General features: G+C 41.4%; 1 protein-coding gene and 1 long non-coding RNA gene across 3 annotated transcripts; one reads left to right on the top strand and one right to left on the bottom strand.

Moving 5' to 3' along the window:
• Nucleotides 1-21,302: 21,302 nt before the first annotated feature.
• Nucleotides 21,303-55,902, top strand: CLDN18 (claudin 18). Of its 2 annotated transcripts, none has more exons than XM_004037716.5 (5): nt 21,303-21,575; nt 45,878-46,042; nt 46,826-46,943; nt 52,034-52,144; nt 53,209-55,902. In XM_004037716.5, the coding sequence occupies exons 1-5, from the start codon at nt 21,356-21,358 to the stop codon at nt 53,378-53,380; spliced, it is 786 nt and encodes a 261-aa protein (XP_004037764.2). In that variant the 5' UTR covers nt 21,303-21,355; the 3' UTR covers nt 53,381-55,902. The 2 variants fall into 2 exon arrangements, with proteins under 2 accessions (XP_004037764.2, XP_004037765.2); XM_004037717.5 differs by lacking the exon at nt 21,303-21,575 and adding an exon at nt 32,448-32,960.
• On the bottom strand, nt 39,982-45,898 carry LOC129532352 (uncharacterized). The gene is made up of 2 exons (XR_010132936.1): nt 42,791-45,898; nt 39,982-40,803 (listed from the first exon to the last, which is right to left on the bottom strand). It is a non-coding gene; the product is annotated as an uncharacterized lncRNA (long non-coding RNA).
• Nucleotides 55,903-60,948: the final 5,046 nt, after the last annotated feature.

Below are 60,948 nucleotides of genomic sequence, written 5' to 3' on the forward strand. Positions count from 1 at the left end.
TTTAAGTCCTTAATCCATTTTTATTTGATTTTTGTATATGGCAGGAGTCTAGTTCCCTTCTTCTGGATGTGGATATCCAATTTTCCCAGCACCATTTATTGAAAAGACTGTCTTTTCCCAAGTGAATGTTCTTGGCACCTTTGTTGAAAATGAGTTCACTGTAGGTGTGTGGATTTGTTTCTGGGTTCTTTATTCTGTTCCACTGGCCTATGTGTCTGTTTTTTTGCCGGTACTATGCTGTTTGGTTACTATAGCTCTGTAGTATAATTTGAAGTAAGATAATGTGATTCCACTGGTTTTGTTCTTTTTGTTTAGGATCATTTTTGCTATTCTGAGTCTTTTGTGATTCCAAATAAATTTTAGGATTTTTTTCTATTTCTGTGAAAAATGTCGTTGGTTAGTTGTTTGTTTGTTTGTTTTTTGAAATGGAGTCTCACTCTGTTGCCCTGGCTGGAGTGCAGTGGCATGTTCTTGCCTCACTGCAACCTCCACCTCCCGGGTTCAAGCAATTCTTCTGCCTCAGCCTCCCAAGTAGCTGGGATTACAGGTGCAAGCCACCACGCCTGGCTAATTTTTATATTTTTAGTAGAGATAGGGTTTCACTCTCTTGGCCAGGCTGGTCTCAAACTCCTAACCTCAAGTGATCCACCTGTCTAAGCCTCCCAAAGTGCTGAGATTACAAGCATAAGCCACTGTGCCTGGCCTGTCATTGATATTTTGATCAGGGTTGCATTGAATCTGTAGATTGCTTTGCATAGTATAAACATTTTAACAATATTGATTCTTCCAATCCATGAACATGGAATATCTTTTTATTTTTTGGCATCTTCAATTTCTTTCATCAGTGTTTTATAGTTTTTATTATAGAGATCTTTCACTTCTTTGATTAAGTTAATTCCTAGGTATGTAATTTTATTTGTGGCTATTGTAAATTGGATTTTTTTAAATTTCTTTTTCTGTGGCCACCACCACTAGGACTTTACTGGGTCAGACATGAAGACAGCACATCACTGGGTCTCACCCAAGGCCTGCTGTAACCACTCCCTGCCTATGACCTATGTTGACTCAAGACCCTGGGGCTCTACAATCAGCAGGTGGCAAAGCCAGCCAGACTTGTATCCTTCCCTTCAGGGTGATGAGTTCCTCCAGGCCCCAGGCATGTCCAGATGTGCTGTCTGGGAGCCAGTGACTAGAGTCAAAAACCTTAGAAGTCTACCCGATGTTCTATTATACTGCAGCTGAGCTGGCACTCAGACCACAAGATGCAGTCCTTCACATTCTCCCCTTCCCTTTCCAAAGGCAGAGGAACCTCACCCCATGGCCACTGCCACCACAGGCCCACAGGGAGTACTGCCAGACTACCATCAATGTTCTCTTAAGGTCCAAGGACTCTTCAGTCAGTTTGTGATGAATGCTTCCTGGCCTGGGACTCGCCCTTCAGGGTAGTGGGCTCCCCTCTGGCCCAGGACAGGTCCGGAAATGTCATCTAAGAACCAAGTCCTGGAATCAGGGCCCCCAAGAGCCTGCTTTGTGCTCTACCCACCTGTGGCCAAGCTGGCACTTAAGGTGCAAGACAAGATCCCCTTGCATTTCCCTCCACTTTTCTCAAGTGGAAGGAGTCTCACCCCATAGTCACCACATCTGGGAATTGTGCTGAGCCTCACCTGAAATCAGCAAGTCTCATGAGATTCAACCAAGATCCTCAAGGTAGTACCTGGGCATTGCTGCTAGTTATACAGTGCCCAAAGGCTCTTCAGTTAGCAGGTGATGAATCCTGCCAGGACTGGGTCCTTCCCTTTAAGAGAGCAGGTTTCTTTCTTGTCCAACTTGGGTCCAGAAATGTCTGAGGACTAAGGCCTGAAAAGGGGGTCTCACAACTCTGTCCAGTGCCCTAAACTGCTGTGGCTGAGCTGGTATCCAAGCTGCAAGACAGTCCTCCCCAAGCTTCCCTTTTCTCTCCTCAAGCAGAGGGGAAAAGTCTCTTTTGAAGCTGTGAGCTGCTCAGCCTGGATTAGGGGAAAAATGATGCCAGCATTCCCTTAGCTGCCCCAGCTGGTGTCTCAGGACGTCACACCCCTGCAACCCCAGTCCACTGGCTCTGGGTGCAGTTCAGCACTCAGACTCACCCAGGAGTTCCAGTCTGTGGGGCCTAGACTGCCTTTCAAGTTTATTCAGAGACCTGGAGTACTTTAGCCCATGGAGGTGAGGCTTGGAGGAACTCAAGTTTGGACTACAGGGGTCAACAATTGTCCTCTGGCAAGGACTGGTTTAAATGCTCCCTCCATGGGTGGGTGTCAGCTGAGTTTGGTCCAGTTTTGTTTTCTGTTATCAAAGGGCAGCACTGAGTTCAATGCCTCACAAATACTGTAGTCTCACTTCCCTGGAGCCCAGAGACACTCTTCACACCACACTGCCACTGCTGGGGGATAGAGGAGGGGTGGCACTGGCGATTCAAGACTGTTTTTCCGGGGATGGTTCCAAGATGGCCGAATAGGAACAGCTCCAGTCTACAGCTCCCAGCATGAGTGATGCAGAAGGCCAGTGATTTCCGCATTTCCAACTGAGGTACTTGGTTCATCTCACTGCGGCTTGTCAGACAGTGGGTGCAGTGCACCGAGTGTGAGCTGAAGCAGGGTGAGGCATCGCCTCACCCGGGAAGCACAAGGGGCCAGGGAATTCCCTTTCATAGCCAAGCAAATCTGTGACAGATGGCACCTGGAAAATCGGGTCACTCCCACCCTAATACTGCACTTTTCCAATGGTCTTAGCAAATGGCACACCAGATTATATCCCGCACCTGGCTTGGAAGGTCCCACACCCATGGAGCCTCGCTCATTGCTAGCACAGCAGTCTGAGATCGAACTGCAAGGTGGCAGTGAGGCTGGGGGAACGGTGCCCGCCATTGCTGAGGCTTGAGTAGGTAAACAAAGTGGCCAGGAGCTCTAACTGGGTGGAGCCCACTGCAGCTCAAGGAGGCCTACCTGCCTCTGTAGACTCCACCTCTGGGGGCAGGGCATAGCCAAACAAAAGGCAGCAGAAACCTCTGCAGACTTAAATGTCCCTGTCTGACAGCTTTGAAGAGAGTAGTGGTTCTCCCAGCACAGAGTTTGAGATCTGAGAACAGACAGACTGCCTCCTCAAGTGGGTCCCTGTCCCCTGAGTAGCCAATGTGGGAGGCACCCCCCAGTACGGGCAAACTGACACCTCACACAGCCAGGTAACCCTCTGAGACGAAACCTCCAGAGGAACGATCAGACAGCAACATTTGCTGTTCAGCAATACTTGCTGTTCTGCAGCCTCCACTGCTGATACCCAGGCAAACAGGGTCTGGAGTGGACCTCCAGCAAACTCCAACAGACCTGCAGCTGAGGGTCCTGACTGTTAAAAGGACAACTAACAAACAGAAAGGACACCCACACCAAAACCCCATCTGTACGTCACCATCATCAAAGACCAAAGGTAGATAAAACCACAAAGCTGGGGAAAAAACTGAGCAGAGAAACTGAAAATTCTAAAATTCAGAGTGCCTCTCTTTCTCCAAAGGAACACAGCTCCTCACCAGCAATGGAACAAAGCTGGATGGAGAATGACTTTGATGAGCTGAGAGAAGAAGGCTTCAGATGATCAAACTCCTCTGAGCTAAAGGAGAAAGTTCAAACCTATCGCAAAGAAGTTAAAAACCTTGAAAAAAGATTAGACGAATGGCTAACTAGAATAACCAATGCAGAGAAGTCCTTAAAGGGCCTGATGGAGCTGAAAAGCATGGCATGAGAACTACGTGACAAATGCACAAGCTTCAGTAGCTGATTCGATCAACTGGAAGAAAGGGTATCAGTGACTGAAGATCAAATGAATGAAATGAAGTGAGAAGAGAAGTTTAGAGAAAAAAGAATAAAAAGAAACGAACAAAGCCTCCAAGGAATGTGGGACTATGTGAAAAGACCAAATCTACATCTGCTTGGTGTACCTGAAAGTGACAGGGAGAATGGAACCAAGTTGGAAAACACTCTGCAGGATATTATCCAGGAGAACTTCCCCAATCTAGCAAGGCAGGCCAACATTCAAATTCAGGAAATACAGAGAACGCCACAAAGATACTCCTCGAGAAAAGCAACTCCAAGACACATAATTGTCAGATTCACCAAAGTTGAAATGAAGAAAAAAGTGTTAAGGGCAGCCAGAGAGAAAGGTCGGGTTACCACAAAGGGAAGCCCATCAGACTGACAGCTGATCTCTCAGCAGAAACTCTACAAGCCAGAAGAGAGTGGGGGCCAATATTCAACATTCTTAAAGAAAAGAATTTTCAACCCAGAATTTCATATCCAGCCAAACTAAGCTTCATAAGTGAAGGAGAAATAAAATCCTTTAAAAACAAGCAAATGCTGAGAGATTTTGTCACCACCAGGCCTGCCCTACAAGAGCTCCTGAAGGAAGCACTAAACATGGAAAGGAACAACCAGTACCAGCCACTGCAAAAACATGCCAAATTGTAAAGACCATCAAGGCTAGGAAGAAACTGCATCAACTAACGAACAAAATAACCAGCTAACATCATAATGACAGATCAAATTCACACATAACAATATTAACCTTAAATGTAAATGGGCTAAATGCTCCAATTAAAAGACACAGACTGGTAAATTGGATAAACAGTCAAGACCCATCAGTATGCTGTGTTCAGGAAACCCAACTCACATGCAGAGGCACACATAGACTCAAAATAAAGGGATGGAAGAAGATCTACCAAGCAAATGGAAAACAAAAAAAGGCAGGGGTTGCAATCCTAGTCTCCAGTAAAACAGACTTTAAACCAACAAAGATCAAAAGAGACAAAGAAGGCCATGACATAATGATAAAGGGATCAATTCAACAAGAAGAGCTAACTATCCTAAATATATATACACCCAATACAGGAGCACCCAGATTCATAAAGCAAGTCCTTAGTGACCTACAAAGAGACTTAGACTCCCACACAATAATAATGGAGATGTTAACACACCACTGTCAACATTAGACAGATCAATGAGACAGAAAGTTAACAAGGATATTCAGGAATTGAACTCAGCTCTGCACCAAGTGGACCTAACAGACATCTACAGAACTCTCCACCCCAAATCAACAGAATATGCATTCTTCTCAGCACCACACCGCACCTATTCCAAAATTGACCATGTAGTTAGAAGTAAAGCACTCCTCAGCAAATGTAAAAGAACAGAAATTATAACAAACTGTCTCTCAGACCACAGTGCAATCAAACTAGATCTCAGGATTAAGAAACGCACTCAAAACCGCTCAACTACGTGGAAACTGAACAACCTGCTCCTGAATGACTACTGGGTACATAACGAAATGAAAGCACAGATAAAGATGTTCTTTGAAACCAACGAGAACAAAGACTCAACATACCAGAATCTCTGGGACACATTTAAAGCAGTGGGTAGAGGGAAATTTATGGCACTAAATGCCCACAAGAGAAAGCAGGAAAGATCTAAAATTGACACCCTAACATCACAATTAAGAGAACTAGAAAAGCAAGAGCAAATATATTCAAAAGCTAGCAGAAGGCAAGAAATAACTAAGATCAGAGCAGAACTGAAGGAGATAGAGACACAAAAAAACCTTCAAAAAATCAATGAATCCAGGAACTGGTTTTTTGAAAAGATCAACAAAATTGATAGACCACTAGCAAGACTAATAAAGAAGAAAAGAGAGAAGAATCAAATAGATGCAATAAAAAATGATAAAGGGGATATCACCACTGATCCCACAGAAATACAAACTACCATGAGAGAATACTATAAACACCTCTATGCAAATAAACTAGAAAATCTAGAAGAAATGGATACATTCCTCGACACATACACCCTCCCAAGACTAAACCAGGAAGAAGTTGAATCTCTTAATAGACCAACAACAGGCTCTGAAATTGAGACAATAATTAATAGCTTACCAACCAAAAAGAGTCCAGGACCAGAAGGATTCACAGCCGAATTCTACCAGAGGTACAAGGAGGAGCTGGTACCATTCCTTCTGAAACTATTCCAGTCAATAGAAAAAGAGGGAATCCTCCCTAACTCATTTTATGAGGGCAGCATCATCCTGATACCAAAGCCTGGCAGAGACACAACAAAAAAGGAGAATTTTAGACCAATATCCCTGATGAACATCAATGCAAAAATCCTCAATAAAATACTGTCAAACCCAATCCAGCAGCACATCAAAAAGCCTATCCACCATGATCAAGTGGGCTTCATCCCTGGGATGCAAGGCTGGTTCAACATACACAAATCAATAAACGCAATCCAGCATATAAACAGAACCAAAGACAAAAACCACATGATAATCTCAATAGATGCAGAAAAGGCCTTCGACAAAATTCAACAGCTTCATGCTAAAAACTCTCAATAAATTAGGTATTGGTGGGACATATCTCAAAATAATAAGAGCTATTTATGACAAACCCACAGCCAATATCATACTGAATGGGCAAAACTGGAAGTATTCCCTTTGAAAACTGGCACAAGACAGGGATGCCCTCTCTCACCACTCCTATTCAACATGGTGGTGGAAGTTCTGGCCAGGGCAATCAGGCAGGAGAAAGAAATAAAGGGTATTCAATTAGGAAAAAAGGAAGTCAAATTGTCCCTGTTTGCAGATGACATGATTGTATATCCAGAAAACACCATCGTCTCAGCCCAAAATCTCCTTAAGCTGATAAGCAACTTCAGCAAAGTCTCAGGATACAAAATCAATGTGCAAAAATCACAAGCATTCTTATACACCAATAACAGACAAACAGACAGCCAAATCATAAGTGAACTCCCATTCACAATTGCTTCAAAGAGAATAAAATACCTAGGAATCCAACTTACAAGGGATGTGAAGGACCTCTTCAAGGGGAACTACAAACCACTGCTCAACGAAATAAAAGAGAACACAAACAAATGGAAGAACATTCCATGTTCATGGATAGGAAGAATCAATATTGTGAAAATGGCCATACTGCCCAAGGTAATTTATAGATCCAATGCCTTCCCCATCAAGCTACCAATGACTTTCTTCATAGAATTGGAAAAAACTACTTTAAAGTTCATATGGAACCAAGTCAGTCCTAAGCCAAAAGAACAAAGCTGGAGACATCACGCTACCTGACTTCAAACTATACTACAAGGCTACAGTAACCAAAACAGCATGGTACTGGTACCAAAACAGAGATATAGACCAATGGAACAGAACAGAGCCCTCAGAAATAATACCACACATCTACAACTATCTGAGCTTTGACAAACCTGACAAAAACAAGAAATGGGGAAAGGATTCCCTATTTAACAAATGGTGCTGGGAAAACTGGCTAGCCATATGTAGAAAGCTGAAACTAGATCCCTTCCTTACACCTTATACAAAAATTAATTCAAGATGGATTAAAGACTTAAATGTTAGACCTAAAACCACAAAAACCCTAAAAGAAAACCTAGGCAATACCATTCAGGATATAGGCATGGGCAAGGACTTCATGTCTAAAACACCAAAAGCAATGGCAACAAAAGCCAAAATTGACAAATGGGATCTAATTAAACTAAAGAGCTTCTGCACAGCAAAAGAAACTACCATCAGAGTGAACAGGCAACCTACAGAATGAGAGAAAATTTTTGTAATCTAATCATCTGACAAAGGGCTGATATCCAGAATCTACAAAGAACTCAGACAAATTTACAAGAAAAAAACAAACAACCCCATCAAAAAGTGGGCGAAGGATATGAACAGACACTTCTCAAAAGAAGACATTTATCCAGCCAAAAGACACATGAAAAAATGCTCATCATCACTGGCCATCAGAGAAATGCAAATCAAAACCACAATGAGATATCATCTCACACCAGTTAGAATGGCAATCATTAAAAAGTCAGGAAACAACAGGTGCTGGAGAGGATGTGGAGAAATAGGAACACTTTTACACTGTTGGTGGGACTTTAAACTCGTTCAACCATTGTGGAAGACAGTGTGGCAATTCCTCAGGGCTCTAGAACTAGAAATACCATTTGACCCAGCCATCCCATTACTGGGTATATACCCAAACGAACATAAATCATGCTGCTATAAAGACACATGCACACGTATGTTTATTGCGGCACTACTCACAATAGCAAAGACTTGGAACCAACCCAAATGCCCAACAATGATAGACTGGATTAAGAAAATATGGCACATATACACCGTGGAATACTATGCAGCCATAAAAAATGATGAGTTCATGTCCTTTGTAGGGACATGGATGAATCTGGAAACCATCATTCTCAGCAAACTATCGCAAGGACAAAAAAACCAAACACCACATGTTCTCACTCATAGGTGGGAATTGAACAATGAGAACACTTGGACACAGGAAGGGGAACATCACACACCGGGGCCTGTTGTGGGGTGGGGGGAGTGGGGAGGGATAGCATTAGGAGATATACCTAATGTAAATGATGAGTTAATGGGTGCAGCACACCAGTATGGCACATGTATACATATGTAACAAACCTGCATGTTGTGCACATGTACCCTAGAACTTAAAGTATAATTATATATATATATATAGACTGTTTTTCCTACCTCTTCAATGCCTCTTTCAGTGATATACAGTTAAAACCAGGTACTGGGGTGTTTGCCTTCCTTTTGGTTCTTATGAAGGTCATTTTTTTGTGTAGATAGTTGTTAAACTGGTGTCCTTGTGGGGTGGGGAGACGATCGGTGGAGACTTCTATTCCACCATATTGCTCTGCTCCCTCTAATAATTTAATTGTCTGTTTCCTGCCTCTCAACTGTGGGCTTCCTGAGAGCCAATACCATGTCTGTATTTTTCTCCATTGAATCCCCACCACTTTGCAAAATTATTACAATGCTTACTAATCTTTTGAATAAGTGAATGTTTTAGTAAACATACTTGCATATAAATTGTACCTAATCTCTCAGTACCTCACTTTCTTTACCTGTAAAGTTGGAATATTTAGAATGCCCATCTCATAGGGTTGTTATGAAGATTCAATCGAGCTATGCCTCTGAAGTTCTTGAAGAATGCCTGGTACGGTGTAAGTACTCAATAAATGTCAGCGGCCATTATTATTATTTCTTCACATTTAGATGCTCTGTGTGAATTTGCATTGTGTAAATTGAGGAAGAAGCTGGATGTGAGATCTGGGTACACATGGTATGTAACAGGGACAGGTGCAAGGAAGCAGGATCTCAGAGGCAGAGATGATGAGAACCAAGCTGCTCAGGAAACTGCAGAAATCTTGAGTGGGACTTTGGAGATCCATGAGCTATAGAATGAGTGATAGAACTATCTTATCTAGATCTTAAGAGGCCAAGTGCTCTGGGTAACCAAGTATGTACATAGACATGCATAGCCACATTCAGGAGAACAAGTCTTTCTTTAGGCATAGAGCAGTTTCACTTCAAACCGAGAAAAAAAAATTTTTATACTCCATTTACTTCTTCTTACCAAACAAATAAACATATTCTGCAGAGATACAACTCTGACTCAAGCATACACCAAAAAAAAAGAGAGAGAGAGAGTTCCTTACACATCAGTACACTTGGATTATAAGTATACAAACATCTACGTTATGGTTGGGTATAACAATGCATTTTCTCCCCAAATAGCAAGTGGGTATGTACTTTACATATGTGTAATTATAGTGTGTTAGTTAACGGTGGTGCCCAGAACAAAATGCAGCTTATGCTGAAGGACTATTACAGCATATATCTCTAGTGAAATTAAAAATTGCTTACAACTTAAATGCTAGGTTTTTTTCTACTTCTTCCCATCAAGATTTCAAAAATCAAAGATTGTAATTTTTCAAAAAGTAAACACTGGTAAAAACCTAAATAAACAGTGGGAGAAAGGTTAAATAAATATGATACATCTACATGATAACATATTAAAATTTATGCTTGCAATGGGTTTTAATGAAGAAAATATTTTTGACAAATATAAAGTTAAATGAAAAAACATAATAAAACGTGTATGTGCAGTCTGATCCCAAATATGTTAAATGTATGTATTCAGGGAAAGAAGACAGAGGTAAATAAAAACAAAATGTTAACAATAGTATCTCTTACAGGAATCTATGCTTTGTTGGCTTGAGGAATGTTTTTCCTTTTATTTATTTATTATTAGAACTTGCTTTTTTAGAACAGTTTTAGGTTCACAGCAAAACTGAGAGGAAGGTAGACATATTTTCCATATACACTGTGCCCCTATATCCCACACATTAAGAGCCTCTCCCATTATCAACATCCCCCACAGAGTGGTACATTTCTTGCTATTGACAAACCTTCATTGACACATCATTATCATCCACAGTGCATAGTTTACTTTAGGGTTTACTCTTGGTGTTGTGCACTGTATGAGTCTGGACACATGTATAATGACAAATGTGTAATATATCCACCATCATAGCATCATACAGTGGTTTCACTGCCCTAAAAACCCCCTGTGCTCCACCTATTCATCCCTCCTTTGGGTTTTTTTGTAAATTTTTTATTCTCTCACTTTTATATTACCGTTTATATTACTTTTGTGGAAATAAAAAAATAAACATTGTAACTTAAAGAAAACCTTTGTGAAAGAAAATGCAGGTTGGAGTCTTAATTGTCCCCATGACTCAGAAACCCTTTGAGTAAGTTTTTAGCTCCCCTGAATAAAAGCACCTAAAGGTGAACCTGCAGTTGATGTGTTGAACATTGGGAGGTGGCAGGAAGGCAAGCAGGCCTACAGCTAGTCAAACAGAAACCAGCCCTCCCTACCTTGTTTGCTCTCTTGTCTCACCGTCCTCGTGATTCCTGAGAGCAGGAAACAGAGTCCGCTCCTGATACTGAAAGCAGCTTAGATAAAGCATGTGTGGTGGGTAAATGAAAACCTCTATGGCCATCAGCCCTAACACTTCCCGCACGGGGGATTTCCTCCCATCTTAGAGTCATCACAAAGTTAATTTATTATATACATTAACTAGAGGTGATTTAATTTTATATTTAAAAAAAAAAATTTTGAGACAGGGTCTTGCTCTGTTGACCTGGCTGGAGTGCAGTGGTGCCATATTCACAGTTCATTGCAGCCTCGACCTCCTGGGCTCAAGTGATCCTCCCACCTCAGCCTCCCAAGTAGCTAGAACTACAGGCACATGCCACCATGCCCAGCTATTTTTGTATTCTTTTGTAGAGATGGAGTTTTGGCATGTTGTCCAGGCTGGTCTCAAACTCCTGAGCTCAAGCAATTAGCTCACTTTGGCCACCCAAAATGCTGGGATTACAGGTGTGAGCTACCGCGCCCGGCCAAAAAAAAAAGTTTCTATGTAACCTAAGAAGTCAGAGGGGAAATGCCTCCTCCATTCATGCATTTAAACACTTTGGTTTGGAAAACACAGTCCCTCTATGGAACCTTTACTACGAATGTTTTGAAGCACCACTGCCTGAAACTCAGGGGTTTTCTGGGACCTGGGACTTTCAGTCACATAACCAGGACAGTCCTGAGCAAATCAGGATGACTGGTCACCCTAGTGCTGTTATCAAATGACTCAAAAAGCTAACACTGAGCCACAGTGCCCTGTGACCTATAAGCCTATCAGAATCAGTGCAAGATTCTCCCTTGAGATTTATGGGTTTCCCTCTTTCCAGTCTCACGTAAGCCCTTCCCACACTGTACTCTGCAATTGAGCACAAGCCGTCAGTCATCACTGTATAACTATGGGGTGTACCTCGTATGAACAATAGGTAACTCACAAGCCAGCCTCATGCTGCTCACTTAGCTGGGTCCACATAAGCCAGATCCACTCCAACCAGAGTTTCTAGCTCCCTTTCTCTCCATAAGCTCCACCTCAATGAGCACTCACCAGTTCTTTTAATCACCCTACTTATTCCCCCAGCCCCAAGTTACACATCCTTTCTTCTCTTCTTTTTGCTCCATTTTAGCTTACTGCATTCTTTTTCCCTCTTTTCTCTTTGGTCCTAAGAAACTCATGCCACTCTCTCTTTGAGCCCCATGTCTGTGCCTTAGCCTCATGGCGCTATTCCTTTCCCCAAAGCCATCAGCCCTCCTACTTGCCAGTCTCCCTCTCTCAAGTTGCTCACACCTCATTTGGCCAACAATCTCCAAAAAGGGAGTGTACACAGCCCAAGAAAATAATCCACAGGAAGATAATCTCAAAACTTCTATTTATAATCATTTTTGTATTGTCCTCATTTAATTTTCATGTCAGGGTATGTTTTATAATGTATCTAATACATAAAATATATTAGCACATATACAGTCATGTGTCACTTAACGATGGGGATACATTCTAAGAAATGCATCATTAGGTGACTTTGTTGTTGTGTGAACATCACAGAGTCAACTTACACAAACCTGTATGGTATAACCTACTACACACCTAGGCTATATGGTATAGCCTATTGCTCCTAGGCTACAAACCTGTACAGTATGTTACTGTAATGAATACTGTAATCAGTGTAACACAATGGTAAGTATTTATGTATCTAAACATATCTAAACATAAAAAGGTACAGTAAAAATATGATATAAAAGATTTTTTTTAATGCTACACCTGGATAGGGCATTTACCATGGATAGAGCTTACAGGACTGTAAGTTGCCCCGGGTGAGTTAGTGAATGAGTGGGAAGTGAATGTGAAGGCCTAGGACATTACTGTAGACTACTATAGACTTTACAAACACTGTACACTTAGGCTACACTAGATTTATTTTTTCAAATTTTTTCTTCAATAATAAATTAATCTGAGCTTACTGTAACATTTTTACTTTATAAGCTTTTTAATTATTTTTAACTTTTGGACTCTTTTGTAATACTACTTAGGTTAAGACACAAACACATTTTGTACAGCTGCATAAATATGTTTTTTTATATCTTAATTTTTCCTTTTTTTTACTTTTTAAACATTTAAAAAAAGAACTAAGACACACATGCATTAGCATAGGCCTACATAGGGTCAGAATAATCAATATCATTGTCTTTCACCTCCACATCTTGTCCCACTGGAAGGTCTTCAGGAGCAATAACACTCATGGAGCTGTCATTTCCTGTGATAACAATATAGCCTCCTGGAATTCCTCCTGAAGTACCTGCCTGGGGCTGTTTTACAGTGAACTATTTTTAGTAAGTAGAAGGAGTACACCCCAACAATAAAAAGCATAGTATAGTAAATAGGTAAGAGTAGTAACATAGTCATTTATTATCACTATCAAGTAGTATGTATTGTTTGTATATAATCGTTATATGCTGTATACTCTTATATGACTGGCAGTGCAGTAGGTTTGTTTACACCAGTATCACCATAAACACACGAGTAATGCATTATGCTATGATGTTATGATGGCTGCAATGTCACTAGGCAATAAAAGTTTCTCAGCTCTATTATAATCTCTAGGGCCTACCATCATAAGTGCAGTTCATCATTAACCAAAACGTTATTCAATGCATGACTGTATACCATTTATAAATAATTACACATATCTGAGGACAAAAATTGTACCTTATTAATTTCCATAGCCCCGGTCCTTAGTGCATTACCTGACTCAACAATTGCTTTTTAGACAAATACATTCATGAATTAATCAAACGAATCTCATGCAATCAATCAATCAACCAATGTTCCTTAGTCCTTGTCCACAGAACATTCTAAATGAGCCACTTGTGAGTTCATAGTCATGGTCCTTAGGGACTTTTCATTGCTTTTCTTCTCTTCTGTCCCTGATGTGAATGGCTTTTCACCAGACACCCTGTCCCCACCTCTACCCACCTCAGTTCCTGCACCCTCAGTCAGATCATCTGGAGTCCTCAAGATCTTCTCTCTTTGCCTGTCTACATATTCTCCCAAATTCAGTATCTTTCCTCAAGATCACCTGCACCTCAAAAGTCACACTTCTGGCCCCCCTATCCTGGCATTGCTCCTCCTCAACAAACTTATTAGCGAGCATCTCACCAGCTGAAGGTCAGCTACTAACCCTGCAACTCCAAGCATCTACACCCATGCTGGTTCATGGACTATGATGGTCCGTGATGATGGTTTCCTTATGTGAAAAGAAATTAGATAAAAAATGAGGACAATGTTAAACATAGATACAAATGATATATATCATTTATATATTATATATATCATCATACATATATCATTTGTACCTATGTTTAACATAGGTACAAATATATATATTATAATATATATTTTATATATATCTTACCTGTTGAAGACTGTCCTTTATTCTGAGATTGTGGTTTTCTATCATTTCACATTAAAATATTATTTATCTTATAAATGATGTGATATGGTCATTAGTTATTATCCTTACTTAACAAAATAATGATTTGCCAGTCCTCTTTGAGTCCTGGAATCCTTTATATAAAATTTACTCATTTATAAAATCCAAAAGTCTAGGGATTGCCAAACCACCAGCAAACAGACAATGTTTTGTTTGATTTGTTTTTAAGGTGGAGAGAGAAGTTGATTCCCAGGGTAAAATATAAATAATTCAGAAGAGGTTGCAGACGAAGCCTTCCTGATCATGCCTTAGCACATCTCTTTCCTACTGGCATATTTTAGAGATGTGAGAGCACATGAGGACCTGGGGCAATGAGCATCCATGAGGAGGAAAGGTCTCAGAAAAAGACAGACAGGTGAGGAGGGTAGGGGAGCCTGAAGATCACGTGTGGTGTCATCACACCCTTGCCAAAGGCTGATTCTGTCTTAGAATTCTTGTCCTAGAAAGGCCTCCTGTATCTCAGGGTACATCTTAACATAGACATGTGCTGGCAACCAGGAAAACATGGTATTATGGATAATGTTCATAGTTTTGCTGCATCTTGCTTTATGTCAATGGAAGCAATGTTTGAGTTTACCAACCAAAACCCTGCTTGGCAAACAAACAGATCTATTTCATGTCTAGCCTGAGAAAATACATATTGTTCAAATTCTTTCCAAATATGCCTGAATTTATGAACTTTTAGGTGTATTTTTTATCGAAAATCCATATGCTATTAGTCACTCAAACTGGGGCTCAAAAATATAGCAAGAACTAGGAAGCCAGTGAATAATACTGGGCATATTTTGGTTTGCGATGCTTTCTGGCTTTAGAATGGAACCTTGAGTCTGCAAATTGGGGAGGGTGCTTGAGCCACTTACACCTCCTGTCTATAGTCAAGGGAGTGATGTCTTGTTACTCCCACAAGCCAAACCAAGTAGAAATGAGTCACTACTTAGCTGAATGCTGTCCTTGGAACGCCCACCTTAGGCTGAAACTCGGAGTTCAATGATCGTTTTTCTGAGTTATATCTGACCCATGAGCTTATGACAAGAACATTCTGAGTTTCCCCTCCAGAATCTGGGATGGGCATTTTTTCTGGAAAGAGCAGGTGGGCTCTCTCTTCTGGAAAATTGAATTTTTTTTCAGAGCCCACACTTAGTGCTAGAGACCTCTGAACATAGTGGTATTTAGACTGTTATTTTTCAAACTGTTCCTATACTGTAGGTGAGAAATATTCCCTATGTGCCTGGGAATCAGATTGGTAAAATGGGGCAAATAAAATCCCTCAACACCGTTAGAGTTAGCACAGACACTTAGATTGTTTCTGCATCTTGGCTATTATAAACAGTGCTGCAATGAACGAGTGCACAGATAAATCTTTGAGGTTCTGATTTCATTTCCTTTGCGTATATATCCAGAAAAGGGACTTCTGGATCTTATGGTAGCTCTATTTTTAATTTTTTTGAGGAAACTCCAGAATGGGTTTCCGGGATGGGTGTAACAATTTACATTCCCACCAACAGTGTACAATAATTTCATTTTCTCCACATCCTTGCCAACACTTACTATCTTTTATCTTTTTGATAATAGTCTTCCTAACAAATGTGAGGTGATATTTTATTATTGCTTTGATTTGAATATCCCTGATGATAATGATGTTGAGCACTTTTTCATATATCTGTTGTCAGTTTCTATGTCTTCTTTAGGAAAATGTCTATTCAGGTCATTTGCCCATTTTTTTAATCCAGTTGTTTGTTTATTTGCTATTAAGTTGTGTGAGTTCCCTATATATCTTTTATATTAACCCCTTATCAGGTATACTGTCTGCAAATATTTTCCCCTAGTCTAGGTTGTCTTTTCATTTTGTTAATTGTTTGCGTTGCTGTGCAGAAGCAAATGTAGTCCCACTTGGCTATTTTTAGCTTGATGTAGTCCCACTTGGCTATTTTTCCTACTGTCGCCTGAGCTTTTGGTGCCATATAAAAAGAAAATTATCAAGATGAAAGTCAACAAGCTTTTTCCTGATGTTTTCTTTAAGGAGTTTTATGGCTTCAGGCCTTACGTTTAAGTCTTTAATCCAATTTGAACTTATTTTTGTATATGGTATAAGGTAAGGGCCCAATTCTATTCTTTTGTATGTGAATATCCAGTTATCCCAACACCATTTACTACCCTTTCTTTTTTGTGTATTTTTGATGCCCTTGTCAAAAATTAGTTGACTGTATATTGCTTGGAATTATTTCTGTCCTCCATATTTTGTTCCACTGGTCTATGTGTCTGTTTTTATGTCTGTAGCATACTGTTTTGATTACTATAGTTTTGTAATATAATTTGAAATCAGGAAGTGTGATGTCTCCAACTGTGTTCTTTTTCCTCGAGATTGCTTTGGCTCTTTAGGGTCTCTTGTGGTTTCATACAAATTTTAGAATATTTTTTCATTTCTGTGAAAAATGGCACTGGAGTTTGCTAGGGGTTATGCTGAATCTGTGTATCACTTTGAGTAGTACGGACATTTTAACAGTATTAATTCTTCCAATCCATGAACAAGAGACATCTTTCCATTTATTTGTGTCTTCGATTTCTTTCATTGATGTTTTAGAGTTTTCAGGCTACAGATCTCTCACCTCCTTGGTTAAATTTACTCCAAAATATTTTATTCTTTTTGATGCTATTATAAACGGTATTTTTTTTCTTGATTTCCTTTTTGGATAGATCATGATTGGTGTAAAAATGCACAACCAATTTTTGTGTTTCTTTTGTATCCTGCAACATTACTGAATTCATTTGTTAGTTTTAACAGGTTTTTTGTGGAGTCTTAAGGAGTTTTTATATATGGGATCATATTATCTGAAAACAGATCATTTTACCTCTTTCTTTCCAAATTGGATGTATTTTGCTTCTTTTCCTTGTCTGATTGCTCATGCTAATTCTTCCATTTTAAAATCAGGTTGTATTTTTTTTATTGTTGAGTTTTAAGAGTTCTTAGTATATTTTAGATAAGAATCTTGTACCAGATGTCTTTTGCAAATATTTTATCTCAGTCTGTGGCTTGTCTTCTCAATGTTTTGAGTTAGTAATTATTTTTATTATCAGTCTTTAAAGATATAATTCTATCCTTCTGGCTTCAGTTGTTGCAATTGATATAATAGCTGCAATTCCTTTCTCTCAGGATTTTACAGATGTAATTAAAGTTACTAATCAGCTGACCTTAAAGGTTTTAAAGGTTTTTCTCTTTGACTTTGGTGTTTTTCAATACTACAATACATCCAGGTGTGAATTTGTTTTTATTTACCATTCTTGGAACTCATTTAACAACATTAACATGGAATTTATGCTTTTCATTCATTCTTGAAAATCCTTAGCCAATAACTCATCAAATATTTTTTCATTCTATTTATTGTCTTCTTATACTCCTATTAGATGTGTGTTGGAATTTCTCATTCATTTTTCCATTCTCTTACTACTGTTTCATGTTTTCCACCTCTTTATTTCTCTGTCTACATTTTGCATAATTTTTTCAGTTCTATTTTTTACTTTATGAGTATTACCTTCAGCTGTGTTTAATCTGTTAATTATCTGTTTTTAGTTTTCTACTGCTGTCATAACAAATTTCCAGAAACTTAGCAGCTTCAAATAACACCCATTTATTATCTCACAGTTTCTATAAATCAGATGTCTAGCATGATATTGATTTTTGCATATGGTGTAAGATAAGGGCCCAATTAGTTTTGGGATATTCTGTTTAAGGAATTGCTGAGCTTCAATTAAGGTATTTGCCATGCCTGTGGTTCTCATATGGGACTTGGAGGGTTCTTCCAAACTCACTGTTGATTGGAAGAATTCAGTTCTTTGCAGTTGCAGGGCTGAAGTTCCTGCTTCCCTGTCATGTGATCTCCTTTCATCTTCAAGGTAACAATTGTGCATCAAATCCTTCTCATTCTTGAGATCTCTCTAACTTAACTTTCTGCTACATCTCTCCCACTCCATGTTCTACCTTTTTCTGCTGCTTTTTAGGGTTTATATGATTACATTGGGCTTTCCTGGATAATCTAAAATAATCTCTTTATATTAAGGTCAGCTGATTAGTAACTTTAATTACATCTGTAAAATCCTTTTTGCCATGTAATATATTATAGCCATGGGAGTAACACAAAGGCCAGAGATCATTGGGAAAGAGGGCAAAATTGTGCCTACCACACTATCCATTGAAGTTTTGTTTCATTATCTATATCCTTAATTTCTAGAAATTCTAGTGGGGAAGTTGTCAGATCTTCCTGTTCTTTTTTTATGGTGACTTTTATTTACTTATGGTTTTAGTTCCTTCTTTTATGATTTAACTGTATTATCTGATTCAAGAAGGGGTTTCTTGTAAGCATTTAAGTCTTATGATAGTATTCATAAGTAATGTGCCAGAGTCAGCTTGCAAGAGTTGATTCCATACATCTCTTCCCAACTTTGCATTTAGTGACTTTACATTCACATTAGTAGCTTGAAATCAGCCATGGTAGGAGAATTGTCAAAGGCTACAAATCGGAGTAATTTTTTTTCTTTTTAGAGTTGGTTTACTAGTATACCACTGGGTTTACTAGTACACCACTGTTTATGGCAGATTTTGAATTTTGGGTTTTGAGCTCAAGTTTGACAGGACTTTAAATGTCGAAATCTTATGCAACCTGCATTGAGGGTTTTGCAGTTGCCTCTGCAAATCATTCTAGATGTGTTATCAGCCTGGAATCACCTTTTAAAGCTACTTTCTTAGTGTAGGAGCTCCAGGGCCATGATGTTCAGGGTACAAATTCAAACCCCAGTCACATTACAGAAAGAGGCTTTTGGTAATATAGTCTCAGAAGATTTTTTTCAATTTTTTTCACACATGGACCAGCTCAGGCAAAGCCTAACAAGCTTCCTTGTTTTCTCTCTGGGCCAGTGAACTGATTTTTCTAGTTCGTTTCTTCACTGTATGAATTTTTTAATAGATTATTGAGGGAATCTAAGACAACAGTTTTCAAATTATGTTCCCTGGATCCCTGTGGGATTCTAATAAGTGATCTTAGAGGCTACTTCATGGAGCAAGAGAAAAGTTTCTTCAACCCATAAATCAGAGCAGCATGCCCTTCCTCCTGCCCTCCCACTGCCACACAAGCATATACATGCACACACACATGAATGCACACACACACACACTTTTAATCTAAACGATATATTTGTCTTCCTGACAATATCATAGTCAAAGAAAGAGGTACCTCTTTTTTACAATTATGAACTATCTAACATATTCCAAAATCTTAACTTTAGAAATGGAAAGACTAGAACACAGAGATGTTAGCCAACAACGTATAATATAGCTCTGTGAGTTGGTGAAAAAAGTTGAGACTTGAGTCCAGGTTCAAAATAAGTAGGAATAATATTTGGACTAAAAAAAACCTTTAAGCCTTTTTGTAACTAGAGACACTTTGTGTGAGTAGGCTGCGGTTTAATTTCTGGATCAATGTGAAGAAACACAATGTGAGAGTGATCATCAATTGCTACAGCTTTCAATTATATTATCAGTCTGCCCTAGTAATATTTCCTAGTATTTTCTGAGTATAGTGCTCCACATGTAATGCTCAACATTTCACATGTATTTTCACATTTAATGTACAAAACAATCCAGAGAGATAAGCACTATTATTACCTCATTTTACACATGAAGATAATGTGGCTCAAAGAGGTTAAGTATTTAGCTGCTACCCATCCACAGCTAGTAAGCAATGGAGTGGGGCTTGAACCCAAGCTGTGTAGTTCCAGAGCCCAAAGGCCTTCTTGCTTCTTACCTCTGCTGTCTTCCTTCCCGCATGGTTTCTCCATTGATTAAGGCACTCAGGTGCCACAGAAGCTGCAAACAGTTTAACCACATTAACTAGTCAAGTCCATCAAATAACTACTACAGCTGATTCTCATTAACCATGTGTACCATATTTTCAAATTTGCCTACTTGCTAAAACTTATTTTAACTCCAAAATCAATACTCATGGCACTGCTGCAGTCATAACAGCATGTGCCGAGGGTGAAAATTTTGCATTGCCCAAGTTGCATGTTCCCAGCTGAGGCCCAGTAACGTGAAACTCTTCCTTCTTTTTTCAGCTCTCATACGGTAAACAAGTGTCCTCTTTGAAGTATGTGTACGGCCACGTTTTTCACATTTTTGTGCTTTTTGTTGATTTCACTGTTTAAAATGGCCCCCAAGCATAGTACAGAAGCACTGATTACTGTTTAGAAGCACAGGCAGGCTGTGCTGTGCCTTATGGAGAAAATATGTGTGTTAGATAAGCTTCATTCAGGCATGAATTTCACTGCTGTTCGCTGTGAGTCCAATGCTAATGAACCAACAATTTATATTAAATAAGCTGTTTTTAAACAGAAATACACATACAGTAAGTTTATCTACTGATGATGAAAATGTTGTGACCAGAGAGGCTTGCAGGAGCCTGACCCTGTACTTCCCCTATGGGCAATGATTCAGTATTCACTAATTCGGTGTTCTTTGTGACTTTATAGAACGTAACTACCATGATTAACTAGAATCAACTATACCTTATTATGCCTCATAACCGGCCTTGCCTAAGTTTTTTAACTAAGGTGGCAGCATGTATCTCAGTCCCCAGGGCCACATGGATGAAGCCCTTGTATCTCCAAGTATTTTGTGGCTTAACTACTGGAAGCCCTGCCTGACCAATCTGCAGTGCCTTCCGGGCAACCACCTCTGCACTTGCTTTACCCTCTACAGAGGGGAGCCTGGTTAATCAGGAAAGAAACTCCCTCAAAAGGTAAACAGTGAGTAGAGTGTACATATGGCGGAAAACAAATGACTCTTGGTACCATATTGTGGGAATTATCTCACTTCAATAGATAAAGGAGTAGGGCAAGCCCAGGTGGCACTGGTGAGTAACCGCCTCCATTACATGGTCTGTTCCTGACGTGTACACCAGCCTCTCAGAGAAAACTCCATCCCTACACTCGGCAGTCTCAGAATTGCGCTGTCCACTTGTCGTGTGGCTCTGTGTCGACACTGTGCGCCACCATGGCCGTGACTGCCTGTCAGGGCTTGGGGTTCGTGGTTTCACTGATTGGGATTGCGGGCATCATTGCTGCCACCTGCATGGACCAGTGGAGCACCCAAGACTTGTACAACAACCCCGTAACAGCTGTTTTCAACTACCAGGGGCTGTGGCGCTCCTGTGTCCGAGAGAGCTCTGGCTTCACCGAGTGCCGGGGCTACTTCACCCTGCTGGGGCTGCCAGGTAAGGGCCAGGTGTCTGGCTGGCTGGAGGGAGAGATTGGAGGTGGAGAGGAAACTGCAGCCTCTGTCTGGGCACCACGACAGGGACTGCTGAGGAGGGAGGAACTGCGATTCATGTTTGACAGGGGCAACAGCCACCTGCACCAGGGTGGAATAGGAGGACGGGAACCTTAGGGAGAGGAAGTTTCTGGAGCTGTCTGAGCTCCTGTTCCCCTAACTGGATGGTGCCCAATTCTCCCAGAGGAACTTATTTTTTCAATAACTCCTATGTGAGCAATGGCATAGTCTCAATCACCCATAGGAACAGGACTCAGGAGGCCCAGACTTCGGCCACTTTGTTCCTTCAGCCCCGGGATTCCCCCTCACTGAGTTGGGGACTGCCTATCTCCTGAACAGAGTTCCATCTTCAGGCCTCCTTGTGCCTGACCTCAGCTTCCAGGGACACCTAAGTAAGCAACAGCAATAGAAATCGGGCAGAAGAAGAAGGCAGAGAAAAAGAACTAGGTGGCTGTGTTTCCCTGGGACGTCAGATGGGCCCCTGCACTGGGGCTCCAGGTTCCCGATCTCCAGAAAATATTGGCGACAAGGAACCAGACTCAGGGCGCTCTCTGCACACGGGCTTCTGCTGTGGCAAATGGGCGCTGCCATGCAGGGAAAGGTATTGCAGGCTGCCGTGCCCCCTTCTAGGGATTGGCATATTCAATACACAAGGATTGTGTTTATTTGCTTAGTAGATTGGTCATTTTAACTAGAAGAAACATTCAAGTCACAAGAGTAGAGAATGTTAAAAATGTCTTTCACTCAGATAAGAAAGACAATGAATAAATTTGTCGTTTTTATTTTTGCTTATTTGTTTCTTTCATAAATACATATTGAAGTCTTGAGAGGGGCATTGATCTAAGGGGGGCAATGTAAACAGGATCAGAAATGGAAAATATGGGGCTTTCTCCTCCAGGAATTTGCCATTTGACTGCACGGTCAAGACTTAGACACACAAAAAAGGTAACAACAGAAGACTTGAATCATACGGTGATTTATTCTTTTATACATTCAACACTTATTTACGGAGAGCTTCCTATAACCTCGGGAATCTGTGGGCCTACCATTCCCAAAAATATAAAAGAGTGCACCAGGCTGGATATGACAATATGCCAAGTGAGGGAGACAGAGGGCCAGTGTGGCAGGAGAAGAGGGTGAAACTGCAAGACTCCATCAAGGTAGAAAAACCACAAGTGTCTTGTGAAAAGGAGTTAAGATTTGGAGATGGCAGCAATACAGAAAGGAAAAACAGCATGGGCAAAGCCATGAGGGGGCCACCGCCCAAGTCTTACTCAGGGGCAATGAGAGAATGACCTTGGCTGGAGAAGAAGGTTTATGTGGGGACGATTATGGAGAGCAATGGGTGCCAGGCTAAGGTGTTTGGAAGCCATTGAGAGGTTGGTTGGTTGGTTGGTTGGTTGGTTGGTTGGTTTGGGATTGTGGTATTTCAAGGATATTAATCTGGCAAGAAGATGCTAAAGAGATTGAATCAGTAGGACAGTCAAAGGCAAAGGCAGTAGAACCAAAGTGAGAAGGAGGGACTGGGTATAAACAGCGGAACGTGAGCCGGATCGGTGGGTTACTGGCAGCTGGTCAGTGAGGTCTCCCTCCACTAGGTACCAGAAGGAAGGTGAACCTCTTCCACGTTCCCATGTCCTGCTGACCCCTCCTTAGCTCTTGGTCTAACCATTTGCCACTGAGATTCTCCCTCACTGCAGATACGAAGTGCCCAAAACCTGCCCAGTGGCTAGGACCTGGGTCGATGCAGTTACAGGCCATAGCGGGGAGAATCAGCCTATGGCTGACCTCATGCCACACACAGCACCTGCAGTGATATCTGAGGGCTTCATTCTGCTTCACAAAGGGAAAATAACCATGACAAATCATGCACTAGCACTTGAGTAGGCAACTGCCTTACAATATTTTGTATAATCTCTACAGCCACTTTGTTAGTTTGGTACTACAATTATCATTTTTGAGACAAGAAAACTGATTCTGAGTAACTTGCCCAAGGACACTTGCAGATGTAGCCAGAGCTAAAACCCTGTCCTGTCCGCACCTAAGCCCTGGCTTGCAGCCCTAATAGGGAGCCCTAAACACAAAGCAGAAATCTCTCCTGACCCAAGTAGAAATTCCCAGTGTGGAAGCACCTTCCTGTCCTCATCTCTTGCCTAAGTCTGATGCTGCAGGCCCATATAGAATTCTCCTTGAATGAGGTCCTGGACTAACAACAGCTGTCAACATCCCCCCATTCTTTTTTTTTTTTTTTTTTTTTTTTTTTTTCATATTTTTAGTAGAGACAGGGTTTCACTGTGTTAGCCAGGATGGTCTCGATCTCCTGACCTCATGATCCGCCTGCCTTGGCCTCCCAAAGTGCTGGGATTACAGGCGTGAGCCACCGCGCCCAGCAACATTCCCCCATTCTTATGCTGGAGAGATAGGGAGATGGAGGCTCAGAGGAGCAAGGTGATTCGCTCAGGCTCAAAGATCTAAAAACGAACCAGATTGAATCTACCTGTTATGCCTTCTCTTAAAACGTGTGTGCGCATGTGTGTGTGCAAAATAAAACTCTTTGACTATTTAATAGTTTATAGAAGTATTTTTCAAAGAGAATATAGATTATAGAATCCCTTTTAAGAGAAAAAATTCTTGCATACCATCAAGGTTGATCTAAAGTATACTTACTTTAATGTTATTTTAATATATACAAGTATAACAATAGACTTAAATTCCTTATGCATATGTCTTATACAAGTACAGAAACCACATTTGCAAATGTAAGATACATAAAACTAAAAAACTAATAAGCCCAAATTTAAAATGTAACTGAGTGTGAGAGATAATGTTCATTTTCATTTGGGGTGAGACAGGACAAAGATACAACCTCAAACAAGTGGATTTTTTTTTTATTTCACCTGTTTTAGTGTTCAACCTTGATATTAATGACATAGATTCTCTATTCACATAGAACTGTTTTACAAAATAATATTAACTTTAAAGTAATCATGCCTCACACTTAGCCACCACCCTCTCAGCGAAGCATTCTCTGATGTCTGGGGTAGTGAGGTGTCTACGACTTGGTAGTTCTCTGCAATGGTCTTCCTTGTTTAAGGAAAGATTGTATTGTGGTGCTCCTGAAATCCAGTTCGAATGGCTATCTTAACCCACTTATTTCTAGAATTAGACGGAAAAAAAAAGTTGTTTGGTGTGTATTTACTGCCAATAATTGTTGCAATCAGGTCTGACCAAAGACAGGCCTGTGAAATGCTTGCAGGTGATGCTAATGTACTGACCGCCAGTGTGCAGGCATTTGAGTTTGGAGTTCCCCCAATTCTGTTTTCTGTTTAATCTACATGACTCTGTTCATTAGCAGTTGAGGATGTCATTTGGCTGTCCTCTGGTGCAAATACGATCATAAACACCAACATAAACATAATCCATAAGTAGCCAGCCAAAGGATCTGTAACATTCTTGTTTTAATTTGTTTCTCATTTCCATTGAAATGAAAGTATGGAATTTTTAAATTTCCATTGAGAAGTTAACATACCCTGAGGATGGAAACACAGACACTTAGGCTCAGAGGGAAGAAGACAGACAAAACCAAATCTTCCAGAGAAACCCTAGGCATAAAACTGGTGGTCACCTTCCTGGGCAAAGTCATTTCACTAGGCCCATAACCAGTAGTCAACCTTTTCTGGGCTGATTGGGTTTAGACAAAGTCCCTTCTTGGAGAGATCAAGGAACAAAAAGCAAAGGTCTTTGGTCCTTTAACACACATGGAAATAATAAGGAAATAAACAACAACATACAAATTGTGGCATTAGAAGAAATATTTATTCATTCAACAAACATTTACTGAACACCTACTATGTCCCAGGCTGTCTGCACATAGGGAATATAGGTGTCAAAGGGCTCATGAATCTAGGAAGACAGACATACAGTAAACAGTCTCAACCTCAGCCCTATTGACATTGTGGGCCATATAATTCTTTTCTGTGGGAGCCTCTCCTGTATACTGTAGAACATTTAAAGGCATCTCTGGCCTCTACCCACCAGATAAGAGTAGCATCAATACACACCCACACCAGTTATGGCAACCAAAAGTGGCTCCATGCATTGCCAAATGTCCTCTAAGGGGCAAATCATCCCTGGTTAAGAACCACAGCAATAAATTGTAGTAAGTGTCATGTCTGGTACAGGGTGCAGACCGTGAAGAAAGGGAAGGCTTCCAAAAGGAATGACAGCTGCACTGAGTTAATAACAACAGATATGAATTACCCAAGAAGATAAAGAGGCAAAGAGTTTTCCAGAAAGAGAGACCATCATCTTGGAAAATCACAGTGGCATGAGAGAGTGTACTATGTTAAGAAAATTAAAAGCACTTAGTTCTGCTTATATGTGATATGGGCTAGGGCAGGTGGAGTGCACAGTACAATGAGATACGTTAAACGCTTAAGAATAATATGCTTAAATATTTGGCAAAATCAAAATGAAAAAGTTTTACTAAGAAATTGTTTAAAGATTTCGTGGAAATATATAATACAGGCTTCTAGATGGGGCTATTATTAAAATGTAAATTTGTCCCTAATTAATGTGTAACGATAATAATAATAGAATTTATTAAGACCTTGCTATGTGCCAGGCATTGTTTTGAGAAATTAACATATGCCTGCTCTGATTTAGCTGGAGAGACAGGAATAATAAAAAAAAATTTTAAAGAAATTAATATATGCCTGTATTAATATACATAACTTACATAATTATAAAAGTTTAGGCCAGGCGCGGTGACTCACACCTATAATCCCAGCACTTTGGAAGGCCAAGGCAGGGGAATCATTTGAAGTCAGGAGTTCGAGACCAGCCTGACCAACATGGTGAAACCCTGTCTCTACTAAAAATACAAAAAAATTAGCCAGGTGTGGTGGTGCACGCCTGTAGTCCCAGCTACTCAGGAGGCTGAGGCAAGAGAATCACTTGAACCCAGGAGGTGGAGGTTGCAGTGGGCCAAGATTGCACCACTGCAACAGAGTGAGACTCTGTCTCAAAAAAAAGAAATTTTAGATAAATTACCTATACATATTTTAATCTTTGCAACTACCCTATGAAGTAAGTAGTAGTATTATCTCCATTTTATAGGTGAGGAAACAGTCACAAAGAGGTTAAAATATTTGCCTAATGGCACTGTGGTAGTAAATGGCAGGATGAAGATTCAGACCATACAGGCATTCTTCAGAGCCTCAGCTCTTCTCCTTTACAAGAATTCTTATCAAAATACTGGCAAGAGTTTCCCCATGGGAACTTGACAAAGTGTCTAAGTATAAGAAGAAGCAGACAAAAAAACGAAAGTTTTTTTTTTAAGTATAATAAAGTGATGGGCTAACGTTGCCAGATATTCAACCAAATTTTAAAGCTCTGAAAGTTAAAAGTATGCTTTGGCATAAGGATGGACAAACAGATTAATGGAACAAAATCTAAAATCAGAAAGACATATATGTGAGTTGAATACAAGATAGAGGAGGTTTTACAAAGCAATGAAGAAAAAGGAAGTTTATTTAGTTAATGTTGCAGAAGTTATTGACTAGCTTTTTTTGAAGGAAAGAGTAATTACAGTATAACTAACAAATATACCAAAATAAATCCTAGATTAATTAAATATTTAAAAATATAAGATAATTTTAAATATTTTAAAATTATAAAGTAATTCTAGAATAACTATATCCTAAATGGAAATTATTCTCTAAGCATAGAAATAGTGGAGGAAAACACAAAGAAAAAGTAAATTTATTTGACTACATCATTCAACAAATATTTATTGAGCATACTTTATGTACCAGGCACCAGGAAGCACATAAAATAAAATACATTATATGTTTTTTTCCTAAATCATGAATGGAATTTAAAAGCAAATAATCAATGGGAAAAGATGTTTTTAGTAATTACAGCAATGTATTAAAATCCTTAACAAATACATAGCTCAGATAAACTGATAGAAAAAGTGCTAAAATTCTAGTAAATCAATGAGGAAGGAATACAAACTGACAATTCAAGAAAAGAACAAAAATCAAATGCTTCATACAAACTTGTTGGGTTTTTTGTTTTTTTTCTTTTCTATTTTTGATGATGAATTTTTTTATTATTATTATACTTTAAGTTCTGGGATACATGTGCAGAACGTGCAGGTTTGTTACATAGGTATACATGTGCCATAGTGGTTTGCTGCACCCATTAACCATCTACATTAGGTATTTCTCCTAATGCTATCCCTCCCCTTGCCACCCACCCCCCTAACAGGCCCAGGTGTGTGATGTTCCCCTCCCTGTGCCCATATGTTCTCATTGTTCAACTCCCACTTATGAGTGAGAACATGCGGTGTTTGGTTTTCTGCTCCTGTGTTAGTTTGCTGAGAATGGTTTTTTCTAGCTTCATCCATGTCCCTGCAAAGGACATGAACTCATATTCATTTTTTTCAAAAAGGCTCAAACTCAGTAATTAAAGAGATGCAAGTTAAAACAAGTAATCATATACATATATAACTTACCAAATTCACAATGTAGACTAGAATGTAAAGAGATAAGAACTTTCAAACACTGCTGTTAGGATAAAATTCACAGAAAGCAATATGGTTGTGTATAAAAAAAAGATTTTTTAAAACTTCACAGTTTTTGACAACTTAATTTCACTCCTAGGAATCTATCCTAAAAGAGTCATCAGAAATGCTGACAAAGAGTTATATGTAAGATGTTCATCATAACATTGCCTTTTATTCAAAAAAATGGGGGAAGGTACAATCTAACTATATAAAAATAAGTGAATAATAGCACTTCTATATAATGAAATACTAACACACTCATATTAAATGATGTTTACAAGAGCTTTGGTGAAACTAATACAATTAAGTGAAAAGAGCAAAACATCAAACTATATTATCCTCTAATTATGTAAAAAAATACATACAGATAATTGATAAGAAGGAAGTATGCCAAATATTTTGTCTAGGGTTTAAAATTGTGAGCAATTTGTTCAAATTCTCTCCAAATTTTCTATTATGAACACCAAAAGGTGAAATTAAAAATTAGGGACATATGTGGTAATATTTTTGAAGAAAAAATTAATAGATGTGTCAATTATTTTTCTCACTAGTATATTCATTTTATTTCTTCCTAATTCCTAGCTATAATATTTTCTATTGTTATTTATGCCACCATTTTTGCCTAATTACCATAGACAGTGTTATAAAAAGTGGTGGAAATGTTTTCTCCAATGTCAGTAAAATAATATAAGCTCTTGGAAACTTACAACCTGAAATGACACTGCCAGGGCTGTATTTAAACCTGAATGCAGGGATGATTTCCCCTAGGAAGTCAGCAAAAATTTAGCTCCATTTTAAAGGTGATTAAACAAAGTTTACCAACCCCATTATTGTTAAACAGAATCAGACCCGGACTTATCTGGTAGAGATACATTGATATGTTTCAATAAAGCCTATTGCCATAAATGAGAAAGTCATATTTTCCTCTGCAGACCCCCATTCATTTTTTGGCAGATACGGCTAAAACAGTAGTCTGCTCAGAGCCCAGAAAACTTACCAGGAAGTGAAAAATCCTATCCTCCAGGTGTTTTAAAACACATCAGTATTTATTTCACACAGAAGAAGTGTGTAGATTTACAGTTTCCCTCTTCTCATTCAGTATTCTGCCTAGGTAGAGATAGTCTTAGTTTACCCTTTAAAATTAACTTTTTCTATTTTCAAAAAAGTGTCACTGTCACCATTTCAGCCAAGAAAGAAAATTTAATTCCTTATTATCTGAATAACATTTTTCCCTATTTTGAAACTCTGCATGAAAACATTTGCATAGGGAAACTGGGGGAGGACTTGCCATAGATGAAAAATAGATAACTTTAATCAAAAATTTTTTTATTTTTCCATCTTCAATCTGTTTTTGGTGGTATTCTACCACATGTATATGTATTGTCGGGGGAGGGTTAGACAAATGTCATAAGTTGAACATCTGAAAATCAAACCAATAGAGCTTTTTAAGAATAAAAGGATACAATTTGACCTAGCAATCCCATTACTGGGTATATACCCAAAGGAATATAAACGATTCTACTATAAAAGCACATGCACACATATGTTTATTGCAGCACTATTTATAATAGCAGAGATGTGGAACCAACCCAAATGCCCATCAGTGATAGACTGGATAAAGAATATGTGGTACATATACACCATAGAATACTATGCAGCCATAAAAAGGAATGAGATCATATCCTTTGCAGGAACATGGATGAAGCTAGAAGCCATCATCCTCAGCAAACTAACACAGGAACAGAAAACTATACACTACATGTTCTCACTCATAAGTGGGAGCTGAACAATGAGAACCCATGTACACAGGGAGGGGAACAACATATACTGGGGCCTGTCAGGGGTTGGGGGGGTGAGGGGAGGGAACCTAGATGATGGGTCAATAGGTGCAGCAAACCACCATGGCACATGTATACCTATGTAACAAACCTGCACGTTCTGCCCATGTATCCTAGAACTTAAAGTAAAATAAATTTTTTTAAATGAAATAAATTTTTAAAATGAGGATTAAAAAGCCTGCCTGTTGGTTGAAATAAAAGTAAGATAGACTCTGTCTATGGAAACAGTGGTAGAATCATTCCTGAATTATTCCAACAACAGTTTTCAACCTAATTGGTCAATCTATGCCCACCAGCAGAAACCAGTGTCACTTCTAACTGTCCCCTTCCCTCCTTTTAGAATTGGCCTTGTAACAACTCAAGGGACACACAGCCATCAACATTCCTTCACTGTAGATCATGTAACTGTTGCTTACCCTCTTATTTTAGGCTTTCTGGCTCATGCTTCACTCCCTAGAAACACTGATCACAGAACCTAAAGTAAGGTGTGCAGTGAAGGGGAGTGTTGCCTCCATTCAAATTAGGGGTAGTTCTTCCCTATTTGCTCTCTGTGTTTGCTGGGAATAATGCAGTGGGAGCGGTGGTTGGGTGCACCCAAGATAACAAAATGTCCAGACACAGAGGCTCATTTCCTGGAGAACCTGTAAAGACCTATAAAGGTTAAAGATTGGAGTACGTATGTGGGTGTGGGTGTGGGTGTGTGTGTGTGTGTGTGTGTGTGTGTGTGTGTATGTATGTGTATGTTTCAGGGCCTTGAGGTCCAGATTTTGGAGAGTCTCATTAAAATGTCTCTGGAGGGCCGGGCACAGTGGCTCACGCCTGCAATCCTGGCACTTTGGGAGGCCGAGGCAGGCAGATCATTTGAGGTCAGGAGTTCGAGACCAGCCTGACCAACATGGTGAAACCCCGTCTCTACTAAAATACAAAAATTAGCTGGGTGTGGTGGCAGGCGCCTGTAATCTCAGCTAGTCAGGAGGCTGAGGCAGGAGAATCGCTTGAACCCAGGAGGTGGAGGTTGCAGTGAGCCAAGACTGCGCCACTGCACTCCAGCCTGGGTGACAAAGTGAGACTCCCTCTCAAAATAAATAAATAAATAAATAAAAACAAAATATATCTGGAAGCCAGGCACAGTGAGTCACGCCTGTAATCCCAGCACTTTGGGAAGCCAAGATAAGCAGATCACTTGAGCTCAGGAATTCAAGCCCAGCGTAAGCGACATGGTGAAACCCTGTCTCTACTAAAAACATAAAAATTAGCCGGGTGTGGTGGTATGCATGTATAGTTCCAAATACTCTGGAGGCTGAGGCATGAGAATTGCTTGAACCCAGGAGGCAGAAGTTGCGGTGACCCCGATGACAACACTGCACTCCAGTCTGGGCAACAGAGTGAGACTCCATCTCAAAAAATTTTTAAAAAGTCTCTGGATTCAGAGGCCAGACATACCTGGCCCCCACATCTGTCAACCAATTCTCTAGCAAAATTTAGTTGTATAGACAAAACACAACACCCGATGTCTTCAGCCAAGTCTCTCTACTGTGATTATACAATTCCTAATATTTTGACCAATTCTAGTGAAAACTTTTCTGCAAAATGTAGAAGATAGTGTATGAGATCTGAAAAGGCTCTGGAGTGTTCTAGTTTAGATCTCACATGTTGTGGATGAAGAACCTGTGACCTACAAGGGCTTAGGAGTTTGCCCCCAACCTGCCCAGCACACGACAAGTTAGGGGCAGCGTCAGGAGCAGATCCTAAGCCTCTCCGTGACCAGGCCAAGGACTTCAGCCCAGCTAACCCTGGTCCCTCCTCTGGCCTTTGTGGGACCTTCTGTGTCAGCCACAGAGTCCTCATGTGGTTCTTGTGGCACGAGTGAAAGCATGACATGGAAATCAACGGGGTCCCTGGCTTCCTCTCATCCCAGTTCCAATGCTTATGGACCAAGAGCATAGATCTAGGATTTGGCTTCGTGTTCTCAAAAGTGGGGACAATTTTGCCTGCCCCTGCTGCTCCATATGGAAACAGAGAAAGAGCGCTGGACTGGAAGCTGAGGTGGGAGCCCCATCCCTGCCGTTTTTAGAGTATCTGTGGTTCCAGGCACTGGGATAAGTCCCTTAACTTTTCTGTACTTTTCTTGACTCACCCCAAAAAAATGGGGATAATAGTGCCTGCCCTACCCATTTCTGTAAGATCAAAATGGAAAGATGTAAGTGAAAAAAGTCGTTCATGAGTTGTGAGGAGAAAATGTGAAAAGTCTGGTTTAAGACAGAGCACGGTGGGTGCTTCCCAGGGCCATCTTAAGCGAGGTCAGCCAAAGTGGTCTGCAGTCACGTTCCCCGTGGTGGGGACACGTCAGCCTTTTCTCCAGATGGCGGCGCTCTCCGGAGGAGCCAGAGCTGGAGGGAGGCCGGTCTGGCCCGGAGCAGGGAGTCCTTCTGCTCCCTGGCATGGCTCTGCGCTGAACCCACCCGGCCTACGGAGAGCAGACAAGTGCCTCTTGGGCCCACTTCTCTAACAAATGTAAAAATAATGCCCTTGAACCAGGAGCGAAACTGAGCTATCTAAGGAAAACACTGTGAGCAAATACTGAGAGCCTAGGGAAACCATCTGATTAGAAGAGCTCCCCTCAGGAGCGCGTTAGCTGCACACCTTCGGCAGCAGGAGGGCGGCAGCTTCTCGCAGGCGGCAGGGAGGGCGGCCAGGATCATGTCCACCACCACATGCCAAGTGGTGGCGTTCCTCCTGTCCATCCTGGGGCTGGCCGGCTGCATCGCGGCCACCGGGATGGACATGTGGAGCACCCAGGACCTGTACGACAACCCCGTCACCTCCGTGTTCCAGTACGAAGGGCTCTGGAGGAGCTGCGTGAGGCAGAGTTCAGGCTTCACCGAATGCAGGCCCTATTTCACCATCCTGGGCCTTCCAGGTAGGCACCATGCACCCCGGGGTAGGGCCAGGTGAACCAGGTGAGCAGAGAAGGGGGCGTTTGCGTTGAGCCCCACTCCCACCTCTGGGTGAGGACCCTGGCAGCTCTGGCTCAGAATGAAAGGTGTGAATAAAAGGAGAAGCTGGTTCGTGTCAAATAGGGCAACAGTCATACAGGAGAAAATGGGAGGGCTAATACTCAAGGCGAAGGAATCGCTAGTGAGGAAGCAGGCCTCAAGAAGAATGGGTCTATTGTAAGGGTATGTTCATGATACCTGGAATAAACTTGTGTTTCTCAAGGAGAAAATAAATTGTGTGCATTACGTGCATGTGGCTTGCTCCTGCCTGCACATACATGGGAGCAGGGAAGCAGGATGCTGAGTATTTTGTTATATCTGGAAAAGTTTATTGAGAGCTAATTTAATTTTCTTTCCATTTCAATTAAATTTTTCAAAGTTGGAGTCTCTGTGGGTGCCAAAAAGAATATTGCCATTAAATTATAAATATCCTTTTGCTGCATTTGTATTAAGAATATCTTGTATACTGTCCTAAAAATCAATGTATATCAAAATATAATTACAGAATTATAATTATATTATGTCAGAATATAAATATAATTACAAATGTGACATCCTTTCACCCCTAAAGATGAAATAAATTAAACCCCTGCTTTTAATACAGATAATTACTTCAAATATGCATCATAGCAACTTTGCATTCTGAATAATATGGGAGCTCTATTTGTATTTTTAAAATGCAAACAAGAAAATAATAGCTCTAGCTAATTAGTGCCTCTAACGGGTGGCCAAGATGTGAGTGTGATGGAGAAAGGAGAACAATGTTAGGTTTTGCCTCTCTGAAACAAATACCTTTTATAAACAAGTAGATGGAAATAAATTTGCAAGAAATTGTGAAGAGGCTGTAGAGCCCTTGAAACTGAATTGAATTCAACTGAAAAGCAATTCAACTAATCCAAGTTCATTTTCAGAAAGAAATAGAAGATGGGTGTCAGAGTAGAAGAATTTGATTATTTATTCCATTTTTTGGAAGCCACTTATTGCAGGACCAACAGGATCACTGACTCCGGGGAAAGACCTGCTTAGGGAAGCAAGAGAGGTAGAACCTGGCCAAAAGAAAGAGAACCAGACTGAGGAGGGATTATGCTGTAGTGGGAGGGGAGAGGTGAGATACAGGAAATGCCACACGGAGTGTTGAGTTGCTAGTTATGTCTAATTTTAACTATCATATAAAGAAAAAATATTGTCCTCATATTCAAAATTAAGGCATGATGTCTTATGACTTCATGTTCAATAACCTCTCCCCAGGGCCCCACTACATATTATCAATCTCTTGCTCACTGTGTATCACAGTTTCCATACATGGGGCTCCTGAATATTCCCACTCTCCTAAATGGACAAACCCCATTGCGTCCACATAGGACTTGTCACTCCTATTCTGTCAACGGATCTTATCTCCATGACACCCTCTCAGAATAGCTCCACCTCTCCCCCTTGACGGAACAAGATTATCTTCCCTGCTTTCCTGCTAAAGTCAACCTCTCCTGCTAAGGTCAACCTCCCCAGCAGGGCTCTGAAGGCCTCATGCCACCTGTCTGGGATCATGCCCTGTTGGTCAGCCCCTCTCGTCCTTGCCTCTTTCATCTCTTCTCCTCACTTATGCATATGGCCTCCTTTCTGGGGAAATCTGTTGATCCTGATCATTGTCAAGTTCTGTCTCTCTCCTGGGTCACTGACAAACCAAATTAAAAGACTAAGTTTTTCCACTACCTCTCACCCTTAACCTTTCTCAGTCTGGTTTCTATCCTTCATCTCTATAGAATGTTTGCTTTTTTGACCATAGCAGAGGATGAAGGGGAGTATTTCAGTCACCAACTCCTAGTTCTCAGTTCTCATCTCCTTAGACATTTCAAAACCCAAACAACTTCCACGGTTCCCCATTCCCAGCTTAACTAGGTGCACACATAACAGCCTGACACCAAGCCTTCCTAACCCCTCACCTACCTTCCTTGGCAGTCTCTTACTCCCCCATCCTGTTTCTTCTGTCCTTTCAGTATACCTTGGACTTGGTCCTGGACATCCATTGCTCCTGCTCCCCTGAATTCCCCCCTCCACCACCCCAACTGTCCTCTCACAAATCTTCCTCCAAACCTCCTCAAGCCCCCAAATTGAATAAAGATTCCACAAGTCTCTGTACCAAACCCAGAGCATTCTCATAGCATTGAGCATATTCACCCCTCATGACACTGCTCTCAAATCTGAGAAGCATTTATTGCATAACTACAAAGAGTACACAACACAAAACTGGCCTTGTCGGCACCGTAAATTCCAGCAGAGGGGACAGGCATGTGTGTGAATATCAAAGCAAAGGCAACACATGTCATGGGGCTTTGACACAAGTGTTTGGAGCACCAGGAAGAAAGTGGTTATTCAGTAGGAAGAGTTAGGAGGGGAGGAAATTAGGACAGTTTTGCTAAGGGAGCTCTGTTTGAGTCTGAACTTTAGCTTACTAACTTGGTTATTTGTACATTTGTGTCATTCAGCTTCTATGTGGTGTTTCCCTTCAGCCGGATAAGAATTATTTCCCCATTTCCCAGAAAAGGGCCTGGTAGAGTGAGTATTTAGCAAAGGGTTGATAAACTAAGTTGAATTAAATAGTACGAATAGTTCATTTTAAGTGTTTATGCAAGCCATTGAACTAAAAACAGGTTAAGGTCTTCCCCAAAAAGGACAGTAAATCATTTTTGTACTATAAATTTTTTGTTATTATGGCTCCATATATAGAAAATGACCTGGTCCTCCTCCTGCCTGGAACAGATTCATTTGTTCATCCAATCATGTATTTAACAAATATCTCTTGCATGCCTACTGTGTTGCAGAGACTAGAGTTCAGGAACTCTATTAGTCAGAGTAGTTAATGTCTGCTGCTGCAACAAACAAACCTAAACATCTCAATGGCTTGACACAACAAAAGTTTACTTCCTGCCCACATAAAGTCCACTGTGGGAAGAGCAGCCTCCTTGTAGCTACACTATTCGAAGTTGCTGGGGCAAGAGAAGAAAGGCTTGAAGGAGGCACAACAGTTCTTAACTGCTTCAATCTGAAAGGAACACATGTCACTCACAATGCGTTGGCCAGAACTAGCCATATGGCCCCAGGAGCTGGGAGATGTAGGAGCACATAGCTATTTGGTGAGCACCTACTGTCTCTACCACAGGGAGCATTTGAATAGTAACCTCCTGGGCTGCAACACATCAACCACACTAATTTCAGTTCTGCCAGACAGATAATTCCCTGAACATCAAATAGTCAAAACCAATGAGATTGCAAAAGAAGATATACCATTAATTTATATTCAAACAAATATGATAGAATTATATGTGTAAACTATCATCTGATACAAGATAATATATAGTGTGTAATTTCAGAGCTAGACATTTTGGTGGGGATGGCCTGGAATCAGGAAAGAGGAGGGGTTTAAGGTAAGTTTCTGCAATGTAAAAATTCCCTAACATTTAATAACAGAGGAATGTAAATATGGCCATGGGGGTGGGGGCGGAAAGCACATTTTTTTTCAAAAAGTAAGGAGGAAGAAAGGAACAGTGGGTGAGGGAGAGAGGGAGGGAATGTGAGAAGGAAGAAAGTAGAGAGGAAGAGAGGGAGGAAGAGAGGTGGGAGAATTGGTGATGCTGGGTACTTTTATTCCGTGTCAGGCCAAAGAGCTCTTAGAGAGAGAAGCCAGTTGCCACTCATGGAACCCTGAGATGTTTCAGACCCACGAAAGGAGAGGTCCTTGGCTCTCTGAGAAGGATTTTAGGGAAGCTGGAAGAAATGACTTTCCTCAGATCCCATCTGGAGGACAGCAAATGTGAATGTCAGGGCCAGTAGCCATGCATTGAGGGCTCTTGGAAACTGTTGGTCACAACACCATCTATTGGTAAGTTCTGTCGGTGGTAAGATTGTGGCCAGAGGACTCTGATGTGCCCGTCTTGCATCTCCTACAAAACCCAGCATGGCGCACAAGCATAGGGGGCTGGGGGAGGGGGAAGTCGGTGCTGCTCTGTGTCCTGTCTCCCAGTTGTGCTGTGAAAAGCCAAGCTGGACTGAACCACCATGGCAACTGGGGGACAGTTCCCAGCAGCCACCACAGAAGTATACCCCAGTTCTGCCTGAGTTGAGGGAAGAGGATTTCACCAAAAGCCAGAAAAAGACACTTCTTGGGATTGAGTTTGCAGAAAAGGAGGTACTTGAAATCACTGAAAATCTGTGGCCTTCAAGAAGACTGTGGACTTAAAAGCAGACAGTCCTCATGCAGCAGGAGTGGCTACACTACAAATTGGCACCCCAAAATACAAATATCTATTTGATGACTTAGATAAGGAATGGGCAGGAGCTGGGAGTGTGACTTACCCCTGTAATCCCATCACTTTGGGAGGCTGAGGTGGGAGGATTGCTTGACGCCAGGAGTTCAAGACCAGCCAGGGCAACAAAATGAGATCCCATCTCTACAGTAACAAAATTTTTTAAAACTAGCTGGGCACAGTGGTGTATGCCAGTAATCCCAGCTACTTGGGAGGCTGTGGCAGGAAAATCACTGGAGCTGGAGTTAGAAGCTGCAGTGAACTGTGATCATGCCACTGCACTCCATCTTGGGCAACAAAGTGAAACTCCATCCATCTCTAAAAATAAAACATTTTTTAAAAAATATTTAAAGAGTGTAAGAATGGGCAGGAAGATTACCAGGAGGAAAAGGCTTGAAAGAAACTCAGAAGCTAAAGGCAACAACGCAAGGAGATAAAACAGCCTGAGATGACACCTGTGGGGCTCCTAAAGTTGCTGGAAGGAATAACAATGAGCCAGGACCTAATGCCTAACTTCTCATCAGAAACAGCTGTGTAAAGTATTTTCTTGTGCTTAACGAGGAAACTGGGGAAGAGAGACCTGAAGCAGAGGAGCTGGATGAAATGCCTGGAGGGAGAAATGTAAGTTTGCAATGATTCTCCCAGAGAGTTTAATTTTGACCTAGAACCCAGAAAGGTATCACTCTTTAGCAGAGAAGTAAGCCTTAAAGTGTTTACAGAAAGGCAAAAGGCAGATACCTATAATACTTTAGTTAATAATCATAATTATCACTGGGTACAGTGGCTTGCACCTGTAATCCTAGCAATGCAGGAGGCTGAGACAGAAGGATCATCACTTGAACCCAGAAATTCAAAGCCACGGTGATCATGCCACTGCACTCCAGCATGGGCAACAGAGCAAGATCTCACCTCAAAATATATATATAAGTAAATAATTATAATAATCATTGCCAGTTATTAAATTCTTCCTAAGTACAATCTCTGTTCTTGCAAAATCTCACTTAACTTTTCATTCGTCTGACAAAAATGTATCATCATGTCTCTTTGGAACTTACAGCTATAGAAGAATGTAATTCAATGCAACAAGTTGTACTGTATAAACTACAGATAGATTAATGAGGTAAATGGTGGTGGTAGCAGGACTGTATGCTTGTATATTACCAGCTCCGTATAACTGATAGCTCAAGATTCAATCTCATTGTATTCTACACAGTCAATACAGCATGCAGTACTCTGAGGACAGTGCCAGAAATAAAAATAACTACTATTTATTGAGCTGCATATTGGCTCTTCAGCTTAATCTTTACAAAAATCAGGAAAATATGTATTAGCTTTAGGTTTAAAAAGTTGTAAACTGAGGCTGGGGGTGAGGGAAGGACATGCCCAAGGCCTCGTGGATAGAAGATGGCAGAAACAGGATGTGAACACAAGGCAAAGCTTCCAAGTCTGCATCCTTTTCCCCTGCCCAGACCCTGTTTCTAAAGGCAGGAATGGGCTGCCTTCAGAATTGAAGAGCTTGGTCTAGGCTTGAGCACAACAAGCGCAGAGGGTATATGGGGGTTGACCCATTTGTAACAATATAATCAATGATGTGAAATTAGGAGTATGAATTAAGTTTAAAGCATGGATGACCTGCATCCCATTCACACATGCCTTCCCTGGAAACAGTAGAAGAGATGAGCAAAGGGCCAAAAATGAGCAGAGTGGAGAGGGGGCAAAGATATGGCAAACTCATGTCCCTGGCTCCATCATGTCCCTGGCTTGACATCACAGTCAAGTAATGCTTTTTCTAAAGTGTTTGCAAACATTTGGACTAAATTTGGTAAAGTGGTGAGCCTTACAGTTAGAGGGAAGTGAGCTGGAATCAAGGGCACAATTTGGCCAACTACATCTCTGGACCTCACTTTCCCCATTTGTGAAATGCCTCACAGTAAGACATTTATATGAAAGTGCTGGGCCGGGCTTGGTGGCTCACTCCTGTAATCCCAGCACTTTGGGAGGCCAAGGCGGGTGGATCACCTAAGGTCAGGATTTCGAGACCAGCCTGACCAATATGGTGAAACCCTGTCTCTACTAAAAATATGAACAAATTAGTCGGGCATGGTGGCATGCGCCTCTAGTCCTAGCTACTAGGAAAGCTGAGACAGGAGAATTGCTTGAACCCAGGAGGCAGAGGTTGCAGTGAGCTGAGATCGCGCCACTGCACTCCAGCCTGGGTGACAGAGTGAGACTCTGTCTCAAAAAAAAAAAAAAAGAAAGAAAGAAAGTGCCCTGTGACCCATTTACAAGATCTAGCTCTTGGCATCACTAAATCATCACTTCTGTGTCTACATCACTCGGGGCTCTCAGTTAGGACATTTGTTCTTCTAGCCTTTTTTTCCTCCAAACTCAAAAACATTTTATGAATTCAAATATCCAAAGTAAAGATCACCTAAGGTTCTGTGTTCTCCCTTCCCATCCCCATCCTACCCGTGTTCTGAGCACCTCACTATATCCCAGCCCCTTTGCAGGCACTGAGAGTCTTGATTTTTTTTATATGACTATCTACATTTTCCCCTTTCTGCTTCAGTGTGTAAAAACAACAGCCACTGGAGAGTTACAGAGTTTCCTATCAACCTATAAATCATATTTACAGACACAGGAATGAAGTTTTAAACCAAACCACATTTAATCCAGAGAACAGTTTCACAAAACCTTCACAAAATCTAAATCAAAAATCCATAAGGGAAAAAAATGAGACTTCTCATAAGTATCATTTTTAAAGGAGCTTGTCTGTTTATTTCTCGCTGTTGGCTGAATGGTTTCACTGGTTGTGAAACCAGTTTGTCTTTCCCCATTTTCTGGTAGAGGAAACCAGCCCTAGAAGGTGAAGTGATTATAAGTTAGTTATAAAGTTGGGGAGTCTATTGATTTTCAGTCAAGCTGCTTTCCCTCTCTTCAAAAGAGAAAAATATTTCAGCATCAGCACGCCTCTTCAAATATGTGGACAAACATCTAAATGTTTACACGTTATTGTACATATGAAGAAGACACCACAGGGAGCTGAGAATGGGCCTACACAGCTCAAGAGAACCTGCAACTTAGGTAAATGAGGCTGCTTGCCCTGATTTCTCAATGAGAAAAGCTAGGAACCAGAATGCCTGCTCAGCTTGCAGCTGTGGTGGTCCCCACTTAGATGGCAGAGGCAGCTACCACAAAGCATCATGCCCTAGGATGGCCTAGTCAGTGGTGCAGCATCATTTCATGGTGGGGAGACACATCTTCAGAGTTGTAGTTGCATCTCACCTTAGAGGATGTCTTAGATGGTTCCTGCTGCTATAAGAAGATTATCTTAGGCTGGGTAATGTATAAACAACAGAAATTTATTCTCACAGTTCTGGAGGCTGGGAAGTCCAAGATCAAGGTGTCAGCAGATTCCATCTGGTAAGGGTTCATGCTCTTCAAAGATAGTGCCTTTTGTTGTGTCCTTATATGGCAGAAGGGACAGCAGGGCAAAAGAGACAAACAGGCTCCCTCAAGGCCTTTTATAAGGGCACTGATGTCATTCCTGAGGGTACCTCCTACAGACTTCACCTCATAGTAGTATTGCATTGGGGATTACGTTTCAATGTATAAATTTTGGAGGGAAACACACATTCAAATCATAGCAGAGGTGAAGAGGAAGGTCAATGAGGATAGAAACCCACATATGCTGCCTCTCCCATCAGCTAGCTGCCTGCTCATTGAGGGTCTTGTGTCCATTTTTCCTGATCTTCTCCACTATTTAGATGCTGCTAGATTCAGGCCTTTCTTTTCTTCTTCTTTTCAAATTTTCTTCCCCTCTTGCCCATAGCAATTCACACACCTGGCTGTTTCAAATCCTCAACCATATTTTATCATTATGTGAGAGGATTCACATTTGTATACAGTTAGTACAAGTCAAAGCTTTGTGGAGTTGCCAAGGGATATGTTGTTTTTAGGGAAGAAGAGGAAACTGATATTTATTGAGCCTGGCTTAGGTTTATGCCAAGTAGCATCTGATCCTCACAGATCTATGCAAGAGATATCTTTGACTACCTCCAGAATTGAGGACTTGTTTTCATTGAGCTTAAATGACTTACCTAATAACACTCACCTGGTATCACATTGTTCTGTAGAATTTTACAAGGTACAAACTGACCTCTGTGTCGATTCCCTGGAATCTCCAGAGAATCTAGCCTCTCCCATCTTATTCTCAAGAGCGTTTCCTCTGGGGTCTGGCCTCAGACTACCATCTTCTGAGCTCCCCGACTTTGGGCTCCTCCATTAGCCCTCTTATCTCCAGTCTAGGACCAAGCTATGCCTGAAGGTATGGCTCCTCCCATCCGCCTACTCCACCAGGGCCCCAGTCCAGGCCTTTGACTGCTGGTGAACTGCTGTCCCATCATCCTCACTCCCACTTCCACTTAGTGATGCCAGCTCCTGAGAACCCTCTTTCAGCCCAACTCTCCACTCTGAGTACCTCTGCTGAGCCCTTCTTGAAAGCTGTTGTCTCGCATTATTCCTTGAAATTTTGCTTTGAATAATTAAATGAAAATCTCTGGGGGTGAGAACAAACATTAGTATTTCTTTAAAAGCTCCCCCGAAGATGCTCAGGTGCAGCCTGTGTTGAAAAAAACCACACCCAAGGGCACCTCACCTGTCAGTTCACAGCTACTTGGGGAATTAAGGTATTTTGCAACAGGGCGGGAACACTGAGTTCCCATTTTTCTGTTTGTTTCTTTCAGCCCTGAATCCTGCCCACCCTTCAGGTCTGATAACACTTCATTGTTCATTGGGAAGAATGCTGTAGTCACACCTTTGGTGCAGGGAATCAGGCTTTAGAGCCTGTTGACTCACCTGTTATCAGCTGATAAGCCTCTTGATCAGAATATCAAGTAAGAGACAGAATGGCTAAAAGAGAAACCTACCTGCTACCTGCTTTGTGGCAGTTTTCTCTGTTTACTTATCTATAGAGAAGATTAGGATCCCAGAGGGTAGGACCATGCAGGTGCAGGGGAAGGTGAGTTTACCACCATGAATCTCCATGGTCATTACTAGACATAGGGGGTTTCTGGCAATGAGCAGTGGAGCCAATTTCCTCCCACTTACTGGCACCTGCTCCCATGACAGTTGCCAGTGGGACCAAGACTAATGATCATTGTTTGTAGAATTCTCTTCCCAGCAAAGAAGCAAAGTTAAAATCAGAAGTTTCTTTAGGAGAAGAGAATCAGAATCAAGTATATGGAGATCAATGGGATAGAACTAGAATAGGTGGACACTGTCACTCATACTTCAGACAGAGATCTGGTGAGAAGGCTGCTAGGGCCTCTGTTCCTCAGACATTGCAGGAGGCACTTTAACAAGTTCTACATTATCTAACTCTCCTTTTTCAAAATTTCTCATTGATTGCCGATTCTTCTGGCATGAAAAATTGCTTTATGATACATACACACCTTAGAGTGAATATGCTGGCAGCTCCACTGATGTTAGCTGTTGCAGGAGAGGGAAATCTTCCCAAGGTGACTGGAGAGAGTTCTCTCCCAGGACTGCTGGAGGAGATGGGAATGCTGTCATCTTGAGAGTTACATTTATAAATAATCTACCAGGCCAGGTTATTCCCTAAGAAGATTTGGAGAATGTTTTCTTCCACATTCTTTGCATCCATTTCGGAGGATGATAGTTTATGGTTGAGTCTCCAAATTTGGAGGATACATTCTGTAAGAGTATACAGATCCTTGTACCTTGATGGAAGCCAGGACTTTACCTGTTTTTCCAGAATAAGGTGCCTCAAAACAATGTGCTGTGATGGAAAAGTAATGATTTTGAGGCAATTTTGGATTTGACTCCCAGCTCTGCCTCCTTTCCCTTGGTGTGTGTCCTTAGGCAAGTTACCTCACCTGAGTCTCCATTTCTTCAACCATAAAATGGGTGATAATTTTATTACTTACATTGTAGGGGTTTTTTTTCCCATGGATTACATTTTTGAATGTCTGAAAATTCCTTACTAGCTTTCACTAAAAAGTAGCAACTGCCTATGAAAACTAGGGCTGGACAGAACTCTCTGTTTTGTTTACAGTTTCCTCTGAGCCCTTTGCCTACAGCCCTATAGGCAGATTCCCTCAGTATCTCCTTCAAAGAGAAAAAAAAGTGTTAAGCATTTCCCCTGTTTCTTTTCCATTCCCAAATTTTAATTTTGCCTGGATGTTATTAACTGGTCTCACTGAGGGTAGGAATGACACCTCCTTTGAATGTACCCCACAAGCCCCTTCTAGTTAAAACTTGGCAAGGTCTCCATCTGCATTTCTAGCTGGCTTCTGACTTGCTCCCTTGGGTCTAGGTGACAGGGGGAGCCTCATTAGGGTTTTGTTTCTCCTTTTTAAAAAATTCCCTCCTGGAAAACTACCCACCAGGGTGCTAAAGGTGGCTATCTCCAAGAGTTGGAATAACAGGTTATTGTTTTTCATTTCCTGTTTGTGGTTTTCTATACATCCTGAAATTTTTGTATTGAGCAGTTATTGCTTATATAACTAGGAAAAAAAATCAGCAATTTCCCAAAAAAGAAAAATGATGCCCTTTACCTCTTCTCTGACACCACACTGTGGAATGCAATGTCTTTGCAGCCATAAGACTTGGCATGAGAGGTCCCCTCACATCTGCAAGGGGCTTCAGCAGCACTCTGGTCATGACTTCGAACCTGGAGGTGTGGAAACTCTCCAAAAACCATAAGACTTTAAAGGTTAGCATGTCTAGACACTGATGAAACCATCTTCCATAAGTTAGAACCACTTGATTTCAAGTAACAGAACCCCAACCTGAATTAGTTCAAACAGGTAGGGATTTAAAAATAATAATAGTAATAATAATGGTGCTGGGATAGCACCTGAAACCTAAGGAAGGAATGTATGTGGACCATAGGAAAAGCTGGAGTCAGGAGCTCAAACACTGTCAGGGCTCTCTACCTCACTGTTGGGTTTCATCTGCTTGCCATTATATAGCAGCTCACCACCTGAAGGAAACCACGGACTCCCAAGGACAGCATCTTACACTTTCAGCCCCTGGAGAGAGACTGGCCTGATGCTCTCTGTGTCCAGCACAAACATTCTGTATAAAGGTGTCATCTGCCCGGTTTGACTCAGATGCCCATGCTGGATTAATTTGCCATAGTCAAGGGCACCAGGTATAAAGTCTGGGCCTGAAAGATCAAGGTCAATATTACTACTCAAAGTAGGGCCTGTGTACCAAGCTGGCCCACAAACTATGTGTTACCCACCTGAAGAGTTCTGGTACTGAAATCAAGAATAAATATTTCTAAACATTTATAACAATTTGACATGCCTGTGACACTCAAGCAGGTGATTTTGTATTTTGTCAGGATGTCAATTTGTGACAGATTGGAAATTTAAATTTTTAAGTAGTTTGAAAAGCACTGATGTAAGACACAGCAACTCCTTCAGAAATCATGGACTTAAGAGGAAAAAAGGGGATATACTGGAAGGATAAAACAATTGGTGTCTAGCACATAAGCATCTCCACACAGTTTTGCAGTTCAGCTCCACCAGACCAACCACGCTAGGGGCCTTGCCTTCTGGAACACATGAAGGACTAATTTGTCTTCCTTGTTAAATTAATTATACTTGTAATAGACATGCTTAGTGACTGTCGTTCGCCACTTTGGCATAAGCTCCATGACAACAGAGACCATGTCTGACCTGTTGTTAACTACTGTCATCCCATGGCCAGTCAGGAGGGCTCAGTAAACAATTGTTGCTATGAGTCACTGCAATTTAAGGATGCACTAGAAACAACTTTGGATATATCTGGAGGCGAGGGCACTGCAGAAGAGTCCCTGTAGGGCCTATAGCTATGACTGATTCCTAGAAAGGAAACTGCTGATAAACTGTAGTCTAGATGAAAGGCCTAATATTGTTATATTGTTTTATATACATCTGAAACCTACAGCTCATCATAATCTTAGTAGTTCCTTCTGGAAAGGGACAAAATTGAGTATCCTTGGTATATCACTTAGCAACCTTGGCTTCATCATATGCAATAAATGAATTCCGGGTTTCCTAAAGTGGACACAACTATGTGAAACTTTTAGCGCATATGGAAACACAAGAGAAGAAAAATATTTGGGTTAGAAGTCACAGCTATAAGCTCTATCAGTAATTTGAACTCTTACCTTAGGCAAACTATTTTCCCCTTTCCGACCCCCAGATTATCAAGCTTTAAAAATGAGGAAGCTGAAATAGATACAATCCAAGGGCCCCCCAAAGTTCCAACCATCCATAATTCTCTGATTCTGAAGACATCTGAGTGCATGTCCTTCATCAGTCAGAGAATTGTAAGCAATGTATTTTGTATTTCCCACAATTCCACATCCTTTGACAATGGCAAGGTTCACAGTTTATGGACTTTGATGTCTCTCAGAGGTTTGGTGCAGGTTAGTTGTGGTTGCTTTGTTTTACTAAGCCAGAGCCTAATCAAGTGTGCTGAGCTGGTCTTATTTGTCTGCTTGTGTCTTGCCCCTTGTCCCACAGCCATGCTGCAGGCAGTGCGAGCCCTGATGATCGTAGGCATCGTCCTGGGTGCCATTGGCCTCCTGGTATCCATCTTTGCCCTGAAATGCATCCGCATTGGCAGCATGGAGGACTCTGCCAAAGCCAACATGACACTGACCTCCGGGATCATGTTCATTGTCTCAGGTAAACACAGAGCCTGGAGTTCCCACTTCTGCGAATGTCAAAGCAAAATTATTCTGGTAGAGAAAACATGACTCCTCCCTACTGTTGAATGTGGTTCAGAACTTTTCATACTGAGATTCATGATCTGAGTGTGGAGGTCCAATTGTGTATCATGAGTGCTAAGGTCCTTCTTAGCTGCCACTCCAACCCCAATATAAGAGGTTCTTAGCTGGGTGCAGTGGTTCACATCTATAATGTCAGCACTTTGAGAGTCCAAGACAGGACGATCACTTGAGTCCAGGAGTTCAAGACCAGCCTAGGCAGCATTGTGACACCCTATGTCGATTAAAATAAATTTTTTTTATTAAAAAAAAAAACTTAGTTAGCTTTTGAATCTTAACTTCAGCTGAAAAAAAAGAGGTTCTCAACCCTAAAAGAGTCATGTGACTTGATCCCTAAAAGGCATTTTCTTGGCGAGGCTTTAGAAAATGATTTTAAGGGAAGATACTTTGACATCACCAAAGAACCAGACTGAAAATATTTGGAATATTGAGCCTTGGTCCCAAGATGCATGAAAAATTTCTTTCTGTACACACACATATCCTTCCACAATTAGCGATATAAAACATTCTAAGCACCTATCACAATATTTAGCACATAGCAAGAATTCAATAATCAATGCTTGGTTATAGGGATACAATATTCTGCAGCCTACTCATCTAAACTCATCTAGGCATAAACTGCCTCAGAAACATTGTAATCCCTTGAAACTAACTCTGGAGTTTTCTTTTTCTTTGCCCACAGGTCTTTGTGCAATTGCTGGAGTGTCTGTGTTTGCCAACATGCTGGTGACTAACTTCTGGATGTCCACAGCTAACATGTACACCGGCATGGGTGGGATGGTGCAGACTGTTCAGACCAGGTAACCTCCTAATCTAGGTCTCGGCATTCACCATGATGAATATTGTTATAAGAATCTGATTAAACACATGCACCTAATGTGACTGTCAGTGCCTGAAATAGCAAAAATTATCAGAAACAACCATGCCATATCATAAATCAACAATCACCTGTAAATTCATAAACTTCATTTCAGTGAAATATCCTTGGTGATATGACTTGAGGCTGATCTGACATTTGCATTGAAATACAGTGACAGTTCATAGTATTTATCTAACACTCTTACACAAGCCCCATTGTGGTGGCAATGAAACAGGCACTATTAACCCAGGCAAGTAAATGAACATCAACTTACATCTACAGTCCATAACTGGAACCTGGCTAGGAACAGGGAAACGTTTGAATAGAAATTAGCAAGGTGCAGTACGGGTGAGAAAAGTGATGTTCCTTCCTGGTATAGCTGCCTCTTTCTCTCATTCATTAATTCATTTATTCTACAAATGTATTGATCACCTGCTGTAAGCCAAGACATGTTCAGAGTGCTGGAGATACAAAGTCCCCACTCTCACAGGGGGTACAGTCTGGCAGAGGGAGATGAAACCCCACTACGATTTGGTGTCTGAAGGAGAGTAGAACTTTTAAAAGATGGAAAAGCAATACCAACGCCCATATTCATTTAGTCACTTTAAAGGGATATATCTCATAGCAAGAAGCTGGAGCAAATTCCTGAAAAAGAAAGATCTTGTTCTTGAGAAGAAATATAAATATTAGACCTCAGTGACCTGTCATCTCTGGATCATGCACTTGGCATTTTTCCAGCCACACCAACATGGGGTACAGACGGAGAGGGAGGGTGCGATAGATCCATTACCTTCTGGCTCCCTGGAACTCCAATCCCCATTCATTTTTCTGCTTTATTTCAAGAATGTAAAGGAAATGATCCCCAAAAACTCCCCTGATCCTACTCTGTGTTCCTCTCATGGTCTCTTAGTTACAAGTGCAACTTAGAAGTAGGTTAACCAACTCATTCCAGTGTGCCTGGGACTTTCCCAGTTTTAGCACTATGAGTTCCACATTCTGGGAAACTCCTCTATCATGGGCAAACCAGAATGATTGCTCACCCTACTTAGAAAAGCCCACCTTTCCCAGAGTATTTGGGTGCCTGGGGTCATTGCCCTTGCCCTTGCCCAGAGGAGCCATCTACCAGCCACTTTGCAGTTAGCACTAATGCCTGCCATCACTCTCTCACATCATCTCCCTAGCACCAGCTCCTGTCCCATGGGCAGGCAGCTTCAGTCCTGGAATTAAGACTACAGAATTCTGAAAGGCCTCCTGAACTTCTCCCTCCATGGATGGGCAGCTGTCTTTCCCTTTCTTTTGTCTTCTCATTTTCTCCACCCAGAAGTCTTACAAGACAGCCCAGCTGCCAAGAAAGACCTTGGCAGTAACCTTGATGGAGCTTTGGTTCCAGTGCCCCACTTGGTCCTGGGACCCCCCTCCTTCTCCTGTTCCCCGACTCTGTTATTGCCGTGTTGTATGTAACAGTAGCAGAGCCTAAGCCCCAGACTAGAGCTGCAAACTGCCTGCCCTCACACTGTACACAGTCTGCAAGGTGTTTTGTATAAAACATTTCATTTTATAATCTGAACCAATTACCAACTTTTAAAAATTAGAAGGGTTAGGCTGGGCACGGTGGCTCACGCCTGTAATCCCAGCACTTTGGGAGGCCAAGGTGGGCGGATCACAAGGTCAGGAGTTCGAGACCAGCCTGGTCAATATGGTGAAACCCCATCTCTACTGAAAATACAAAATTAGCTGGGCGTGATGTCAGGCGCCTGTAGTCCCAGCTACTTGGGAGACTGAGGCAGGAGAATCGCTTGAACCTGGAAGGCAGAGGTTGCAGTGAACCGAGATTGCACCACTGCACTCCAGCCTAGGTGACCGAGCGAGACTCCATCTCAAAAAAAAAACAAACAAAAAAATTAGAAGGGTGAAGGGCTGGTTTTCTCAGAAACAGATCCTGAGAAGAGGATCCCAGTGCAAGAGTTCTTTAAGAAAAGGGAGATGGTTAGTGGGTGAAGGAAACAGGGACGGGAAGGAAGGGAAACCAAGCACGGGCGTGATTTCAGGTGAAGCCCTGAACTCAGCCTGATCCTGAGGAGAGCTGTGCAGTGTGAATTATACGCCAGAGTTGTCTCAACTCCAAACTAAAGAGCTGAGCTTTCATACCTCGGTGCCAGTCAGTCCCTGTGGGCAGAGTGGCTTCAGTGGCTAAACCAAAGCCAGAATTCCAGAGGCAGCCACAGGGGCCAGCAGGTAAAGGAAAAGGAATACACAAGCTGGAGAAGAGACCCACAGAAACGGTTAAAGGGTAGAGCACCACTAGTGCCTACTACAAGGAGACTTCACCCCACACACACATACACATACTCTGCTTTTCCAGCTTTGTGTAAAAAATCAGAAGATCTGGCAGCATTACACTGGGCCCTCATTCTCATATGACCTCCATCTCTGCAGCTGAGAGGCAGCTGCCCTTTTGGCTAGGACTCACTCTGTCCAGTTTACCACAATCCCCACTATGCCCAAATAGCCCAACTCATGCTTATAGGGATTTTTCCCATATATTACAGTTGAAAAAATGAAATATGTTCTTCTATCTAGCTCACTTCACATTTAAGTTTCTTGCCTGTCCCAGGTAAGTATTTAGGTTTGCTAACCTTGACCCAGAGTGTCTAAGTTGAGGAAAAGGACTTTGTCCCTCATGCTCAGAAGATGCATTAACAATGAGAGTTTTGAAGGCAAAGTGACCTGAATTTGAATCCTGATGATATCGTGTCCTTCCTGGTTCATTGGAGAAGTTACTTAACCTTGCTGAGCCTCAATCTCTTCATCTGTAAAATGCAAGTGACAAATACTATCACAGTGGCTATTGGGAGAATTAAACAAGATAGTGGTAAAAAGTGCTTATCACAATATCAGTAAGGGCTTAATAAATGGTAGCAATTGTTGTTATCAACATTAGCATTAAGCAATCACTCAACCATCCATAGGGGTATCAAGGACAGGGGCTCTGTCTGTGTCAGGGCCCACGGACCAGAGCTGTCAGCAGGAAATCACCTAGGGACCCCCTAGGAGGAGCCCCAGGAAAAGATCCGCTGTTCAGCCCCCAGCCACACTGGGTAGGATGAGGGGGCAGGGCTCTTCATGCCAAGGCAGAAGCCCTTAAACCAAATTTCTGTCTTTTTCCCAGTCCAAGGAAATAAAAATAGCCTACAGGTAAATTTTCTCCCAGAACTTTTTCAAGGACTGAGCTCAGTCAACTATACTTGATCATGAAGCTTACATTGTTTACTTTAATCCTGCTAAAGTGTGTGTGCTTTTTTTTTTTTTTTTTTTTTTTTGAGACGAAGTCTCACTCTGTTGCCCAGGCTGGAGTGCAATGGCGCAATCTCGGCTCACTGCAAGCTCCACCTCCTGGGTTCAAGCAATTCTCCTGCCTCAACTTCCCAAGTTGCTGGGATTACAGGCACCTGCCACCACACCTGGCTAATTTTTGTATTTTTAGTAGAGACGGGGCTTCACCATGCTGGCCAGGCTGGTCTCAAACTCCCTACCTCAGGCAATCTGCCTGCCTCGGCCTCCCAAAGTGCTGGGATTACAGGCGTGAGCCACCACACCCAGCCAATGTGTGTGCTTTTAAAGCACATCTAAAGTATTGTATTTTCTTAGGTTGCAGAGGTTTGCACACATATTACTTGTCTTCCTAGTGTTGGTATAACGTTCTTAGCTTGTGTCGAAGACTTTAAACATATTAGTAATTCACAGAGTTCTACAAACAGTCCCCATGCTCTTTGAGGAACACAAAGGGAAACTTCCAAGGGAAGGCACTCCTTTTCCATGCTGAGCTCTCCTTTTCTGCAGAGCTCATGGAGCTGGAAATCAAGTTATCAGCTGGCATTAAAATACGCACTGACGTCCTAATAGTTTTTGGTCACTTGAAGAAGGATACTGCTCTCCACCATCCAAAAATGTCCATTTGGGATCACAATTATTTTTTTCTCAGGAGATTTTGTTCTCAATCCTGATCTGATGTAATTGAGTCCCATTGGAGGCAGCCCCCCTAGGCAAAGGGCACCAGCTTTGGAGTCAGACCACCCCAAGTTAGAATTCTCTTGTGAGCTGGAACAGAAGCACCATGAGCACAGGGTCTCTGTCTACCTTGTTCGCCCTGTGTCCCAGTACCAGGGCAGGGCTCTGCACATAGTAGGAGCTCAATAAAGACTTGTTGAACAAATAAGTAAAGACATCAATAAAAGAATGAATAGTCACTTCAACTTAGTTCCTTCTGAAGGTAATAGCTCTAACCTGCATGGATGGTTGTAAGGATTATTTGAGATAAGTTAAGATGACTGCTTGTTGGCCCATACTGAGAACTCAAAGAACTAAAATTCCTTCAGAAATAATAACTTGAGATTGATTTTTTTTCAGAGTCTCGCTCTGTTGCCCAGGCTAGAGTGCAGTGGCACAATCTCAGCTCATTGCAACCTCCACCTCTTAGGTTCAAGGAATTCTCGTGCCTTAGCCTCCTGAGTAGCTGGGATTACAGGCGTGCACCACCACACCCAGCTAATTTTTGTATTTTCAGTAGAGACAGGGTTTCACCATGTTGGCCAGGCTGCTCTTGAACTCCCGACCTCAGTTGAAACTTGGCCTCCCAAAGTGCTAGGATTACAGGCGTGAACCACTGCACCCAGTCGAGTGATTTTATATCTTTCAAATTTCTCTTGCCAAACCTTCAAGACACTTTCTTTTGCCAGTAGAGAGGGGAGGGAGATTTCTTGAGATGTGTCACAGAGATAAGATTTATAATTTTATGGTTGAGTGATGCTAGAATCCCCCTGCTGTTTTGCCCCCTAGCTTTAGTCCCAATTCTACTCTCCAGGGTACCTGATCAGTTGGCTGTGACCCACAGGAATGTGTGTTCAGGGGCATGGGCAAGGATGGATGTGGAATCCAAAAGTGGGTACAGAAAGAACAGGCACAGCCAGGTGCAGTGGGCGGAGCCTGGAGAGTTGAGTCAACCATATTGACAGCCACCATCTCCCTACCCAGGTACACATTTGGTGCCGCTCTGTTCGTGGGCTGGGTCGCTGGAGGTCTCACACTAATTGGGGGTGTGATGATGTGCATCGCCTGCCGGGGCCTGGCACCAGAAGAAACCAAGTGAGTCTCCCTGTTCCGCTGCAACCAGACGTTTTGTTTGTTCAGGGTCTATTTTAATGTATAACTTGCAGCCAAAAAAAAAAATTAGTCTAGGTATATGGATGAACTTTATTTGACTTAAGGATTATCGAAGCTTCTCTTTTAGGGGGAACCTAAAGAACAGAATGGGAATATTTCAGCCTAGACTGATTTAAATGTGATCCTATTTGAAAGAAAAATCCATCCTTCTTGGTTCCTTCTGAGATTGTTTTGTAACTCCATGGTTCTCAACTAGGAGCAATTTTCCCCCTAGAGGATATTTGGCAACACGTGAAGACATTTTTAACTGTTACAATTTTGGGAGGGTAGGGGAAAGTGATACTGGCCTCTGGTGGGTAGAGGCCAGGGATGCTGCTAAACACCCTACAGTGCACAGAACTGTGCCACAGCAAAGAAACATCTGTTCCAAAACGTCAACAGTGCTGCTGCTGAGAAACTCTGCTGTAACTCCCTAAATTGAACTGGTGTGGGGACAGTTGGATTCCAGTGTGGTTCTGCTACTGACCAGCCCTGTGACCTCCAGCAGGTTATTTGCTCTCTCTGTGCCTCTATCACCTCATCCATGAAATAAGCAGCTTGAGGCAATGGGCTGAATGTAGGTACCCTCCAGCTCACAAATTCTATGATCCTTTGACGTAACAATGTTCCCCCTGGACATTGTTTCTGGTTCAGCTGTATTTTTATTGATTAAAAGAGGGAACTCATTAGTTACCGAGGATTTGGGGATACCTCTCTCCACCATCCAAAAATGTCCATTTGGAATCACAATTATTTTATTCTCAGGAGATTTTGTTCTCGGCTCAGCAAAGCTCTAAAACAGTGCAAGAACTTCTGTTCCACTGCAGAGGCAGAAAAACCAGTGTACCAAAAACTAGGGTTACTAACTATCCTGGTTTGCCCTGGACTGATGGGTTTCCAGGGACACTGGACTTTCAGTGCCAAGACTGAGACAGTTTATGGTAAATAGGAGGTTGGTCCTACTAACAAAGACATCTACAATCATGGAATGTTTATTTTTCTTTCAGCTACAAAGCCGTTTCTTATCATGCCTCGGGCCACAGTGTTGCCTACAAGCCTGGAGGCTTCAAGGCCAGCACTGGCTTTGGGTCCAACACCAAAAACAAGAAGATATACGATGGAGGTGCCCGCACAGAGGACGAGGTACAATCTTATCCTTCCAAGCACGACTATGTGTAATGCTCTAAGACCTCTCAGCACGGGCGGAAGAAACTCCCAGAGAGCTCACCCAAAAAACAAGGAGATCCCATCTTGATTTCTTCTTGCTTTTGACTCACAGCTGGAAGTTAGAAAAGCCTTGATTTCATCTTTGGAGAGGCCAAATGGTCTTAGCCTTGGTCTCTGTCTCTACATATTCCACCATAAAACAGCTGAGTTATTTATGAATTAGAGGCTATAGCTCACATTTTCAATCCTCTATTTCTTTTTTTAAATATAACTTTCTACTCTGATGAGAGAATGTGGTTTTAATCTCTCTCTCACATTCTGATGATTTAGATAGACTCCCCCTCTTCCTCCTAGTCAATAAACCCATTGATGATCTATTTCCCAGCTTATCCCCAAGAAAACTTTTGAAAGGAAAGAGTAGACCCAAAGACATTATTTTCTGCTGTTTGACTTTGGTCTCCCCACCCCCAACTTGGCTAGTAATAAACACTTACTGAAGAAGAAGCAATAAGAGAAAGATATTTGTAATCTCTCCAGCCCATGATCTCGGTTTTCTTACACTGTGATCTTAAAAGTTACCAAACCAAAGTCATTTTCAGTTTGAGGCAACCAAACCTTTCTACTGCTGTTGACATCTTCTTATTCCAGCAAGACCATTCTAGGAGTTTCCTGAGCTCTCCACTGGAGTCCTCTTTCTGTTGCGGGTCAGAAATTGTCCCTAGATGAATGAGAAAATTATTTTTTTTAAATTTAAATCCTAAATATAGTTAAAATAAATAATGTTTTAGTAAAATGATACACTATCTCTATGAATTAGCCTCACCCCTACATGTGGATAGAAGGAAATGAAAAAATAATCGCTTTGACATTGTCTATATGTTACTTTGTAAAGTCATGCTTAAGTACAAATTCCATGAAAAGCTCACTGATCCTAATTCTTTCCCTTTGAGGTCTCTATGGCTCTGATTATACATGATAGTAAGTGTAAGCCATGTAAAAAATAAATAATGTCTGGGCACAGTGGCTCACGCCTGTAATCCTAGCACTTTGGGAGGCTGAGGAGGAAGGATCACTTGAGCCCAGAAGTTCGAGACCAGCCTGGGCAACATGGAGAAACCCTGTCTCTACAAAATACAGAGAAAAAATCAGCCAGTCATGGTGGCATACACCTGTAGTCCCAGCATTCCGGGAGGCTGAGGTGGGAGGATCACTTGAGCCCAGGGAGGTTGGGGCTGCAGTGAGCCATGATCACACCACTGCACTCCAGCCAGGTGACATAGCGAGATCCTGTCTAAAAAAATAAAAAATAAATAATGGAACACAGCAAGTCCTAGGAAGTAGGTTAAAACCAATTCTTTAAAAAAAAAAAAAAAAAAAAGTTGAGCCTGAATTAAATGTAATGTTTCCAAGTGACAGGTATCCACATTTGCATGGTTACAAGCCACTGCCAGTTGGCAGTAGCACTTTCCTGGCACTGTGGTCAGTTTTGTTTTGCTTTGTTTAGAGACGGGGTCCCACTTTCCAGGCTGGCCTCAAACTCCTGCACTCAAGCAATTCTTCTACCCTGGCCTCCCAAGTAGCTGGGATTACAGGTGTGCGCCATCACAACTAGCTGGTGGTCAGTTTTGTTACTCTGAGAGCTGTTCCCTTCTCTGAATTCACCTAGAGTGGTTGGACCATCAGATGTTTGGGCAAAACTGAAAGCTCTTTGCAACCACACACCTTCCCTGAGCTTACATCACTGCCCTTTTGAGCAGAAAGTCTAAATTCCTTCCAAGACAGTAGAATTCCATCCCAGTACCAAAGCCAGATAGGCCCACTAGGAAACTGAGGTAAGAGCAGTCTCTAAAAACTACCCACAGCAGCACTGGTGCAGGGGAACTGGGCCATTAGGTTATTATTTGAGAGTAAAGTCCTCACATCAATAGTACATATGAAAGTGACCTCCAAGGGGATTGGTGAATACTCATAAGGATCTTCAGGCTGAACAGACTATGTCTGGGGAAAGAACAGATTATGCCCCATTAAATAACAAGTTGTGTTCAAGAGTCAGAGCAGTGAGCTCAGAGCAGTGAGCTCAGAGGCCCTTCTCACTGAGACAGCAACATTTAAACCAAACCAGAGGAAGTATTTGTGGAACTCACTGCCTCAGTTTGGGTAAAGGATGAGCAGACAAGTCAACTAAAGAAAAAAGAAAAGCAAGGAGGAGGGTTGGGCAATCTAGAGCATGGAGATTGTTAAGTGCTCTCTGGATTTGAGTTGAAGAGCATCCATTTGAGTTGAAGGCCACAGGGCACAATGAGCTCTCCCTTCTACCACCAGAAAGTCCCTGGTCAGGTCTCAGGTAGTGCAGTGTGGCTCAGCTGGGTTTTTAATTAGCGCATTCTCTATCCAACATTTAATTGTTTGAAAGCCTCCATATAGTTAGATTGTGCTTTGTAATTTTGTTGTTGTTGCTCTATCTTATTGTATATGCATTGAGTATTAACCTGAATGTTTTGTTACTTAAATATTAAAAACACTGTTATCCTACAGTTGAATAGCTTCTGCTCTTTTTTCATATGTTTTGGGAAGTGGAGGTGGGAAGTCCCAGCACCTCAACGCTGGATGCTTCTTCATGGGAGTTTTTCTGCTTTCAGAATCCATTTCTGCTCAGCAGCAGCCTAGCTACCTAGAGCTAGGTGTCGTTCCAGACCAGTTTGTGGTTTCTGCAAGTTGGGAAGCCTTAATGAAAAGGAGTTCCCAGAGCAACCAGGCATGCAGCATGGGGTCCAAGGATCCAGTTTAGCCCGTCTGACCCTAAGCGCACAAGCCCGAAGTGTCTAATGTCATTGTCCTGTTTGTGGGCCAGTAAAACAAGAGAGCCAATGCCTGCCCTCTTGATGCTGCCAAGGTTGGGTTGACCAGCTCAATAAACTGAGGCTGTATCCAAGCTACAAAAGCAGCATAAGCTATATAGTCAGAACAACCCAACCTCAAATCCAGGTCATACTACTTTGCAGCTATGGTAGCTTGAACAAAGCCCTTAAACTTTCTGAGTCTCCATTTCCTTATCTGTAAAATAGGGATGATAAGAATAATGGAATAATACAAGTAAAGGACCCACTTAAGTGACAGAAAACCAAGCGGCACAACTTTAAGACAAAGAGGGCAATGCTTATGTAACTGGGGTATCTTAGGTCAGGGTTGGCTTCAGACACAGCTGAATCAAGGGTTATGATTAAGACTCTATTTTTCTCTGCCCATATCTCAGTTCTGCTGTCTTCTCTGTTGGTTTGCTTCTCAAGAAGATTGTGAGTTGTTGTGTTGGCTGCTTATATTTCTAGCCATAAAGCCATGTTTCAGCTATGGGAAACCTAGCCAAAGGGAGGCATCTCTTTCCTTCTATGCATAGGAGAAAAACCCTAACAAAATACATTAGATTATTTGAGTAATGTACCCATCCCTAAACCTCTTCCTATAGCCAGAGCAGTGGTATCTAGTTTGATGAAGCCTGGGTCCCCCAGTCAAAACATGGAGATTTGTCATATGCCATGAAGACGTGTATCCTGAGGACCCAGGGTCCTTAGAAATCAGGTAAACTCATTGCTTTGCCTCATTTTTTTCTTCTTTTGGATGAAACTGAACTCCAGAGAAAGCTTCAGAGATATAACTTCTGAGCTTCTCTGACTAGTTACCAAACAGTATGTAGTACAGAATGGAAGGATCTGAGAGATTACTCTGGTTCTCAAAGAAAGCTGATAATTAAAACCTAAAAATTAAAAAAAAAGACAAAAACAAAACACTTTACATTCAGTTTTAAGCAAGTGAGATTACAAAAGTCATCAGTAGAAAACTGTCCTTGGTTATGTAATTTTGAGCTATTCAAATTTAAATTTTCTAAAATTTAGGGGCATTTTGAAGTCTCCTTGTACAAAGACAGAAATGGACTAACCAAGCCATGGAATACATGCTCAAAATATGACTCAGCACTGTTACTCATAAAAATCCCTGGGAGTCCCCAGTTCTCTTACCTTTTACTTAGGTAGTATTCAGCCCTCTCCTGCCTCCACAGGACATTATCCAGGGTTGACTACTACAACAGCCACAATTTTTGCCAAAATGCCTGGTATCTCTGAGTTGATGTGTTCCACTGGAGAGAGCACTGGGCTTGGAATCAAAAACCTGGATTTCTGGTTCTGACTGCATTGCCAACCAATTATGTGACCTTCAGGATTGATTACAATGATTCACTAACATATTTTCATTATCTAACTTCTGTACTGAGTCCTCATAATAATCAGTACTGTGCCTAGTGCTTTATATACTTTAACCCTCCAACAACGCTGATCTCGCCCCACTAGTGGCCCAACACTCTAAACACTCAAGGATCACACACACACTCACGCTCATACATACACATTTACCACACAGTCGGTTCAATTTTCAGAGCCTCATCAGGGACCAACACTTCTTTGATTTTTCTAGCCTCAGAACGGCTTTTGAACAATTCCATTCCTTCAGCTAAAGTCAGGCTGATTTTTCATACTTCCCAACCCACAGCTAGAAAGGGAAGGGGGTATTCTCTTCATAATAGCCCAAATAAACGTGAAATGAGCATGTGAGGCCCTTAAGAGATGATGATAAGCAAAAAGTTTCTTGTGGTTTAATATTCACTATGTAAGATATTATAATATATTGTAGAGACAAAATGTCACTAAAATGCTTTAAATATGTCCAAATTCTATTCTGAAATAAGGGTATTTCATTTAGATACCCCAAAATCATCTATCAGTGATGGTTTTTAGTATCCACACCACCACAATATTCAACACTAAATGCAGCTACTCCCTAATAACCAAATAAAATGAAATCTCAGTCACCCCTGCCACAGTGGGTAGCTAAAAGAAAGCATAGACTTCTTCTTCTTCTTCAGAGAAACTTCAAGGAGTGGGTGGGTCCTACTTGCAGACCAAGGGTCATACAAATTCCTTACATAGAAAACATTATATTTTGTCCTATCTTTTAACTTAGATTTTTAGGGTAACATAAAGGTAGAATTATATGTAATATGGAAGAAAGCTGGAAATATTTCTTCTTTAATCCAGCAATGCTCCTTCTTTAAATTTCTCCTAAGGAAATAATCATAAATACTTATGCTCAAAGGTATATATCAATTGTTTAAAATAATGTAACTGGATCAACTTAAAAACCTAATGAGGGAAAGATTTCTAATAGTCTTTATATATAAGTAAACTATTATATAGTCATTAACATTATTATATTTTTCTAACATTAATTCTATTAAATGGTGCATTGAAAAACACCCTGGAAAGAAATATATTCCAAAATATTTTAAGTAGTTGCTTCTGATTGGAGATATAATGATGATACTTTTTTCATTTGTACTTTACAGTAGTTTGCAAATTTTCTTCAATGAGAATAGCTTTATTTTATATCTAGAGAAAAAAAACTAAAAACTGAAGAATTAAAAAATAGAAAACAACACCCAGACATGAAGTCCACAGGAGCAGATATAGCTCATTACCTGGAGACATGACCATCTCAGGCAGCTTGGAAGGAGGAAGTTATTAAGTCATGGCTGAGTAGAGTTCTCTGTTCACTCTGAACCAATAAATTAAAATGGTCATGAGCCCAGAAACTGATCTCACACTATTTTGCTTTAGCTTTTCTTCCCCTTTAGAGACTCTTTGGCAATTGGCAATCATTTCCCCATTTACTCACCTCTACTCACCTCTGAAGACGGGAAAGCCGAGGCCCATACCTCTGTTGTGAACAAGGACCAGAAAGGAGAAATGACATGCTCAAGGCCTTTGCACAGGCATATCAGGGGAGCCAGAACAAAGACTAGAGTCCATACCAGGTTAGCCTCTTGCTTGCTCCACAAGAACACACAGACCTCATTTCCTCCCAACCACTGGCCTTCTCAGTTTCCAACTCCTTTTCCTGACTAGAAGGGCCATCCAGAAAGAGCAGAATGGGCTTGCTTCAGGATGGGTGGCCTAATGTTGGCAGGTGGTCTGAGCCAACCAGATCCACCTGTGTGGGGAAATGTCCAGAACAGACCCTGAGTCCCCAAATATTTAACACCTGGAACTCATCAGTCCTGCATCTGATAAGGAAGGGGCTCTGTATGAGCTATGCACAGAGCAGCCTATCTCTAAAGAAGACTTTTGGGTCCTTGATGAATTTTTCAAGGTTTCTAAAAGATAATCTCAACCATGTGTTATCACTGGATTCTACTCAGAGATGTTAGACGTCAGGGAAAATTCAGCAGCTATTGTTTTTTAGTTGGACACAGCAAAGCTTCAGAAACCCAGTTACTTAGTCATTTTCTGTTTCTTATCACAGAATACCTGAAACTGGGTAATTTATAAAGAAATGAAATATATTTTTTACAGTTCTGAAGGCTGGGAAGTCCAGGGTCAAGGGGCTGCATCTGGTGAGGCCCTTCTTGCTGATGGGGATCTCTGCAGAGTCCCAAAGGAGTTCAGGGCATCATGTGGTGAGGGAGCTAAATGTGCTAGCTCAAGTCTCTCTTCTTCTTCTTATAAAGCTACCAGTACCACTTCTGTGATAACCCACTAATCCATTAACTCACTGATCTCTTAATCTATGAATGGATTAATCTATTCATGAGAGTGAAGTTCTCATGACCCAATCACCTCTTAAAGGCCCCACTCCTCATTATTTCCACATTGGGAATTAGGTTTCAACATGAGTTTTGGAGGGGACAAACATTCAAACCATAATACCCAGGCTTACGTAAAAATGAAGAAAACAAAATAAACTTTTTCTCCTTGAAAAGACATTAGGAAAAAAGAGAAAAGCATTTATGGCAGAAAAAAATCTCTCTGAGCCATTAAAAAATACGGATGATTATTAATGTTAATATTGCCGTCATTATCATTATCATTACTGAGAATCTACAATGTCACAGACATAGTTTCAGGCCCTTTTCTTACACTATTTCCAACTCACAAAATAGCCCCCATGAGACAGGTATTATTATCCCCAGCTCACAGGTGAAGAAACCAAGGCTCAGGGAGGCTAAGTATCTTGTCCAAGTAAGGTGACCAACCATCCCAGTTTGTCCAGGACTGTCCCAGGTTCAGCACTGAAAGTCCTGTGTTCCAGAAAACCTCTCAGCCTGAACAAACCAGGACAGCTATGCCAAGTCTACATAGCTAATAAATAGAAAAGCGTGGATTCCAACCAGGTTTGTCTGACTCCACACCTCACTTTGTTTCCAATATGCCATAGAAAATCCCATTAAATGGGCAAAATAAATTCATAACTACATTTTTTAAAATGGAAGGAAGAAAAAAAGGGAGAGAGAGAGACAGAAAAGGAAGAAGAAAAACACAAATGAGAAAAATAAAGAAAGATAGGGAGAAACTCATATAAATCTAGTTTAAAGAAAAAAATATTTGCCAATGAAGCCAAGAAGCGTAATACTTAATTTATTGTAAATTTTTAATTTTTAACACTCAAATTTTAAATAATGCCCAATAAGAGCCTGTCTCTGTAACTACTGCATAGACAGATGGCAGAGATGGGGGAGGACATTGGGCTACCCA

The sequence above is a fragment of the Gorilla gorilla genome, chromosome 2, assembly GCF_029281585.2.
Source record: "Gorilla gorilla gorilla isolate KB3781 chromosome 2, NHGRI_mGorGor1-v2.1_pri, whole genome shotgun sequence".
NCBI lineage: Eukaryota > Metazoa > Chordata > Mammalia > Primates > Hominidae > Gorilla > Gorilla gorilla.

Coding starts and splice junctions, on each gene's coding strand:
- CLDN18 (XM_004037716.5), top strand. CDS start 21,356: ATGGCCGTGACTGCCTGTCAGGGCTTGGGGTTCGTGGTTTCACTGATT. Junction 21,576..45,877: donor CACCCTGCTGGGGCTGCCAG/GTAAGGGCCAGG, acceptor CTTGTCCCACAG/CCATGCTGCAGGCAGTGCGA. Junction 52,145..53,208: donor CTGGCACCAGAAGAAACCAA/GTGAGTCTCCCT, acceptor TTTTTCTTTCAG/CTACAAAGCCGTTTCTTATC.